This window comes from Mustela lutreola, chromosome 6, assembly GCF_030435805.1.
Source record: "Mustela lutreola isolate mMusLut2 chromosome 6, mMusLut2.pri, whole genome shotgun sequence".
Classification (NCBI taxonomy): Eukaryota; Metazoa; Chordata; class Mammalia; order Carnivora; family Mustelidae; genus Mustela; species Mustela lutreola.
Window position 1 is genome coordinate 156,566,840 of NC_081295.1, and position 71,223 is coordinate 156,638,062.

The 71,223-nt window shown below is 45.3% G+C and overlaps 1 protein-coding gene, 1 long non-coding RNA gene, 2 other non-coding genes and 1 pseudogene across 7 annotated transcripts; 1 reads left to right on the forward strand and 4 right to left on the reverse strand.

The window, feature by feature from the left end:
- Window positions 1-600: 600 nt before the first annotated feature.
- On the reverse strand, window positions 601-672 carry TRNAM-CAU (transfer RNA methionine (anticodon CAU)). The gene has a single exon. It is a non-coding gene; the product is annotated as a tRNA-Met (tRNA).
- Window positions 673-5,858: 5,186 nt separating this feature from the next.
- On the reverse strand, window positions 5,859-5,931 carry TRNAK-UUU (transfer RNA lysine (anticodon UUU)). Its single transcript has one exon. It is a non-coding gene; the product is annotated as a tRNA-Lys (tRNA).
- A 9,665-nt stretch (window positions 5,932-15,596) lies between these two features.
- Window positions 15,597-30,733, reverse strand: LOC131832968 (zinc finger protein 892-like; annotated as a pseudogene).
- Window positions 30,734-35,741: 5,008 nt separating this feature from the next.
- Window positions 35,742-41,973, reverse strand: LOC131833061 (uncharacterized). Its single transcript, XR_009354285.1, has 3 exons — window positions 41,829-41,973; window positions 39,397-39,464; window positions 35,742-37,578 (listed from the first exon to the last, which is right to left on the reverse strand). It is a non-coding gene; the product is annotated as an uncharacterized LOC131833061 (long non-coding RNA).
- A 51-nt stretch (window positions 41,974-42,024) lies between these two features.
- ZNF391 (zinc finger protein 391) lies at window positions 42,025-55,565 on the forward strand. Of its 4 annotated transcripts, none has more exons than XM_059176207.1 (5): window positions 42,025-42,163; window positions 42,449-43,360; window positions 43,485-43,564; window positions 48,685-49,053; window positions 49,656-55,565. In XM_059176207.1, the coding sequence occupies exon 5, from the start codon at window positions 49,730-49,732 to the stop codon at window positions 50,801-50,803; it is 1,074 nt and encodes a 357-aa protein (XP_059032190.1). In that variant the 5' UTR covers window positions 42,025-42,163; window positions 42,449-43,360; window positions 43,485-43,564; window positions 48,685-49,053; window positions 49,656-49,729; the 3' UTR covers window positions 50,804-55,565. The 4 variants fall into 4 exon arrangements, with proteins under 4 accessions (XP_059032190.1, XP_059032192.1, XP_059032191.1 ...); XM_059176209.1 differs by having other exon boundaries at window positions 48,685-48,937; window positions 49,652-55,565; XM_059176208.1 differs by having other exon boundaries at window positions 48,826-49,053.
- The last annotated feature ends 15,658 nt before the right edge of the window (window positions 55,566-71,223 follow it).

Consider the following 71,223-nt stretch of genomic DNA (forward strand, 5'->3'; position numbering starts at 1 on the left):
AAGGGCATGAATATCAAGAGGTAAAGATCATTGGCAGTCACCTTTGAGGCTTCCTCCAGAGCCTGGCCTCTGGCCACCAAGGATCTACGTCTGTTCCCTATGCAAAACACACTCACCATTTCTCAAGAGGCCCTGGAGGTCTCAGAATATAACATTTAAATCATATGGGCCTGGGGTCGCCTGCTCCCCTCCCCCCTCTCTGCCTGCCTCTCTATTTGTGATCTCTCTGTCAAAATAAATAAACAAAATCTTAAAAAAATAATCACAAGTAGATAATAAATTTGAAAATCCTTTTACTGGAAGATGTAACAGAAGTAAATACAGAGTTTGTCACCTCCTTCTCTGTAAGACCACCTCAGCTGGAGGAATACTCCAACGGTTCCTTTATTGGACACCCTGGATAGAAAGAATTTTACAGTTCCCAGAACTTCAGGTTGGTAGAAACTTTTGAAAACTGTCTTCCGGGAGACAGCATAATTTCAAGGAAAGCTGGGGAAGAGGAATCCAAAGATGAAATGAAAGATCTAGGAACTCGTTTATGCTTTTGTCATAGCCTAATGAATAAAACTTGGCACGAGGGAAGCAGGCATAAAAGGCTCTTAGCAGAGGATGGTTTCGATCCATCGACCTCTGGGTTATGGGCCCAGCACGCTTCCGCTGCGCCACTCTGCTTGTGTCCTCTAGTTCCCTGTTTTGTTTATTAATGATGAGGATGACGTTTTCCATGTTGGGAAAATGATCCTCTTCCCCTAACTCTTTCTCTTCTCATGGGTTTGGTCACCCTCCTCTCCCCGTGCGGGAGAACCGCTCCCTCACGACCAGGTGGCCAAGGGCCGTCCGCCCCGGGGGGCTGCGCTTTTCCAACCTGTCAAAAGAGTGTCCAAGCTCGGGAACTTTTTTTTTTTTTCTTTTAATTTTATTAGCTTTCTGGAGCGGCTCTTTGCTCAGAGAGCCGAGGATGAGCGAGCCGAGAAAAACCCGGTAGAGCCTTTTTGGACGGAATCCGAGCAGCCGGAGACGACCCTGAACCACCATCAATGAGAGCGGAATCGTGTTGACCGCAGCGCTTGCTTCCTCTCCAAAAGTCTCAAGGACAATTGTTTGGATCTTTAAAAAAAAGTTTTGTATTTGCTTGCAAGGCCGCAGACTTCCACAAGGACGATGCGCCCGGAATAAAGGGAATGAACCCAACTTACAGCTCAAGTGATTACATGGTGGCCGCAATGTCAGTTGGACCTCGTTTGCAGGCGTTGTGACACAGAGAGAGAGAAAAAAAATAAGAGACTAATAAAGACAGGGGCTTCCATCTCTTGTGGCTTTTATGGGAGAACAGAACTCGTTGGGACGTCCCCGAACACCAGCCCCCGTTTGTCCCTGCGTCTGTGAGGACGCTCGGTGCTAGGGCCGGTCTGCACCGCTGTGAACCTCTTCTCTTTACCAAGGTCAACTCGCGGATGCGGCGCGTCGGGGAGCTCGCTCAGCCGCACGGCTAGGCCGTGGCTTGCACGCTGGTGTCTGCCTTCGCTCCGTTTCCCCGTCCGCGGTTACAGTGAGGGAGCGGCCTCTGCGGCGTTTTACTCTGGGAAAGAGTGGCGAGCGCCGCGGCGGGCCCAGGCGACCATCCGGCCCCGATTCCCCGCCGCGCGCAAAGCCCTTGGGGCGCACGCTGCCCTTTCCCGGGGCGCGCACCGCACAGCGCAGCGGGCGCAGGCGGGTGGGGGACGTCGCGCACTGCCCTTCCCGGGACGGAGCTGGGCGCACGCGGCCTTTCTACAGGCAGATCTGGGGCGCACGCGGCCCTTTCCCGGGCAGAGCCGGGGCGCGCACCCCTCTCTCGCGCGCCCCGCTCCTGCTGCTCCGGCCGCGGCCTCCGGAGCCGGGCAGCTCCCAGACTCCAGCGTCCCCTCGCGGAGACAGACGGAGAAACATCGCTCGTCACTTCGGCCCATTTCAGGTTTCCCTCGCTTCCAGGGAGGCCCTCGTTTGGGCCTTCTTACCGCGGTCGGGGTGGGACGGAGCTTCCGTTGGCGCAGATTTCCTCAGGCCAAGACGGGGACGAGGGTGATGTGAAATTCAGGTTTGTTTCCCCAGACTGCACGTGAAGAAGGAGGAAGCCCAGAGGCAGGAATCAGACCTGTTCCCCTTAAGTCCCCAGGGATACTCGGGATCCAAGACAAAACGTGATTCCTCCTCTCGGGCCTTTACCCTCCAAGATCTACCTCATCCCGTGGAGATGCCGCCGTCTTCAAAAGATGCTGTATTCTCGCAAAGAGCAGTTATTACAATATTTCTGACTGCAACCCGGAGTCAGAAATATATTTTAAATCACAGCTTAATACCGTACGAAAACAAGTATGTGTCTCTATAGAGAGTATATTTAACTGCATCCATCTAGAGAGAGAAACCGAACTTCACCACGCAACATTTTACTATGGGGTCCATTCTGATATTTTCTGTTCCTATTGTATTCTATTTCATTTATTCAAATACCAGCCTTGACCTTTTTCCAAAATATTGACTTTACACTCATTCACTTCTGAGACACAGGATGGACTGAAAAACACTGTCGCCTTTATAATGGTATCAGAAATGCCTTGTCCTCTGGGGTGGGATAATGGAGTGGAAGACAGTGACCTTTTCCTGAGGGCGGGACCAGCAGTCAAAGAATTAAGGAAAAGTTTGGTTTCCACCAGCTTTTCTTTTTGGTATAGCACAGTAACCGTGTTAACTCTCTGAGAGTCTATACCCTGTGTGCCTCTCTGTGTGTTTATTCCTCAGTGGGTAAAGGAATATTGCACATTCTAAAGAAGTCCTCTCTGGTTCAGCTTTTTCCACCTCTGTCCTGTTTGTGAGGTGCTTTCTTTTCCCCTTCATCTCCTGAAGGATTTTTGCATCCATGGTTCCCTCTACTTAGAGAATTCTTACCTCATATATCTATAGGATTTACCCCCCCACCATGCCTTCTTCAAGCTTTTGTGCAAATGGCAGGATCAATAAACCCAAAGGCTTTGGATAGATGCCACCCACCCTCCATTTTCTGTGAATACCTTAAAGATGCTTGTGTATTAATTTCCCTCACACTTTCCCTAGGATGAGTACTTCTCATCTTCGGTTACTCTGTGTGTATGTGTCATTCTATCACTCTGTCACTTTGTTGTAAGTGTAAATTTGTGTAACCACCACTGCAACCAAGATACGAAACCACTGTGTTACCACAAATAATCTCTCTTATGCTCTCTCCATACTGACACCCACCCGCTGCTCCCTACCATCCTTCACTTCTGGTCACCACCCATCTCTTTTTCCTCTCTGGAATGTCATTTTGAGACTGAAATATATACACGAATCTCAAAAAGTATGTGACCTTTTAAGATTGGCTTTTTTCATCTAGCACAGGGCCCTTGAGATCCATCTAAATGGTTGTGTATATCACTGGTTCACTCCTGGTTTTTACTGCTGAGCTGTATTTCATGGACTAGATACCACAGTTGGTGTAAGCAGTCACCCGCTGAGGGACCTGTTGGTTGTTTCGAGTTTGGGCCATTACAAATAAGGTATCTCTGAAGAATAGTGCCTGGTTTTTCTGTGGCCTAAGTTTTCATTGTTCTGGGATGGATGCCAGGCAGTGGAATTGCTGGATCGTAGAATGAGTATTGTGTGTAGTTTCTTCAAGAAACTGCCAAACTGCTTTCCCGAGGGGTTGCACCATCTCCCATTCCCATCAGCCATGGGCGACAGATGCAGAGTCGCTCTGTTGTATCCAGCCATAGGCAGTGTCAAACAAGGCTTATTCATTTGGATGCCTGGTGGCTCAGTTGGTTAAGCATCTGCCTTCAGCTTGGGTCATGATCCTAGGGTCCTAGGATTGAGCCCCATATTGGGGCTCCCTGCTCAGTGGGGAGTCTGATTCTCCCTTTGCCTGCTTGCTCTGTCTACTTGTGCTCTCTATCTCTCCGTCAAATAATAAAATATTTTTTTAATTGTTCTTTTACCTCTTCGAACAGATGTGCAGTGATACCTCATTATGGTCTTAATTCCCATTTCCTACCTGAGTAGTATTATTGCATATCTTTTCATGTGCTGTTTGTATATCCTCTTTGGTGAAATGTCTCTTCGTGTCTTTTGTCCATTTTCCAACTGTTGTTTTAATGTTGAGTTTTGAGAGTTCGTTGTATATTCTACTGTGAGTCTTTTGCCAGATGTGTGGTTTACAAACATTTTCTCCCAACTGTAACTTACCTTTTTACCCTCTTAAGAGGGTCCTTTGCAGAGCAAAAGTTGTTGATTTTAATGAGATTCAGTTGGTCAAATTTGTCTTTTATGGGTGTGTTTTTGGTGTCATGTCTACAATTCTCCGAGCTGAGGTCCTCCAAATTTTCTCATTTTTTTCCCTAGAAGTTGTATACATTTATGTTTTACTTTCAATCTATCATTTCCAGTTAATTTTTTAATAGAGTGTGAAGTTTAAGTTGAAATTAATGCCTTTTTTTCTTTTTTGTCTAGGGATATCAAATTTCTCCACCACCATTTTTTTTGAAAAGACTAAGATTTCCTCCCTCTACTAAATTGCTTTTGTACTTTTGTCAGAAATAACTTGGCTGTAATGTATTCGGTGATTTTGGGGTTCTCAGTACTGTCTCACTGACTTGCATGTCTATCCTTCTGCCAATAATGTACAGTCTTTATTACTGTCTGTCAAACATCTTGAAATAACAAGAGTGATTTCTTCCACTTTCTCTTTTTCTCAAAATTTGTCTTAGTTATTCTAACTCATTTACCTTTCCATATAGATTTTAGAATAGTGAGGTTCATATCTACAAAAATAACTCACCTGGATTTTGATAGGAATTTTGTTCAACCTGTATCTAACTTTGAGAAGACTTGACCTATCTGAGTCTTCAGTCAGTGGACACAAAATGTCTATTTGTTTAGGTCCTCAATTTCTTTCATCAGCCTTTTGTGGTTTTGTATTTTTCAGCACGTCCATGTTCCAGTAGATTTGCTTCTAAGTTATCTTTTTAAGCGATGTATGTGGAACTGTATTTTAGTTCTGGTGCCCACGTGTTTATTGCTGGTGTCCAGAAATACAATTGATTTTTGTATTTTGATCTTGTGTTCTGTGACTTTGCTGAGCACACATAATTGTTCTAAGAGGATTTTGTTTGTTTTTGGTTCCTTGGGATTTTCTATGTAAGCCATCATACCGTCTTCAAAGGGAATGGGAAGTACAATCCTTAGCCAGAGAGGGAGGGCAAATGTATGTTTCTAGAGAAAAATACAATCCACTGAGCAGTCTGCACCACCAACTCACAATTGGCCCAGACTGTGGAAACGTGACCCTGTGTTTCTGGGGATGCTGAGTATTTCACCTAAGACCTTACTACAGTGTCTGTCAAGTAACACAGTACCCTTTGTCTTATATTAGAATGTGACATCACCAGGACTTGGCAGACAGATCTCCCCATCTGCCAAGAAGCTCAGTTGTGAGTGTGAAGGACTGAAAAGCTAAAGGTCCCAGGTTTTGACACAGTGAACACTTCACTCAATAAATATCGTTTCCAGATCCTTTTCAAAAACACCCTGGAGGGATAGCTGGAGGGATAGCTTTCTTATACTCCTTGGACTGTAAGCCTTTGTACTGTGGTCCTGGGGAAATCTTTATCAAGAAGCACTGAAGTCCTTTTCTGCTTGGAAGAGAATAGCAGATCTCAGCTACTTTGGCTTAAGGTTGCAGGTGACTGACTTTTTGGTGTTTTCTTACTTTAGACAGATAGAAGTTGTCAAAGTGGATCCCAAATTTCTTTTTTTGAAAGATAAAACTGAACAATCCTCTGATCCAGGGAAGGCAAGGACCACAGTGCCTAGACAGGGACTTGAACCCTGGACCCTCAGATTAAAAGTCTGATGTTCTGCCAACTGAGCTACCCAGGCTCCAGAGAGGGCTTCTCTTCCAGGCACATAAATAGGATCGGGCTTAATAGCGTGGCAGATTCATCCTTGCATCCAGGAAAGGCAACTGAGCAGGTGTTTAACCTCTATAGTCAATGCACCCAGCCCTTGTTTATGTTTTCTGTAGGTAGGTAGAGAAGGAATGTAAATGGCATCAAGAAAACAATCCTTGGGGCACCTGGGTGGCTCAGTGGGTTGAGTCTCTGCCTTCAGCTCAGGTCATGATCTCAGGGTCCTGGAATCAAGCCCCACATCGGGCTCTCTTCTCAGTGGGGAGACTTCTTCCCCCTCTCTCTGTCTACTTGTGGTCTCTCTGTCAAATAAATAAATAAAATCTTAAAAAAATAAAAGGAAAGAAAACCCTTATTTTGGTACTTGTAGAAAGGGAAAATAAACAGAAGAAACCAACCAATGGCTCCCAATAAATATTTATGGAATGCGTAGTGAAATCTGTCAGCTCTCATTTACTGGGCACCAAGAAACACCAAAAAGGAAACACAGAGGAACAAAGAAACAACAAAAATATAAATGAATAATAAAAAACAAGAGAAGAAACATGGAAAGCAACCAATGGAGAACAATGGTAAGAATCTGCCAAATTTGGTAACATCTACCAATTTTTTTCTTGGTGCAAGAAAAAAGCAAGACATTAAAAAGGAAGGGAGATGTCTGGTGACCATGAATGGCCCAATGTTGCACATTTCACTGATGTTCTGAACCCCTAAGAGAATTTTTACAACTTGATATTCCCTCTTACAATTTTCCCTGGACACGTAGCGCTTTTCTTCACATGTTCAAATTCTTCTGAAGGGTATTGTGACTTGTATCAAAGGAATCTAAAAAGCTCAATAATTTAATACTTAGCAATATCCATTGAGAGAGAGGGAGGGAGATAGAGACAGAGGGAGACCCCTTCTTTAATCTTCTGTGGAAGATTTCGCATTGATCCTTTATCTCCTTGAATTTGTATTTCCATTCCGTGTCTCTCATAGATTTTTTTTATCTCAATACCGTCATTTTGTATTTAGTCTTTCTCGATATTCCTACCATACTTTTACGTATCCAATATAAGTATAAACATTAAAATCTGACGTTATTTCCTGTGACCCCAAATCTATGTTAAGAATACTTCTTATGGTGGCACCTGAGTGGCTCAGTGGGATAAAGCCTTTGCCTTTGGCTCAGGTCATGATCCTGGAGTCTTGGGATTGAGCCCCTCGCCAGGCTCTCTGCTGCTCAGGGAGCCCGCTTCCTCCTCTCTCCCTGCCTGCCTCTCTGCCTACTTGTGATCTCTGTCAAATAAATAAATCAAATCTTTAAAGAATACTTCTTATGGATTGGGTTGTATTTGCATCTACCTGTAGTGCAAAGTAATAGATAATTTGAAGACCCTCTTTCCTGGAAGATGTAATGGATGTGAATGTAGAATTTGTTTTCCCCCAGTTACGGCCCCCACAATGAAATTCCATAAGAGGCCACCTCAGCTGAAGGAGGCATCTGACTCAGTATTTCCAATTGTTCCCACATTGGAAATCCACAAGGACAGCGTTTCCACAAATCCAGGCCAATGTGCCACAGTCAGATGAGTCTTCGTTTACAGAAATGTCTTAATTTACCAGAAGGGTGAGATTTTTCTGAGGAAAGTGAGAATGTGGGATTTAGAGCTGTACTTCCCTGGCAGACTGATTCTCAGAAGGTGAATTTTCTGTCACCCTTTTTAATTAAATAGGAAAGATCTAGAAGTAGATTTAGTTAAACTGTTTGGATAGAGTTCAGCAGAAGTTGCTTATAAAACTGACGGTCAAGGACGGCTTTGACTTGTTGATCTCTAGACCCCAAGGCAGGTATATCCTCGCTAACATGCGATTCCAGTATCATGATTAGTGTTTCTAGTGTGAAAGTGATTTCATTCCTTTCCCTGAGTCTTTTTCCTTCGTCCTTCCTTGTTCATTTCTTCTCCCTTTCCTCACTCAGCCTCTTGAAACCCAGTCCCCTTGAAAAGCAGGTGGTTCCAGTAGCTCCTCCAAGTTCATGCCTTCCCGATCCACCCAGGATGCAGATCCCGAACCCGCTTCCTAAAGCCCATATGGCCCCAGAATGGTCCAGGAATTGCATGGCCCTGTGCCCCGTGAGAGCTGCACTCTGCACACACCTGACTGGAGGCTGTAAAATACTGCCCACCAAATCCGGATTTGAAATCTCTCCAGTGCATTTCCCCAATCCTCTGATGGAGACTGTGACAGAGAGGCTGGAGCGCACAGGGACAGTGAGATTCCTGTTGTCACATGTCCTCTCCTGCTTTCCCACTTGGCAGGGCTGGCTGCCCTCGAATTCCTGCCTCCTTTCCCGTTTGCCAGTCCCTACTTGTTCTTTGGATCTCAGTTCCCACGTTACCCATGACCTCCTGCTAGAAGCTTTTGCTGCCTCCTCAAAACCAGCTTTTGAAGCTCCTGGAATATCCCAGGATTCCTGAGATTGTCTCAGTTTGATGAATAGCACTTATTGCGTGTCATATTATCACTCTTGTATGTTCCCTTCCTGACCGTTAGCATGCTCAGGGCTCAGTCCTTCAGCACCACGTACAAGCAAATGTCTCTTTCCATCGTGGGATGCTCCCTCAAGCTCCACATTCACTTATGCACCTGCCTTCTTCTCGGGAATTTATACCTGACCTTGTCAAAACCCGAACTCCTGGCCTTCCCCATCTGCCCCATCTCAAGAGGCAGCCGCTCCAGCTGAAGATGCTCTTTGGCTCCAGTCCTAGAGTCCAGCTCCCAGCTCCACCCTCAAGATGTATTCACTTCCCCAACTTTGCTTCCTCCTCCTGTTGCCATCACACGAGAAATCTACCATCACCTGTTGCCTAGATTTTGGCAATGGACTCCGCTGCTCTCCGGCTTCCTATTTCCCCTTGCCCCTTTCCTGTCTGTTCTAAACATAGAATGAATGGAAAACTCTCCAAGGGCTCTGCTCCGATTCCAGGATGGAAGCTGAAGTGCTTCCAGCGACCTGGGCAGCCATCCCCGCTCCCTCCTCCCCTTCCCCTGCCATACAGCCTCCCCCTCCTACTCGCCTGTGCTCCACGAGTGCTCCTGCCTGGAAACTCTCCCCACCCCTCCTCCCAATATATGCCTTACTCATTTCTTCCTGTTTTAGAGTTTTGCTCAAATATCACCTTCTCAGGGAAATCTTAACCTGTTCAACACATTTAAAAACACTTTTTAAGGAGTCATCCCTATTATCTTCCTGCTTTATTTTTAATGAGGACGTATATATTTTTCATTCATTGGTCTGAATTTCTGATAAGAACGCAAACTCCACAAAGACAGAGATTTTTGCCCATTTTGTTCCCAGCTATCGTTCTGGTGTCTAGAGGCACACATGCTACTCGCTAACAGTTTGTTGAGTGAAGGTTGAATGAATGGCCGGTCACTTACATAGGAAATACTTGACCAGTGAGGCTTCTGCAGGAGAGTGTGTAAGCAAATTTCAGGAGCTTAATGGGCTTTTCATAGGTAAAGCGTTCTAGATTCTGTTTATAGGGCTCCTGGTTGGTGTATAAACCTGGGTGGCTAACGGTGGGTCTTCTGTCTAATCGCGGGGTCCGACGTGCTAGCCAGTGTCCATGCAGGGGTTAACGCTCGCTCGTGCAGGGTTGAGCACCTGACATCCCTAGTACCATCTGCAGAGCCGCAGGCTCATTAATTCATTAGTTCATCCCCTTCCCAAACCTTCAGACTGGGCCTGCATAAACCCTGACTTCTGAGCCCCTGGTGTCCAAGGATAAGGGTATAAGGCATGAGGCCCCAAGGCGTGGCAAACTGTTCGAAAGAGGACATGTCCTGTGAGGCTTCCGAATGCTGCGTTGAGAGATTTTACTCATTTGGTTGTTTAGTATTTGGGAATAGTAATGGACTCCCAGAGTTCAAAATGATTACACAGTGACGTTTCCCGTGTCACCTACCTACCTACCTGGTTCCTACTTTGTCCCCCAGCCCCCACAGGTTCTGCTGTTCTTCACTTCCAACCTCTCCTTCTGGAGTTTACCCACATTCGTGTAACTTTGTTCACTTGTTCTGGGCCTTGCCTTTGGTACTTCACAATACAGGTTGGAAATCTTTACGTGTTCATTCAGAGGAAGTTTCCTTGTCTCTCTTCATGCTGTTTTATATTTTTAGTGTGAAATATAACAGGTAAATAAAATCAACATCTGTGCTTAACCAGGAACATCGGACTGTCACTTGCGATGGTGATCGGTGTGTGCTGACACCGAGAAGTTGTGTGTGTCTCTTCCCTATAACCTCTGTCCTCCATGTGCTCCCAATGCCCCAGAAAAAACTCAGTCCTGACTTTTTACATTCTTAATACATTTCACCATGTGCACATATATCCCTCAACAATATAACCTAATTTTGTCTGGTTTTGAAACGTACATAAGTATCATCATCTTAAATGCTTCCTTTGTGTCTTTCACAAAAATCTCTTTGTAAGGCTCATCCGTATTATTTTCTGCAGCTCAGACCTGTTGTCAGCTGCTGAATAGCACTGGACACTGTTTATCCGAGTGAGTGCAAATGTTCACTCTGGTTGTTCCCAGTTGTTGGCTCTATGGACAACAAACACTACGTGAAAATTCTCCTACGAGTTTCCTGCCATACACGTGCACTTACTTCTCTTGGGGAAAGATCTAGGACAATAGGGTATGCACATCTTCAGCTTACTAAAGCCCAGCTGTTTTCCACAGTCTCGGTGTCACTTTAGACTCTCAAGAATAGTGATCAAAGTCATCACTTCACATCCTTGCCAAAAATTAGTACTTGTCTATTTAATTTCAGCAATTGTGGTGGAAGATCTGTAGCATCTAATTATAGCATCAGTTTGCGTTTTCCTGATTTCTGACAAGGTTGCTTGCTGACAAGGTCGTTGTTTTCTAGTAGGTCCACAGGGGCACCTGGATGTTGGTTTTGACTCAGGTCATTATTTCATGGGATGCCCGCTCCACAGGGAGTCTGCCCGAAGATTCTCTCCCCGTGCCCCTCCCCCAGCTCACATGCAGGAGCACATGCTCATCCTCACTCCCTCTCTCTCAAATAAATAAATAAATCTTCAAAAAATAATAAAATAGGTCCACAAACTCTGTGGCACTCCTGTCATCGGAAGGTGGTCCGAATACCCTCTCCTTGCCTGAGGGTCACAGTGACCGGCTTCTGAAGAGCAGAGCGAACAGAAGAGACACTGGTGACATCGCAGGCTAACCGTTCTCCGCCGGGCTCCTGTCCTCCCTCACAGACATCACAGTCATAGAAGCTCTTTCTGTATTCCATGTTCCGTATTCTCATGCTAGTCCTGTCAGTTATGTATGTGGCAAATGTCTTCTGCCATTTTGTGACTTAGATTCATCCTTTCATAGTGCTTTTTTTTTTTTTTTTTAAGATTTTCTTTATTTATTTGACAGAGAGAGATCACAAGTAGGCAGAGAGGGAGAAGCAGGCTCCCTGCTGAGCAGAGAGCCTGATTTGGGCTCGATCCCAGGACCCTGGGATCATGACCTGAGCCAAAAGCAGAGGCTTTAACCCACTGAGCCACCCAGGCGCCCCCAGGAATTAGTTTTTATGTATGGTATATATTTTTTCCATGTAGATATGTACATGGCACATATTTATTGGAAAGTCCTGCCTTTCCATATTCTTCTCTATCTACTTCCTGTTATTACACACAGAATGTGTTCCTTCTTGTCCCATTGAGCCATTTGTCTGTCTTTGCACAAACACTGCACTGTCTGAGCAGTTAAGGTTTTTTATTTTATTTTATTTATTTATTTGATAGAGAAATCACAAGTAGGCAGAGAGGCAGGCAGAGAGAGAGGGAAGCAGACTCCCTGCCGAGCAGAGAGCCCAATGCGGGGCTTGATCCCAGGACCCTGAGATCATGACCTGAGCTGAAGGCAGAGGCTTAACCCACTGAGCCACCCAGGTGCCCCTGAGTAGATAAGGTTTTAAATGAAGTGTGATTTGTTTTTTGGTTTGTTTGTTTTGAGGTAAAATTGCTTAGATTTTAGAAAACAGTAGTTTAGAAAACATTAGTTTCAGGTGCACTGCATAATAATTTGATTATCTGTGCACCATACCAAGTTATCACAATCCTAAGTCTAGTTATCTTGCCTCATGACACAACTGACACCCTTCGCCCGTCCTCCAACCCCCTCCCCTCTCTCAACTGCCAATCTGTTCTCTGTGTCTGAGTTTTGTTTTGTTTGTTCATTTGCTTTTTTTTTGGATGCCACAGAGAAGTGAAATCACACAGTCTTTCTCTGGCTACTTAGTTAACTTGACCTGTGTGGAATGTGCTGGGTCCCCTGCAGTAGTGAAGCTGCCAGGAAGCTTTGAGTGAGGGGCTGGCGGGGACTCAGGGATGAAGAGGGCTGGGGACCAGGCCTTGGTGCGACAGGGTCTGGCTGTGCCTCCGTCCACACTAGCCAGGCAGAGGAGCGTGCAAAGATGGCACTCGCCTTCACCTCTACCTCTGAAGGAATTCGGCGGGCTCCCGTCCTCCAGCAGACACTTTAAGATTAGCAAATGAATCTCCTTCACAGAGAATCCTGCCAACTCTGGGAGGAGTGAGTCAGCCTGGGGGCCCTGGACAGAGCCCCTTTAGCTTCCAAAGCCAGATGTTTGGGGGCCTCCATGCCCTAGTGTGGGTCCCGAGGTGGGACACGAACCCCTCTCTCCTCAGAGAAACTCCAGGCCTGTGAGCTTCCTTCTGTGTGTGTCTGCTCCCCAGAGCTGGGGTTTTGGTGAGACTGCGTCTATGCCTCTCCTTCCCATCTGCGATGGCCTATTTATCCCTTGTGGAGGAGGGAGTTAGGCTACCTCTTAGTTCTTTTTCCACGGGGATCGTTGTGTTGGCTTCCAGGTAAGCTGGACTAAAACCAACGTTCCAGTTTCGTGGACAGCTTTGAGTGGAGAACACATGAGCACATGACAGCAACGAACCTTCGCCTGGCTTGAAACCAGACTTAGATTTCCTTTGTAATGTGTTTGCTTTGGGGATGTCCCTGCTTGGCTTAGAGCTCAGATCTGGGCACATCACTTGAAGGAAAGGCCTACTTGAAGGTAATGAATTAAGAAATAAGCTCAATTCCCCCATTTTGCTTGGGGAGCAAGCTCACACTTGCTGACCGTGGCCCACACCTTTGGAGAGTGTTCCTGGCCTACACTCTCAGCTTTCTACTTCCCGTTATTGTGGGGGCATCTAACCTGCTAGCCCACCTTCCAGACCAGATTCATGGCCCAGGAGCTTATGAAGCCAATATAACTGATGGCGGACACCATCACGTGACATCTGCTGGCTGTTCATTATCATTCTCCCCTTTCAAACTACGTTCGACTGCTGCTTCTCCATCTCCAGGACATGAGATCATATGACCCATTTATGGTAAGTGGGATAAGAATAAAATAATACCTGGGACGCCTGGGTGGCTCAGTTGGTTGGACAACTGCCCTCGACTCAGGTCATGATCCCGGAGTCCTGGGATCGAGTCCCGCATCGGGCTCCCAGCTCCACGGGGACTCTGCTTCTCTCTCTGACCTTCTCCTCGTTCATGTTCTCTCTCACTGTCTCTCTCTCAAATAAGTAAATAAAATCTTAAAAAAATAATAATAATAATTTAAAAAAGAATAAAATAATACCCAAAACTTCCAAGTTACAACCCTACTGGGAAAGAGATGTCTTTTCCTTTCTGCTGGCTTGAAAAGGGATAAGATGCCTGGATGTCAGACAGAAACGTGCTTCGAGGATTGTGCAGCGACATGATTGAGAGCCTATGTGACATGATTGAGAGCCTGACATCTTGGCGTTCCCATGCCCAGGTAACCCGGGGCTGCTCCTGTCCACAGTCTGGATAACCACTCATCTGGGCCTGTTGTAAGAGATACTCATAATCCTCATGGAAGCAACCTCTTTGAATATAGAGTTGAACCTAACTGCAAAGAGGTCCATAAAGAAAATCAACCATGTATATCAATTAACCTCAGTATGTTAAAACTCTCAGGTAAAGAGAAAATGGAAGCAGTGATCTTACATTTATAAAAACTAACAGGGCTTCTGTTGTAAACAGAGACAGGAAACTGATATTCAGCAGAGACCGAAGTGAATGAGTGATTCAGTAAGTTAGCAGTTATCTCCAAAGCAAGCTAAGAAAGAAAATGCCAGAATAACTATGTATGAAAGTCCGGCATCCAAAACTGAAATCCAGCGTCTAGTTGCTGGAGAAGATCGAGGATGTCAAGTTAAAAAACTCCCAGGATAGTGGTGTTCAGTACAGACATTAGAAATTATTGTGGGGAACCATATCCTGTTTGAAAATAGCTATATGAAGAAGAAAAATAGGACTGCTATACAGTATCACTATAATCACTATACATTTTAAATTCATTTTACATACATACATTCTAAAAAGGAAGTGTGGTTATATACCCATGGCTGGAACAAAACAGAGAGCTGGAAGAGTCACCTTGCAAAGATAAAGCACCTGTGTTCGTCGTGGTCTTGTTACTACAGCACGCTTCCCTGGTCAGTGAAGGTTTACTGAGTACGAACTCTGTTTCTCCTTCTGCTTAGCTTCCACAAAGTGAGAAAACTCCAAGGGTGAAGCTTACCTTTAAGGTGATTATTGAACATCAAGGAACCACTAAGTACAAAATCCCATGTGAATAAATGCTACAGAAATTCAAAGAAAAAAGAGATGAGTGCTGAAAGCAGCTGATGAAGGCGAATCATCACCACCAGCCAAGGCTATGTGTGTGCCAAACCATAACATCGAGTCTGAGAGGCAGGAATTAGGGAGGAAAGAAGGAAGGTATTCCGATTGGAGTCAGCATATGGTCAAAGTGTTGGGAAGCGGGCGAGAACGTGGGAACCGACCGGCTGGCTGAAATGTATCTCAAAGGGCGCGTGGTGTCTGCTGTCCAAGCGAACAGGCTGAGAAAGCAACACGAGCAAAGTCATAAGGTAGCAGCTCAATGACAGGCTCTTACACTTGGGCTCCAGGTTTTTTGGTTTTTTTTTTTTTTTTAACATTTTTTAAAAAGATTTTATTTATTTATTTGACAGACAGAGATCATAAGTAGGCAAAGAGACAGGCAGAGAGAGAGGAAGGGAAGCAAGTTCCCTGCTGAGCAGAGAACCCCTGAGATCATGACCTGAGCTGAAGGCAGAGGCTTTAACCCACTGAGCCACCCAGGTGCCCTGGGTTCCTGGTTTTAAATCCATTGCATAATACACTAAAGTACGTTCCTTTTCCAAAACCATTCAATTTGTTTAGTTATCAAATGCTTTTCAAAAAGGCTTCCAACTCCAGCACATGAGGTCATATGACCCATTTGTGGTTAACGGGATGGGAGTAAAATAATGCACAAAACTTCCAGGTACCCCCCTGCTGGGAAAGAGATGTTTTTTCACTTCTACTGGCTTGAAAAGGGGTAAGTGATTATAAAACAATGCAGAGGCATCACAGGAAATTTGGAAAAGAGTAACTGGTCAACTTAAAATCACAGGTTTCTGAGATAAATCTTCATATTTTCAGGCCATTATCTGTAATTACAGGACAAAGACAAGAGACCAAGAGACTTTTCTAGATGTATGGAATCTCAAGATTTACTCTCATTCACATGGTCTTTACACATTTAAGGTATGGAAACAAATCCATTTTCCAGTTTCATCTTTTCTTGGTAAGCTGCTCAAGACTTTACAACTGTTTTCTAGTTCCTTTTCACCCGAGACATGACAGAGACCAGTTCTACTTAATAGAGACGATGTACACTGCAACATTAAATTTGGGTGTCTTCTAGGTAACCCAGCCTTTACCAACAGTTTGATTCATTCTTTTTGAGGATTTATCAAACACCATATTCTTTTTTTTTTTTTTAAGATTTTATTTATTTATTTGACAGAGGGAGATCACAAGTAGGCAGAGAGGCAGGCAGAGAGAGAGAGGAGGAAGCAGGCTCCCTGCTGAGCAGAGAGCCCGATGCGGGACTCGATCCTAGGACCGTGAGATCATGACCTGAGCTGAAGGCATCGGCTTAACCCACTGAGCCACCCAGGTGCCCTCAAACACCATATTCTTAATCAAGACCCCAACCTTCCTACTGCAATAATTGGCACAATTTACACTATTTTATCTCTTTATCTCCTTGAATACTCATGGTATCTTTAATCTTGGAGGACCAATACAAAGATAATAAATAGCATGTAGTCTATATCTTTACTGAACTCCTAATGACTACTACATCTTCACACTGTAAATCAGACCTGTTGTAGAGTAATTAAGTCACAATTTGAGAGTCACATCTATAAAAACCTGCACTGGTAATAACTGGATCTTAACAATCAATGAATCAGGCCTCCCAATATTTCAGGTGAGCGAATTAAGGCAAGAAGAGGTAAAGTGACTTACTCTAAAGCAAGTAATAGACCTGGTTGGTCAGAGAGCTGAGATTCGAACCCAGGACCTCTAAACCCCAGACATTTGCTCTTCCCACTAAATCAAGTGGCCACTCTAGTGAACAGTTTTCATGATCCTCCTTCTGTTTCCCTGGGGAGGGTCTCCACAGTCACCAGATCCTCAAGGCATTCAGAGGGTGAAAGATGCAAGATTTTTCATGTTGAATAGAGGAGTTTTGTCTAAAGGTTTTCCTACACTCAGTATGTATATTTGCTTTCTCTCCACTATGAACTTTCTGGTGTTTTGTGAGATACATGCTCTGGCTGAAGGGTTTTCCACACTCATTACGTTTGTGGAGTTTCTCTTCGGTATGCGTTTTCTGATGTTTTTTAAGGTCTGTCCTCTGGCTGAAGGCTCTCCCACATTTACTGCACTCATAAGGTTTCTCTCCAGTATGAATGATTTGATGTCAAATAAGGCCTAAGCAGTAACTAAAGGCTTTTCCACATTCACTGCATGTGTAGGATTTTTCACTGGAATGAGTTTTCTGGTGATTTGTAAGGTTTCTACTCTGAAGCCTTTTCCACATGTTACATTCATAGGGCTTCTCTCCAGTGTGCGTTCTCTGATGCTGAATAAGTGTTGACCTCTCACTAAAGGCTTTTCCACAGTCCGTGCATTTATAGGGCTTCTCTCCTGTATGAATTCTTTTATTCTGAATAAGAGACAAACAGAAACCAAAAGCTTTCCCACAATCACTGCAGTCATACAGCTTCTCTCCCGTGTGAGTTCTCTGGCGCTGAATATGCCCTGAGCGACCCCTGAACATTTTCTCACATTCATTACATTTGTAGGGTTTTTCTCTGGTATGAATCCTCATGTGTCATGTAAGGAATGAACTCTGGGTGAAAATTTTCTCACATTCCTTACATTTATATGGTTCATCACCTGTAAGCCTTCTCTGATGTTGAGTAAGGTATGCATTTCTGCTAAAGGTTTTTCCACATTCCTTACATTCATAGGGCATCTCTCCAGTATGAGTTCTCTGATGTCGAATACGAGCTGAATAGTTTCTAAAGGCTTTTCCACATTCACTACACTCATAGGGCTTCTCTCCAATGTGAGTTCTCTGATGCTGAATAAGGGCTGACTGATCACTGAAGACTTTCCCGCATTCACTACATTTCTATCGTTTCTCTCCAGTATGCATTCTCCGATGTTGAATGAGGTCTGAGCAGTAACTGAAAGCTTTCCCACAGTCATTACATTCATAGGGCTTTTCTCCTGTATGAATTCTCTGATGTTGGGTATGATGTGCACTCTGACTGAAGGTTTTACCACAGTCACTGCATTCATAAGGCTTCTCTCCAGTATGAATTCTCTGATGCAGAGTAAGACGGGTGCTCTGGCTAAAAGCCTTTCCATATTCCAAACACTTATAAGGCTTCTCACCAGTGTGAATTCTTTGGTGCTGAGTTAGGTATGTGCTACGACTGAATGTGTTGTCACATTCAGGACATTCATACAGTCTGTCCTCACTGTGAATCCTCTGATGTTGAACAAGTACGGAGCAGTAACTGAAGGCCTTCCCACATTCATTGCACTTGTAGGGCCTTTCTCCTGTATGAGTCTTCTGATGGTTTGTTAGGTGGGACCTCTGGTTAAATCCCTTTCCACACACATTATATTTATAGGGTCACTCTCCAGTGTGAGTTCTTTCATGTTGAACAAGAGCAGTGTGGTCTCTGAAGGTTTTCCCACATCTACCACATCCGCAAGGTTTCTTTCCATCACACTTCCTTTGTATAATTAAGTCTGAGTTTTGTTTGAAGATTTTTCCATGTGTACCAGGTTCATGAAAACACTCTTCTATAGGATCACTCTGCTCTGAAACTACTGACTGTATAGTGAAAATGCTTCCAAATTCATTAGATGCTGCATCTCTTTCTTTGGCAGGTTCCATACAGGTGACTTTTATTTTGTCCCAGATACTTCTCCTGGTTTAAGTGCTGATTCTTACACTGTTGTCTAGACTTCCAGGAATCTCCCAGTAGAGAAGTTCTTCTGTGTTTACTCCTTGGGATGGGCCATCTTTGAAAATGTCCTGCTGCTCTACTTTTGATTTCTTGGCTTTAGGTCCAGACGTGCCATCTAAAAGACATAAAAATACAAATCTGCTATGTGTTCAATGCTGAAAGAAAAGAAACCATTCTATGAGGAATGGGGTAATGAAATTGTAAATACTGAGAACATACAACACTGGGGTTATAAATGTAACCTAGTAATCTAAGGAGGGGTTAGCTGGAAATGCCCGTGGTGTGAAAGGGTCTGTCTGATTTAAAACAAAGTAATCAAAGAGAATGGAACAAACACTGTCAGGTGAGAAGGTGATTTGGGAAAAGGCTTAACTGTAGAGATTAGAAAAGAGAAAAACATGAAGATGAGCAGGTATTTAGAAAGGAAAACCGTTATCAAAGAGAAATGGCTTTCATGAAGTCTTCTATGAGAAAACTTACTTCATCAACATTCAAACTGTTATCCTAAAGCTTTAAAAAATATTTTCTTTTGGGGGTATCTGGCTGGCTCAGTCAGTGGAATGTGCAACTCTTGATCTCAGGGTTGTGATTCAAGCCCCACACTGGGCATAGAGATTATATAAAAATAAAATCTTAAGAAACCCAAACTTTTCTTTTAAATTTGGTTTCTTGACTTACACAAAGCAATACGTTTACAACTTCCTCTTTGTTGAATAACTGCTGCTGATGTTGTTGCTTTATAGTTAATGTAAGAAGTGCAGAAACTAGGTCTAAAAAAAAGAAAAGGTTGAAAAGGGAAAATATTACTTTTTTTGAAATGAAAAATAATTCTAATGGCTTTCCAATGACGTTTCTTTTTTACTTTTAGTCATGGACAGTAAAGATAAGAAACATTAAGCATAGAGGGCGGGCAAAGGAGAGATGACCCTTCTTTTTATGTATCAGCATACCTGGAAGTTGTCTTTAACTATGGGTTCATACTTTTTTTTTTTTTTAAGATTTTTACTTACTTATTACTTGTCAGACAAAGAGAGAGAGAGAGAGAGCGCAACCACAGGCAGACAGAGTGGCAGGCAGAGGCAGAGGGAGAAGCAGGCTCCCTGCCAAGCAAGATGTGGGACTTGATCCCAGGATGCTGGAATCATGACCTGAGCCGAAGGCTGCCGCCCAACCAACTGAGCCACGCAGGCATCCCTATGGGTTCATACTTAAGAGTGAGTCACTCACATGCTGATTGAAAGTTAAGTGTTCGGGTGGAAGGACATGATACACAATGAGTTTCACTGCAGGATTGCTGGGCAGGGACCTGGCTGTTTTAATAGATGACCCTGAAATGTTGGCACCTACAGCATTTTATTTGGGGCCGGTTAGTCTCCCCAAAATGAAATATGCGGACCTTGTACTTAGGGAGGAGGGGGTGGGAATGTGGAAGCCTGACTGCCCATCTTCTGAGTTAACTGAAAAGAAGAACTGGGTGAGTAGATTTTTTGAAAGATTTTACTTATTTATTTATTTAGAGTGAGCACTGCAGGAGGAGGGGCAGAGGGAGAGAGGATCTCAAGCACACTCCACGCTGCACACAGAGCCTGATGTGGGGCTCGATCTCATGACCCTGAGATCATGACCTGAGCCAAAACCAAGAATCGGCCTCTTCATCGACTGAGCCCCCCCCAGGTATCTCAGGAAGCAAATTTTTGCTTAAACTTGTTTTCAGTGCAAACCCTAGATCATAGCATGAAATAAGCAAGCATTAAGCACGAGGAATTAATAATTTTAACATTCGACATTCATTTCTCATTCACTAGTTTATTATTGCTTCTCCTGCCCCCAAAGCCTTTCTTGCCTTCCTTATTCTGCCCTTCTAATTCTTTATTTTTTTTTTAAGATTTTTATTTATTTATTTGATAGACAGAGAGAGATCACAAGTAGGCAGAGAGGCAGGCAGAGAGAGAGGGGGAAGCAGGCTCCCCGCTGAGCAGGGAGCCCGACGTGGGGCTCGATCTCAGGACCCTGAGATCATGACCTGAGCTGAAGGCAGAGGCTTAAACCACTGAGCCGCCCAGGCGCCCCATGCCCTTCTAATTCTTGACTGTATCTCAGAGTCTCACTAAAATTACACTAGTCCCATGACATTCCTAACTCTCATTTTCCTGGTCTCCCACAGTATTTACTGTACTGTTTTAACTTCTAATTCTAGTCTTTAAAAGCAGTGCCTTACACTCTTTACCCATTATGTCATGTGTGCCTATGTGTGTCTCCAGAGTTGGCGTTCCAAGTCTTGGAGGAAGGAAACGTGAATGACTCGTGTGGGTGTGGGGTTAATACTTAGTGAGTTTATGCCAAGCCGACTCACTGTATTGGCATGGTTAATCCTCCTAACAGCCCAGAGGTGGAAACAGAATCTTCATTTCGGGAAAGGTTCAGGGTGTTGAAGTCACGTGCCTCAAGTTACAAGCTGGAGTTCCAGAGTCCAGGCTTCAGCTCCACTGGCCTGGGAAAAAGAAGGAGCAGATGATAATGATTAAAGACACAGACAATCGCGAGTTTTAATCCCAGCCTTCGATGACCATCTGTGTGACATGAGGGGAAGCCCCCCATTTGGCCTCTTTCCAATCCTCAATACCACTTATAGCGCGATTTTCCCCCCCAAATACTTAAATTGTTCTCATACTTTCCCGATACACGTCCTTAACGTTTTGATCCATGCCTACCCAGCCTCACCGTTTGTCACTTACACGTGCCTTACATCCCACCACACCGGGTTTACTTCCTAGTCATTTATCACACTTCTCATGTCTCCCGGCACATGCTGACCTTTTATCTAGAACTCCCCGTCTACCACCTGCTGATAGCTGAGCTAATTCCTGCTCACTCTTCAGGATTCAGTTCGAACATCACCCACTCTAAGCTCCTTATCTATATTCTCATCACCTCTATAATAATAAAATAATTGTTCCTATAAATAATAACAGCTAATATTAAATAAATGCTTGTCATGCTTAGAATCATCACTGTTCTAAGTACTTTACACATATTTAATCACTAATCCCTACTGGAACTCCAGCAGGTAGAAGCTATTATTATCTTCATTTTATGAGTGAGGAAGAGGGACATAAAATTGTACAGTCCCATGCGGTAACCTCCAGCCCCATGCAGCTGCTGCGCACTAGAAATATGCCTACACCAAACTGAGGTGTGCTGCGAGTGTAAAATACACACCAGATTTTGAAGAGTCAAGAAAGAAAGGGCAAATATCTCAGTAATAGGTTTTTTATATTGATTAATCATTAAAATGTTTTAGGCATCTGAGAGTCAATCAAAGATATTCTTAAAATTAATTGTACCTCTTTTTCATTAGTTTTCTTAAGCTTGACTACCAGAAAATTTAAAATTACACATGAGGGTTGGATTTTATTTCTACTGGTCAGTGCTGGCTTCGAGAGATTAAGACATTCGTGCAAGGCTGCAGAGCCAGTATGTGACAGAGCCAGGATTAAACCCAGCCTCAGAGCCCCTCTTCACCACTGCTCCCATGCTGTGTCTGCATTTACCCATCACAGCACTCACCAGTGTCTTTACTAGCCTCTGACCTTCTGGAAATTAGAGACTAAAGTCTTTAACCTCTGAGCCCTCAACTCCTGGCACAGTATCTCACACACAGAATATGCCTGATGAATGTCTGGTGAGTGGACAGATGCTGGTGGTTTTCTTATGAGAATGCCGCAGTGACAGCAGGGGTTTTTTAAAATTATTTTTTAAAAAATTTATTCATTTATTTTAGAGAGAGAGTAGAGGGAGGGGCAGAGGGAGAGAATCTTCACGCAGGTTCCCCACTGAGTACAGAGCCCAACATAGGGCTCAATCCCATGACCCAAGAGATCACAACCCGAGCTGAAACCAAGAGTCCAATGCCCAACTGACTGAGCCACCCAGGTGCCCTGACAGGAGTTTTTGAAGATTAGTCCAGCCAGTGTGTGTGTGTGTGTTTTTTTTTTTAAGAGTTTATTTGTTTATTTGACAGAGAGAGATCACAAGTAGGCAGAGAGGCAGGCAGAGAGAGATGGGGAAGCAGGCTCCCCACCAAGCAGAGAGCCCAATGTGGGGCCCGATCCCAGGACCGTGAGATCATGACCTGAGCCGAAGGCAGAGGCTTGACCCACTGAGCCACCCAGGCACCCCAGTTTTTTTTTTTCAACTAAACCCTGGAAATTACTTAAAGAAAAAAGGTGAGATAAAGCCACCACTCTAATATTTAGAACAGTAAGTGATAGTATCTACTTTTCAAATAATTACAGGCATAAAAGCTAAGAGGGATATTCAACCTGTAAACCAAAACAACCCCTGAGGAGACAATTCTTCACAGATACCTATTACTAAGAGGCACAAACGGAAACCATGAAAGGAACCCATGGAGTAGTCAGAAAATTAGCTGAATCAGAGCTTCGCACTGTCACGCACAGCCTGAGAAGATGGCTTCATAAAGGACAGCGAACTCGATCGATTTTTTCTGAGAACATAAAAGGGGGTTAAGGAAAGGCCATCAGATTCTTCTGGAAGGAAAGGAGTAATGTCCTTTATAAGCATATTTACAGTACAGTAGTGAGAGACAAACACAAATTATAGAGCACAGATAGGGCCGGGATGCTGGATTTAGGACACTGGGGATTTACAGCTCCTACGATTACTGTGGCAAGCACGCTCACGGATGAAGTAGACAACATGCAAGAATAGGTGGCCAACGTAAGGAGAATCAAAAAAAAAAAAAAAGCTAGACATTTATTTTTAAGGTTTATTTATTTATTTGAGAGACAGAGCATGAGCAAGGGGAGGAGCAGAGGGAGAGACTCTCAAGCAGACTTGGCATTCAGCGGGGAGTTGGATGCGAGGCTTGATCTCAAGACTGAAAACCAAGAGCGGAAATCAAGAGTCAGACGCTCAACCAAATGGGCCACCCAGGCGCCCCCTAGAGATTAAAAAAAAAACTGTAACAGGAATGAAGAATGCCTCTGATGAACTCATTAGTAGATGGGACACAGTCTCCTCTCCAAGAGGATACATCACTAGAACTTTCAGAAACTGAAAAGCAAAGAGCATAAAGACTGAAAAGAAAAAACGTTTAAGAACAGACACTTGTGAACCTTGTCCTACGTATGTCTTCATCTGTCTGTTCATCTGTAATCTTTATCACATCCTTGATATTACACTAAACCTGCCAACAGATGTGTTTCCCTGGGTCCTGAGAGCTGTTCTAGCAAATGAAGGAATCCAAGGGGGGAGGTCATAGGACCCTCCAATTTGTTGCCAAATCAGACAGAGGTGGTGGGCGATCACATACTTGTGATTGGCATCTGGGCTGGGGGCCGTCTTATGGAGACTGAGCACTTACCCTGCAGAGTCTTTGATAACTCCGATTAGTGTCAAAACTGAAGTGAATTTTAAAATGCTCAGTTGGCATCACAGAAAAGTGCTTGGTGTAGGTAAAAAAATCCCCCACATTTGTGTCAGAACTGTCGTGGGTGGGTCGTGTGAGAGTTGGGAGAAAACCAGGAGTGTGTTTGTTAAATGAAGTTGGACCTACATCCTATGTGTCTCTACTGTCTGAAGAGACTGCCATTACCAGTTTGTATCACAGGAAAAAATCTTTTCCTGGGCTTCAACACTCGTCACAAACAGGACTGAGTTGGCCAGTACTGCTGCTCAGCACTGTATTGTCAGTGTTTAGCACAGTGTTCAGTCAATATATGTAGAAAGAATAAAAGTTCATTAATTCAGTCATTCAGTCATTTACTTAAAACAGAGATATCCTAAAGATGCTTGTTTTTTGTTTTTTTAAAGATTTTATTTATTTGGGGGCGCCTGGGTGGCTCAGTGGGTTAAGCCGCTGCCTTCGGCTCAGGTCATGATCTCAGGGTCCTGGGATCGAGTCCCACATCGGGCTTTCTGCTCAGCAGGGGGCCTGCTTCCCTTCCTCTCTCTCTGCCTGCCTCTCTGCCTACTTGTGATCTCTGTCAAATAAATAAATAAAATCTTTAAAAAAAAAAAAAGATTTTATTTATTTGAAAGACAGAAATCACAAGTAGGCAGAGAGGCAAGCAGAGAGAGAGAGGGGGAAGCAGGCTCCCCACTGAGCAGAGAGCCCTATGTGGGGCTCTATCCCAGGACCCTGGGATCATGACTTGAGCCAAAGGCAGAGGCTTTAACCCACTGAGCCACCCAGGCGCCCCTCTCTGGGTTTTTTTTATGTGATTAAATTTTCCAGGATGAAGGGAAATGATACTGGATGGAAATTCTGGTCCCCCAAAAGAACTCAAGAGTCTTAGAAACAGTAAATATCTGGGTAAATTAAAATGTATTTTTAGGAGTTTGTTTTTATTTTTTAAATTTAATTTATCATATATGTGACCATTTAAAGGAAAAATCATAACCCAATTGCCTTGTACAATTAAAATCACATGTACAAGTAATACAGGAAACAACTAGAAAAAAAGAATAGGGTGTGGTAATGGAAACTATATGGTTGTAAGTTTTCAAATTTTTATTTATTTATTTAAGATTTATTTATGTATTTTAGAGAGAGAGCGCAAGTTGGAGGGGCAGAGAGAGAGGGAGAATCTCAAGCAGAGCCCAGAACCCCATGCAGCACTTAGGCTCATGACTCTAAGATCATGATCTGACCCCAAACCAAGAGTTGAACGCTTGACTGACTGAGCCCCCCAGGTGCCCCTAAGGTTTCATACTTTAATGGGAAGGGACATCACAGAAGCCTGTGAAGATACTGTAATCCCTACAGGAACTACTAAAAATAATAATGGAAAGGAGCACAGCTAAAAGCTAATAGGAAAATTTAAAACAAATATTTAAAAGTATTTAAGTAGTCTGTGAAACAGAAGGAAAAGAAAATCAGTGGAAAACAAGGCGACAAACACAAAGCAAATAATAAAACGGTGAGACAAATCCAAACATATCAGTAATTACTAATGTAATTCAGTCTAAACCAGTGGCCAACAATTTATGGAGCCCAGGGTCAATCTGGCCCAATGCCTGTTTTAGAAAATAAGGTCTTACTGGATCACAGCTGCACCCATTCATTTATATACTGTCTACTGCTGCTTTCCCTCTCTTTACTCTTTTTACAACTCTTTACAAACTAAATGGCCCGTGAAGTCTGAAATATTTCCCATTTGGCTCTTAAAGAAAAAACTGTCCAATCCTCATCTAAGCCCCCTGATTAAAAGGCAGAGATCATTAGAATAGATAAGACAAACTCTATGCTTTCACAAGAGACATATTTCATATATGAAGAAACGGGACAAGGGTAAATGGTTAGAGACAGGTTTACCATGCACACTGTAGATTTCAAGACAGAATATTATCAGAGCTGAAGAAGGACATTTCTTAATTTTCAACAGCCATCTCTCAGCAATTGACCAAGGGCAGTTAAAAAAAAAAAAAAAACAGTAAAAACAGAAGATCCGAATTACACTCTCGAACACCTTGACCTGTCTGATACTTAGTATATGACATCCAACTGCTGGATTCACAATTCTCTACGTCCACATGGCACAGTCCCCAGGACAGACCAGATGTTAGGCCAAAACAATTTTCAGTAAATTTTAAAAGATAGGAATCAGTGTCCGAGCTAAGTCCCGCAGTCCAATAACTCAACAAACCGAATCCAGAAACAACCACAGAAGGAAGTTTGGAAGTGAATCCTCCCCTGCTTGAGCCTTCAGATATGATCACAGACCCGGCTGATACCTTGACTGCACAGCCTTTTGCAAAAGACCCTGAGATAGAGGATCCAGTTAAGCCGTGTTCAGACTCCTGGCCCTGGGGTAATAAATTCGTGTTGTTTTAAGCCTGCTAAGTTTTCGGGGGGATTCATTACATAGCAATGGATAACTAAGACATCCAACATCCAACAGACTGCCTTGAGAGTTTCCAGGCAGTGGCACAGAGTTAGGGAATCCGTACATAAGAACTGACCGGATGGGGATCATGTGGCTGGAGTTTGCAGAACAGAGTACTAAGAAAGGAGACACATGTAGAGAGAACTCTGGAGATCTGCAGAGGGGTCCCCTTGTTAGCAAGACACAGATCACCACATGCCTATGAGGAAACTACTCAAAGCCAGGAAAAGAAGTACTTACCAGTATATTAGTGGTAACAGTGCTCAGAGCTCAAACACGGCCCATTCTGACAGTCATACTAGAAAACTGCATGTTACATGAAACACTGGGTAGAAAGCACAGAACAGTCATGTTATATGAAGGGATACATAGCTTCTGGCTGAGAACTGCTTTGGTCCCACTTAACAAATCTTTTTTTTTTTTTTTTTTAAGATTTTATTTATTTGTTAGAGAGAGATAGCACGCAAGCACAGGCAGACAGAGTGGCAGGCTAGAGGCAGTGAGCCTGATGTGGGACTCGATCCCCGGACGATCCCAGGATCACGACCTGAGCCGAAGGCAGCCGCTTAACCAATTGAGCCACCCAGGCGTCCCCCACTTAACAAATCTTAAATGCAAGGACCTGAAAGGATCAAAGTGTTTCCAAGAAACTTAACTGCATCTCAGATAAAAGCTCATAAATATTTTTAGGAACACAAAAATACCTAGCACCCGAAAAGATAAAATTCGTGCTGTCTGGCATCCAAACAAAGATTACTGGGGGGAAAAAAAGAAAAAAAGACTGAAAAAGAATCAGTCAATAAGAACCAATCTGAAAAAACACGTGAGAATTATAATCGATAGAGCTACATTCCACGTGTCCAAAATAAGTAGAGAATAGCGGGCAAAATTTTTTTAAAAAGGCTCAAAATGAACTCAGAGATAAAGACTAAAATGATCAAGATGAAAAAGGCACTGGTGGGTGTAAGGGCCTGCCCCTCCCAGAGGAACTTACTTGTAAACCCCGGATGTAGGGGCGGGGCAGGCCGGATGAAGACATCCAATCAGTGGGGCGCGCGTATATCCACTAGGGTGAATTGAAATTCAATTGGCCACCTGTGTGTGGGTGGGGCTCAACCACCCCCATAAAGGTTGGTCTGCGAGGCTGTCGGGGACAGGAGAGCTGTCAGAGGAAGAAGGGAGGAGGAGAGTCGGCGCGAGCAGAAGAGGAAACAAGGAGAGTTGGCGCGAGCAGAAGAGGAAACAAGGAGAGTTGGCGCGAGCAGAAGAGGAAGCAGTAGAAAGAGGAGAGTCGGCGGGAGCAGAAGAGGAAGCAGAAGGAGGAGAGTCGGCGGGAACAGAAGGAGAGCTGTTAAGAGCTGTTGTAGCTTTTCTCAGAGCTTTAAGAGCCGCTGGCGGCCCTGACGCCGGGAACCGGGCCCTGGGCAGCGGCGCTGTGGGGAACGGCCTAGCCGCCAGCAGCCTCGCCACCACAGAGGAGCGGCCCCGCCGCCGGTGCTTCGAGGGGCCTAGCTGGCCTGAGCCTTGGCCCTGCTCTGAGCGGTCTCGCCACCCAGAATTGTGCCGCCCCCTCCCTGTGAGGGGCCTAGCTGTGGCGGTGTGATTCCGGGGAGCGGCATTGTCGGCGAGCGGCATCCTTCTGGGAGCAGCTTCCTCTGGAGTGGCTTCTTGGGAGCAACTTAAACCGGGGAGTAGCCTCATCTGCAGAGCAGCCTCGTCAGGAGCGGCTGCCATGGGAGTGGCTTTGTCAGGGTCACCGTCATTTTTCGTAAGAGCCCGCTGTGACCGGTCAGTGAAATTTGATGCTTGGTGTGAAATAAAGCAGTTTGATTTTTGCTTTATATCAGTCTCATTCCTTTGATCACGGACCTTCATAGTGGGTTAATGGCAAATCAGACATTGCAAAGTAAAGATTGGTGAACTTGAAAACCTATATATATATAATCTTTTCAAAAGAATGAGTTATCAGTGAGCTGGGCGCAAATATTTGTGCAGTTGAAATATACAGATTGGGGGAATGGTGCAGGGAAAAAACACTGGAAGAAATAGTAGCTAAAAACTACAAATTTGATGAAAACTCTAGACCTACAAACCCAAGAAGCCCAAAAAAACCTAAGCACAGAAACCTGGAGAAAACGGAATCTATGTAATAATCAAATCAGTCTGAACTAGTGACAAAGAAAATCTTAAAATCCGCCAAAGAGGAAAATGACCCATTACAAATAGAAGAACACAGACAACACATCAGAAACCAACCAATCTAGAAGACTGGAGCAACCCCTTTAAAGCACTTACAGAAAGAAAAAATGTCACCTCAGAATTTTATAGAGAGGAAATACCTCTCAAAAATGAAAATAAGATGTGCACCTGGGTGGCTCAGTTGGTTAAGGTTTGTCTTCAGCTCAGGTCACAATCCTAGGATTCTGGGATCGAGTCCTGGGTTGGGCTCCCTGTGTGTCTCCCTCTGCAGTACCCAATACATAAGACCTTTTTTTTTTTTTTTTTTTTTTTTTTTAATAACTAACTGGTCTGAGCTCATCACAGAATAAAACTCAAACCAGCACTTAAGTTCAAACCAGTTTGCTTTTCAAAACCCGGCTGAATGAAAACTTACATTCATGGGAAAACCTATACATGAGCATTTGGAGCAGAACAATTCATAATGACCCCAAATTGGAAAAACGATCCAAATGTTCTTTAATGGGTGAACAGATTAAAACAACACCAAGAGTGGCATATCTGTTTAGGGGAATGTTACTGAGCAATAAGGAACTCACACAAAACAAAGCAATTTCCAAGGCATGGTGCTGAGCGACAGTTGCCAGTCCCAAAATGTTATAGGTGTAAATTTCCGTGTATATGACAACCCGGAAAAGACAAACGAGAGATGGAACCAGTCCGTGGCTGTCCGCGGTTAAGAGTGGGAGAAAGGTGTGAATATAATAATAGAAGAGCAGGAGGCCGGTTTCTGGAGTCAACGAAACAGCTCTGCCTCCTGGTTGTGGCGGTGGTTGCCTATTCTCTACAGTTTAGAACTGTACACCCGTCTCCTACCAGTTTTACTGTCTGACACCTTTGAAACTAAACAAACCAGGCCCTTTTCATTAAGCCACGATGGATAAAAGGCTGGCGTGGGAGAAGGGGTCACGGTGAGTGACACAGGAGCGGCTCTCCTCCCAGTTCCCAGTTCGGCCTGTGCTCCCTACAGACCCACAGGCCTGGGGGCCTTCCTCCCACCTGCTCCTACAAATGTCCCTCCCTGTGCGCTCTAGAGGGAAGGGAAAGCTGCGCGTCCTCACAGCCCGGCTGCACCTCGGCCCCTGTTCTGTACAGAGAAATGTTTTTGTGGTTTGTCTCATAGAACCGACCTCCTGGACTTGCAGGTACACAGGAAGGCTCAAGAATGCGGTTTGTGAGATTCGGGGTGTGTGAATAACCTTGGGAGTTACATGATCTGGCCTCCAGGTCGGAACTGGCCCTTCTGCTCCGAACACCAAGAGCTACAAATCTTGGCTCGCGTCCCCTCCTAGGGAGGCCGGCCCTGCAGGGCAGCATCCAGGAGTGGGGGCAGACACACAGCCGGGCTCCTTGATGACACAGAAACATGAGAACCTGGAAAGGCAACTTGCTGCAAACTGCACGTCGGCGAACAAATGTTTCACTTCAGACCCCGTCACTCACCCTGTGAATGTGGCCCCTATGGTGACGATGAGTCGAAGTCTCCGCCGAGGGAGGGACGCTTCGTCCAGGCCTCAGTCAGGACCGCAGCCCGGCCGTGTCCACGGGGCTTCCCTGGCCGATGAGGCTGCACGTGCGAGGACCCGATCCGATGTAACTGTCTTACCCTCCTTCACTGCTTACTAGTGCTCCCATCTGTGTGCAGAACACCCCCGCGTCCCACCGGGTCACTGTCTCACCTCTCTCCCCCTGCAAAGTCGTCGCCGCCACCCTGGGGTGCTACGGCTGCCGGGCCATCCCGCGGGCTCCGCAGCGGCGCCACCGCTGTCGGCTCCCCTAGTGGCCTTCCCTGCGGACACCCGCCTCCATGCGGCCTCTGGACCCCAGGCCGGACCCCGTCACGCTCCGGGGAACGCCGAGCGCCGGGCTCTGAGGCCGAGCATCCTCCGAGACGCACCGCAGACCCGCGGCCTGCAGTGGCGTCCGCACCCCGACCCCCGCACTGCTCGAGGACAATAGCAGCCGCCCCTGAGAATGTGACTCTTCGCCCCTTCCGACAGTAAGGCCCTGCGAAACTTCGGGACCTGCGAGGCCTGACCCACCGGCCCTGCGCTGCGTCACTAACTACCCGGTCCCGATCCCAGTCCCGGAGGATCTACGGTTCTGAGGCTCTTGGCCGGGTGGGACCGGCTTCCGCGGGGACATTTCCAGCAACGTCTGCGGCAACGCGGACTAGGGGAGGGGGCGGGGCTAGGGCGGTCCACGTGACTCCAGCTGGGCGGGGCTTCGGGGCTTTGGCTGGTCTTGGTCTCTAAGACGCCGCCGCAGCGTCTGCCGAAGGGCCTCGGTGTTGCAGCACTTTCTCTAGCCAGCAAAGGAGAAAGGCAGGTTCCTGCCATCTTTTCTCGTCATACGTTCAAACACTAATGAAAGATCGGAGAGCCACAGGAAAATCAAACTCCTTTATTTCCGGAGAGCGAAAGACAGTGACTGTTAAACACGTAGAGGGTGCTAGGCACCTCTGCTAAGCACCTTCCATGTATTATTCCATTTGCAAAAGCAAAACTCGGCTGGGCCATAGACCAGACTCAGATGACACAGATAGAGCCTGCTGCAAAGTTAACAGCAAATCTTTCTCCCAAAATCATACTGCAGCTGTAAAGTTTAACCAACATCCTCTTTGAATAATTACTGCTTTCTTATCAATGCTATCTTTGCCTTGCTACTCCCAAGGCAAAAATGTTTTTTAAAGAGAAATCTTTGCTAAAATCAGAGACTGTCAGAAACTGTCTGACATCATTGTGAGGATAAGAAAATGTCCCACTCTTGGGAGGATCAGAGCCATCTTCAACGGAAACAATCTCTCTTCCCAGCTAGTTGTAGAGCTTCATATACAGCATTTTCACACACAACGTGTCCCATTTATAGTAACCTTGAGATTTCAAAGACAGATCAGGACCCTGAGACTACTTTTTAATTCAGACCTGCTGGGGCTCCTGGGTGGCTCCATTGTTGTGCTATGGGCCCTACTACTTGCCCAAGATAGGGCACGCTTCAAGTTTCACAACTAGCAAATGGCAAAACTAGGATTAGAGTCTGTGTCTAATCCCAGTCTAGTTATTTTCCTACGCTACCTACTGTGGTATTTGTGTATGTATGTATGTGTGTATGTGTGTGTGTGTGTGTGTGAGAGAGAGAGAGAGAGAGATGTAGATTCTAGCTCATCTACCTGACCTTTTATAGCTTCAGTTATTTACCAATGACAATATCTCTGAGTTCCAAATACAGTCATATTTCAGATGGAAACTGTCAGATTGCATCCCTTGGTAAGGTATGGCCTTGATGCTAGTTGTTCATTCTGACAGTGACAAATGTGAGGGAAGGGGCCTAGCTCTGAGAAGCACATTGGTAGTTGGAAGAAGTCAGTACTGAGCAGAAAAGTGCAGTGCCTGGTGCTGAATTGAGTGCTTATGGTCTACATTTCCGACAATGTCCTCGGCTCTTGTTCCTTCCTAAATAGACAACCTGAGAAGCAACATCAGTGGATTTGTCTGATTGTCTCTCCACACTTCCTGAGACTTCTATCCTTATATCTAAGCAAGCCTCTCACAACCCTTTGGTTACGAATGGGCAGAACTCGGCATTCTCCTTTGGTGCATTTCCGAGATGATTCATGTGGTTCCTTCCATAGGTTGTTAGGAAGATGAAATGTATTACTGATGTGATGCTGCTAAGAACCCAGCCTGGCAAATGACACAGGGAGCCTCTCAAAGAAATTGGGAACAGTTACGAGCAAGTCAAACAGAACTCAGAATTAAATATGTAGAACATTAATGCTCCTCAATGAAAAACTGCCACAAAGATTCAAATAAAGTAAAATTGGAAAAAGACAGGCAATTCTATCTGGAAAAATTAAAAACTAGAAAATCATTGTCAAAATAAGCTGGGAAAGATTAAAGTCCATGATCTTCAATGATGCAGCAAGACAGGGAAATATATACATATATGGGAGTGTATGATGAGTTTGCGGAGAGAAATAGATGCGTCTGAGCTTGAATGTGGATCCTGTAGATTCACAAATCTAAATAGAGAGCTAGGTTTACAAACTTCTCAGGAATGTACACATACTGTAAAGAAAAAATATATGACCTTGAAGAGAAATAATAGAAATTAATGGTCTATTTGCATAACATTTTTTCAAATATTTTTTGAAAGTATTTTAAGTATACAGGTGAATGACTGACAACTGTAGACACTTGAGTAACCACAGCCCCAGTCATGATACAGAACATGTCTGTCCCCCCAGAAAGTTCCCCTGTGCTCCCTTGCAGGCAGTATCCCTGTGTACAACATTTTAATTATTTCCCATTAGGTAGATGAAATCAGAAATTTTTTTATTAAAAACATATTTGAATCGTTAATTCTATAATAAAAATTTACATACTACTTTGTTTGAAGTTATGTCTCTTGGCATTTGTTAACTTACTTTGATTGATTTTGCAAACAAAAAATAGCCTTATTGACTTTTAGGTACTCAACCTGTCCCAGGGGCCAGTTGTTAGCATTGTACCAAGATCACCCTCATGTCATTAACCCATCAGTGGACAGATTAAATGGAAGTTAATGGAAGTTTAAACCTGTGTTTTCCATGTAATCTTACTCAATACTGACTTAAAGATTTAAACAAGTAACTTCTGTACACTGCCACTATTTCTGATCTCGATGCTCGGTTGTATTGTAACTGTTGCCATACAATTTAGAGTATATTTTAAGTTGTATTTGTACTTACACTGATTAACAGCCAACTCAAACTAGATAAAAGTGAATTTGCGGGGAGAGGAATCAAGTTTCACAGTTTCATCGTGTTTTGGTCATTTCTGGTTTCTTCCTCCTCTGCTGTGGGATTTCTCAAGGGAACTTGGATTTACTATCATCTTATTTTCTGACCTAAGCCCAATCTACTAAAGTGAGGTGACCTCATTTAATATGGATAATTAGGTTCACTCATGAAGCATGATAACATAGTGCTCTTTTAAAAAGATTGTATTTATTTAATAGAGAGAGGATGCATGTGCACAAGTTGTGGGAGCAAGGGTCAGCTGGAGTGGGAAAAACAGACTTCCCAGTGGGCAGGGAGCCTGATGTGGGGCTCGATCCCAGGACCCCGAGATCACCATCCACTTCAAAGGCAGATGCCCAGCCGACTGAGCCAGCCACGTGTTCCAGCATGGTGCTTTTAAAACCAAGTGCCAAGTAATAAGGAATAGGCTCAGAGGTATAGTATCTGCATGTCTTTCCAGATCCTCTACTTCTGCATTGGTATGTTCAGAGGCGAGAAAATAAACTTCAAAAAGTACATGTCTATATCCTGTAGAAATGTATTCTTATGAAACACATCTTGAAAATCGTTCTCTTCCCATCTGTCTTTCTCCCTTGGAAAAAGTCTTATGCTGTTGGGGATGAGGAAGTGAAGAGAAGCCTAGTGAGGAAGTGAACAGCTCTGTTAAAGGGTTCAGTTATTTAAAAGGTGTCCCTTTGCTTCTATCGGTCCTCTGGAATCCTCTCTGTCACCGCCGAGAGGGCTTACGTGATAGATACTTGGATTCTTAGCTTCTCTGTGTAGAACTTGTGGATATAGAATTTGGGGTGGTCTTCCAATGAAAACATTTTCTCCATCCTTATTTGGGAGTTTCTATTTCCATTTGAGGCACTATTCTTTTTTAAATTTTCATTATTAAAGTATAGCTGACATTCAAGGTTTTATTAGTCTCAGGGATACAACATAGTAATTCAATAATTCTATATATCACACAGTGCTCACTACCTTAAGAGAGGTTGCCAGCTGTCACCATACGACATTAGTACAGTATTTTTTACTATATTCCCTGTGTTGGACTTTTTATCTCCATGACTTACTGGTTTTATAGGGGAATTCCTGTTTTTTAAGGTTTCAGGAAGTTTCTGAAGATGAGGACATAAAAAGACTGACCAAAAATGTGTTAATGAAAGATAGAAGCATTACATGGAGTATCTGTAAGAAACACTGACAAAAAGTTGAAATATCAGAACCACACAATATCTGTCCTCGAGTATCTTACAAAACTTACTTGGTAGTGTCTTGCGCACAGCATTAGCTTGCTGGCTTTTCATGTCAAGTGTCATGTCAAGTCTTAAACTTTCCTTGTATTGGAGCGAAGCCTTTGATCTCAGGGGATGACTGATGTTTACCTGAAGTCAATACATTTATCACATTCACAGAATTTCTAGGGAGTGTGAGTTATCCGATGCTGAAAAGGATTCTACCCTGGGGGTGTGAACCGAGCAAAACCCCTGCGTCCCGCCAGGAGGTTGCAACCTGTAAAGAAGAGATAGAGAGATGGATATGATGTAACTCACTTGATCTTTATTGGGATGAGGTCCACAGCACTATCGTGGTCTGGTCACGGTCCGCTGAAGTTGTCACGGAGAAGGAGACGTCACCTCACAATCTAGACAGAGAGGTCACCGCAGAAGTTGAGATTGAGAACCAGCCAGTGGTCGGCAACGAAACTGTCAGGGCGTCGGTAACACCGGAGATGATGTTCTCCTGACAGGGAACTCGCTTCACCTCAGTCCAACCCGATGCCTCTTTATATACTGTGCTAAGTCTCCTTCATAAGCACATTACATCACTTATTTTTCTCATGCTTACACACCAAAAACACACACGTCGAAAACATGTTTTGGTCTACGATATTTCGCATACGTTAAAAATATTTACAACCTGTTACTCCGCGCTAATCTTATCACTACACGCATGTGGTCTAGGCTTACTTGCTATGTGGTTAGTTTGCAATTTGTTCCTGTTTTTCATTTAGTAGGGGTTTGCACTTACTATATATTATTTATTTATTCATTTATTTATTACACTTTATTTATTAAAGGTTCGTACTCACTACAGGGTGCCGGGGTCGTGTGGTCACTCTTGGTTTCAGCTCATGATGTCAGGGTCCAAGGATCAGGCTACATCAGGCTCTGTGCCCAGCGTGAAGTCTGCTTGAGAGTCTCTCTCTCTCTCTCTCTCTCTCTCTGTTGTTCCTTCTCTCTCTCTCTTTCTAAAATAAATAAGTCTTGGGACGCCTGGGTGGCTCAGTTGGTTAAGCCGCTGCCTTCGGCTCAGGTCATGATTCCAAGGTCCTGGGATGGAGTCCCACACCTGCTTCTCTCGTCGCTGCCTCTGCCTGCTTGTGTGTACTCTCTCTCTCTATCTCTGGCAAATAAATAAAAATCTTTAAAAAATAAAATAAATAAGTCTTTATTTTAAAAAGGATTGTATGCTAGCTTTTGCAGACTGATTATGTCCGTAAGGTCTTTCTGCAGTGGGCGGTCTTCTGATTTTTGGTGAGACTTGTGCTCTGGGTAAAGATTTTGCCACATTCACCACTTTGGTATGGTTTTTCTCTGGTATAGGTTGTCTGATGTGTGATAGGGTGTCAACTCTGGCTGAAGGCTTTCCCACACAGGCTACATTCATAGGGTCTCTATCCAGTATTTTTTCTCATGTTTGGCAATATTGGAACTCTGGCTGGGGTGCCTGGGTGGCTCACTTGGTTAAGCATCTGCCTTCGCCACAGGTCATGATTCCAGGGTCCTGGAATCGAGTCCCACATCCCCAAATCAGGCACCTTGCTCAGTGGTGAGTCTGCTCCTTCTGTCCCTCCCCCTGATGTGTTCTCTTTCTCTCAAATAAGTAAGTAAAATCTTTTTTTAAGAAAAAAAGAAGTAAGAGGCCTTTAAAGTGAGAGTAAAGTGAGAAAAAACTTCTAATTTATCCAGGAGGTGAGAACTGGATAGTACAAGGCATCTCGGGGTCTGAGGGGTGACCTTGAGGGCTCTGTTTGGGAGGAAAAACAAACAAACAGTAGCTTCAAGAAGAACTGAGAATCCCATCAGTCTGGTGGCAGAACTGGCTCTTAATGTGTTGTCTACTTATTTTGCTGACTCTTCTCTTTTCCCTTCTGTTGCGTAGTCCACGGGAATACACATTTCTGTTCAACTGTGTACACTGAATAGGACCTAGTAAACAGGAGCACATACTAAACACATAAATGAATGGATGATTGCCTTTCCTTTATTTTCTTAAGCTTATTTATTTTTTATTTAAATTCAGTTAATTAACATATAATGTACGATTGGTTTCACAGGTCGAGGTCAGTGATTCATCCACCTTATATAAAAGCCCGTGCTCATCACATCACACGCCCTCCTTTATGTCCATCCCCCCATCACCCCATCCCTCCACCCACCTCCCCTCCAACAACCCTCTGTTTGTTTCCTGTGATTAAGAGTCTCTTATAGCTTGTCCTTCTCTGACTTTGCCTTGTTTTATTTTTTCCTCTCTTCCCCTTTGATCCTCTGTTCCTTAAATTCCACATATCATTGAAATCATATGGTAGTTGTCTTTCTCTGACTGACCTATTTCACTTAGCATAATAACCCTATAGTTCCATCCTACAGATGGCAAGATTTCAGATTTTTGATGGCTGCATAGTATTCCATCGTAGATACATACCACATCTTCTTTATCTGTTCATCTGTTGATGGACATCTCAGCTTCTTCCATAGTGTGGCTACTGTGGATATGGCTGCTATAAACATTGGGGTGCAAGTGCCCCTTCAGATCACTACATTTGTATCTTTGCGGTACATACCCAGGAGTGCGATTGCTGGGTTATAGGGTAGCTCTAGTTTCAACGTTGTGAGGAACCTCCATGCTGTTTTCCAGAGTGGCTGCACCAGCTTGCATTCCCACCAACAGTGTAGGAGGGTTCCCCTTTCTCCGCATCCTCGCCAGCATCTGTCATTTCCTGACTTAATGTTAGCCATTCTGACTGCCATGAGGTGGTATCTCATTGTGGTTTTGATTTGTATTTCCCTAATGCCAAGTGATGTTGAACATTTTTCCATGTGTCTCTTGGCCATCTGGATGTCTTCCTTGCCTTTCCTTAACTCATATTTTTTCTGACAGCTTTGTCTATCTGATGGTTGATTATGTATCAGCCAGTTACTTAGCTGACTTTACCTTTTTAAAAAAAAAAAAGATTTACTTAGTTATTTTAGAGAGGATGATTAGGAGGAACAGAGGGAGAGGGAAGAGAGAGAGAAAAAAATCTCAAACAGACTCCATGCAAACCATGGAGCCCAGCATAGGGCTTGAACTCAGGATCTTGAGATCACATCCTGAGCTGAAAGCAAGAGTCGAACAATTAACTGACTGTGCCACCCAGATGCCCCTGATTTTACCTTTCAAAGAAGACCCACTATATGCCTAAGTTGCAATAAATATCAAAAAATTGAAATCTTACACAGAAAATATTCTGACCAGCAAAACTAAATTGGTAATCAGTAACAGTATATTATCCAGAAAAGCCCGAGACATTTAGAAATTAAAAGCACACGTTTCTAGGTGACTAGTGAGTCACAGGAAAAATCACCAGGGAAATCAGAAAATATTTCAAATTAAACAATCTCAAAAGTGTAATTTAGCAAAATGTGCGAGATCTAGCTGAACAGTCTACTAGAGGGAAGTTTGTTCCTTTAAATGTTTATACTATAAAAGAAGGTTTAAAATGTTATCTAAATATCTGGCTTGAGAAGCCAGAAAAAGAACACATTAAACCCCACATAAGCAAATGGCTGTTAAAGACTAGAAGAAAATGAAGTAGAAAACAAGGTTTGAGAAAATCAACAGAAAAAGGTTCTTTAAAAATATTGGTAAAATTGGTACTTCCTAGAAAAACTGATCAAGAAAAAAAGAGAGTACACAACTTGTCAATATGAGGAATGCACAGGAGATATCACAGATTCCACAGACATCAAAAATAATTAGGGTATAGTATGAGCAAATTCCTGCCACTAAACCCAACGTAGAAATGGACAAATTCTATGAAGAATGCAATAAAACTAGCACAAGCAGAAGTAGAAAATATGAATAAATAGCCGTGTGCTTGTTAAAGAAATTAAATGCATTATTAAATTGAATTCTACAAAACAAAACAACAATAACAACAACAAAAAACCTTCTAGGCCTATATGGTAAATTCCATTAAACACATAATGAAGAAATAATACTATACTTCCCCTAAATCTTTCAGATAATGTAAAGGAAGGGAACGGTTCCCAGGTTGACAAAGTTATTATGATAAAATTATAGATCAATATCCTTCATGAACATAGATGCAACAATTCTTAAATGTATATTATCAGGGGCGCCTGGGTGACTCAGTGGGTTAAGCCTCTGCCTTCAGCTCAGGTCATGATCTTAGGGTCCTGGGATCAAGCCTTGAATCAGGCTCTCTGCTCAGCAGGGAGCCTGCTCCCCCCTGCAACCCTAGCCTGCCTCTCTGCCTACTTGTGATCTGTCAAATAAATAAATAAATATCTTTTTTAAAAAAGTGTATTATCAAACTGTTTTTTATTTTTTTTAATTTCATTTATTTTTATTTTAGAGAGAAAGAGTGGGGGGAGAAGGGCAGAGAGAGAGAGAGAGACCCTCAAGCAGATTCCATGCTGAGTGCAGAGCCTGACATGGGGCTTGATCTCACAGCTTCAAGATCAAGAATCCATCCATATTTAAACAAAATAATATGTCAGAATCAAGTGGGGTTTATGCCTGAAATATAAGATATACAAAACATTTGAATAATCAATGTAATTCACCACATTAACAAAATAAATGATAAATGATCTTACATGATCTTTTAAATAGATGCAAAAAAAAGTGTGGCAAAATTCAATACCCATTTAAAAAAAGAACTTTTAGCAAACTATGAATAGAAACAAAATTCTACAATCTGATACAACTAATATATTTAATGGGGAAATATTAGTTTCTACTTACAAGATTGGAAACAGAACAAAGACATCTGCTGTCATTAGGTCTCTTCAGCATTGTACTGGAGGTCCTAGCTGGTGAAATAAAAGTAATAAACACATATGAGGAATAAACAGAAAATAAATAATAGAAGAAATAATAAAAGTAATTTAAAAAATAGAAGGCCTAAAGATTAATGCTATTCATAGTCAGCATTATTATTTACATGGAAAAATCCCAAGAAACCTACAAAACAATCACTGAAATAAGTAAACATAACAGGGTGACAGAGTTTATTTATTTTTTTAAGATTTTATTTATTTATTTGACAGAGATCACAAGTAGGCAGAGAGGCAGGCAGAGAGAGAAGGGGAAGCAGTCTCCTTGCTAGCAGAGAGCCCGATGTGGGGCTTGATCCCAGGACCCTGAGATCATGACCTGAGTCGAAGGCAGAGTCTTTAACCCACTGAGCCACCCAGGTGCCCCAAGAGTTTAACATCAGTATAAAAAAATCAATTGCTGGGGCACCCAGGTAGCTCAGTCAGTTAAGTGTCCAACTCTTGAGTTCAGCGGATGTCATGACCTCAGGGTCATGAGATGGAGCCTTTGCATCAGGCTCCATGCTCAGTGCAGTCAAGATTCCTTCTTCTTCCCTCTGCCCCTCCCCTACTTGAGCATGTGCTCTCTCTCTCTCTCTTTCTAAAATAATAAATAAAATCCTTAAAAAAATCATCATCTCTCTAAATGTTAGTAACAAACAACCAGAAAATAAAAGGCAAATAAGTCCATTTCTTTTTTTAAAAAAAAATATATTTATTTATTTGAGAGAGAGCATGAGCAGGGGGAGAGGGAGAGGGAGAAGCAGGATCCTCATGGAGCAGGGAGCCCCATACAGACTTGCTCCCAGGACCCTGGGACCATGACCTGAGCCAAAAACAGACACTTAATGGACTAAATCACCCAGGTGCCCCCAAATAATTCCATTTCTAATGGTATAAAAACCATAAAGTATTTAGGGTTAATTTAACAAAACACATATATGATCTTTAAACTGAGAAGTAAATAGATTGCTCAGAAAAGTAAAGAAAATGTAAATAAATTGAGAAATATATCATGTTCATAAAGTGAAGACTGAATATTGTCTAGATAGCAACTCTTTCCAGAGAGATACATTTATTTAAAACAACCCCAATCAAAATCCCAACAGGAATTAAAACAGGAGCTGAAGTTACGGATTCAGGTGCTTATAATCTATGTTCATAGCAGCACTCTTCACAACGGTCAAAAGTCACAGCATTCACACTATTCGCAAACACCCCAAGTGTTGAAGAAGAGATGAATGGATGGTGCTATAATATGGGTGAACCCGGGACAGGATGAACCTGATACATGCTATACCGTGGATTGGCCTTGAAAACATCACGCAAATTAAAAAAAAAAAAAAAATACGCTAAAAGATAAATGTAGGATTTGACTTATACGTGTCGTCTAGATTGCGTAAATTCATAGCGACAGAAAGTGGAATGGAAGTTCCTAGGGACTGGGGAGGGGGGTGATGAGGAGTGAGTGGCTGCTCAGTGTGTTCAAGGTTTCTTTTGGGGTGAGGAAATGCTCTGAAATCAGACGGTGGTGGTGTTCGCACAACATTATGAAAACACTAAAAACTTTCTCGTGCACTTTCAAGTGGTTCAAATGGGAACTCTGTGGTCTGCATATTTTAGTACGATTTGAATTTCAATTACAAATATAATGAAAGGGATGAACCTAGACGGTGTCCCGGTCCCTTGCAGCTTCACGGTTTGGCTCCCGGTTCTCCTGGATTACGCCAGGCCCGCGCGCAGCCGTCACACGCCCAGCCACACGCCCAGCCACACGCCCAGCCACACGCCCAGTCACACGCCCAGTCACACGCCCAGTCCGCCGCTTTGCACGCGGTCCGGTCGTCGAGCTCGTCGGTTCTTGCCGGCGTCGCCCCCTGCTGTGCTCTCCGTGGTATCCCCTAAGAGCCAAGCCGGGCTGACGCCCCTCATCCCGCAGGCTCTCCCTTCCGAGCTCCAGAACAAACTCAGGGGTTTCGGTGCGATGACACAATCCTGATAAAATTGTGTAGAAAAGCGCCCTCCCCACCAAAGCGATACTGATTTTATACAACTCTACAGCTCTCGATGGATGTTTTGTGTTGTTACTAATTAATTAATTTGAGAGAGAGAGAACACACAGGCAGGGGGCGGGGCAGAGCGAGAAGCAGGAGCCCGATGCGGGGCGCGATCGCAGGACCCCAGGGCAGCTGCTTCCCGACGGAGCCCCAGCTCCCGCGGCCGACGGCGTGAAGCAGCGAGGCAAGGAGGCCGGTGTCCGCAGTGAGGTCGGGGACAGCCTGCCCCGGGATCCCGGTCGGCCGCGCCGCCTTCCCGCGACCCTCCTCAGACCAGGGCGGCGACCCCGGGACGCTGTTTTACCCAGTTTTCCTGGGACGCTATCCACAACCACACGGGTCGGCGCGGTCCTCCGCGGACCGCGGCTCTCGGTCACCGACTGCCCGGCACCCACCGCCGCAGGGGCTCCTCACAGCGAGCGCCGCGGAGCCCCAGCTCTCGGGCGCAGGCGCAGAGCCGCGCCCCCGCCCCCCCCCCCCCCCCAGCGCCGCTCCGTGCTCCTACCGCGCGTCTGCGAGCCGCGGGGATCGCGGGGCTCCTCGCTAATCCTTCCGGCTGCCTCGAGCGCCGTGCACTCGCGTTCCGTCGCAGCGCGGGCCCGGCCCCAGGTGTACCCGGGTGCGCCGCTGAGGCGGCCGGTGAGTGGAGCGCGCAGCGCGCAGGGCCGGGCCTGGGCGGGTGGGCCTGCGGGCTCGGGGACAGGTCATGCGGCGTAGCGCCGCGACCCCGGGCGGGGCGGCGGGGTCGCCGGCTGCGCCTGTGGGCGGCTCCGCCGGGTCCCGGGGCTGCGCGGGGGGCGGGCGGTGGTCCCCGGGGGTGCGCGGCCGCCACCTGCAGCCAGGCGCGGGGGGGCTTCTGGAGCCGGCTGTGCGCGTCGCCGCTCCTCGACTCTGTACCCGGACTGACCCCTCTCACCCTCGCAGGCGCCCCGTGACACGCGCGTTACCCTCCCCATGCTGCGGGCGAGGACACGGAGGCGCGCGGCGATGAAGCGCCGTCCCGGGAGTTACACAGCTCGCGAGTAGCAGCCGCGCGCTTCTGCCTGGCATGGGACTGCTCGGGACCGGCATGGACAGTACGCGTTTACCTGTTGGTGGAGCCGCCGGCCAGGTCTGCGGATCAGTTTTCTGTGTTATTCTGAGCCAGTTCCTGCCCACACTGTTGCCTGAAGACCACCTTTCAGGACGTCTCGGGACTCGGTCGTCTCTGCTCTGGGGTCGAACTGGGGCTGCCCAGCCCTCGGGCTGATTGCTTTGTCCATCAGCAGAGGCTCCAGCGGGCCAACCCGGGCCTGAAAGCAAGCACCCGGAGAAGAGTATTCCAGACCCTTCCGAACCTGCTTCCTTCTGACCGAGATAAATTCTTAATGCTTAAGGCGGTAGAAAGAAAGGAGAATTCTTGCTGAATTCTTGCTGGAAGAGGCGGTGACATGGTCCAAAAAATTTCAGATGGTTAGGGTCACAGGAGGTGCGTGTCGCTGGGAAGTTGGTCCCATGAAAGCAGATAGGTTTGGGGGGCTGCGGCCCTTATGACCACTTGACTGGGGAGAACAATGACTGGGTAGGATGCAGTATGGTTGTAGCAGTAAAGTGCTCCAAGTAGCTGAAGCAGGAGGTAGGAAGGAGGAAGAGAGGAAAGGACTTGCCACACCATGGTGCAGGAGTCCTCCGTGGGAGCCTGAGCAAGGGAATGGCTCGCAGCCTCTCTGAAATCCGTTGGAGGGTTTGCCTTCCAGCGCGTCCTTCAAGACCAGGAATAAGAGCTCCTCTGTCCCCGCTCTGAAGCAGCAGCTGCTGAAGGCAGCCTCACAGATTCTCGGAGCATCTGCTTTACAGGTACACCCTCACACTGTTAAACTGAATTCATTTGAGGTACGCCCAGCAATTGTATCTATTTATCTATTTACGTTGTATGTGACTATTCTTTATTGTAAACGCTTTGCTGTTTTTTCACTTGTAGCTCTGAAAGAAGCTTTGTGAGAAAAGACACGCAAGTCCTAGCTGTGCCGTTTTACCGTGTGGGACCAAATTCTCAGAGAGGTGAGTGACTGGCCCAGGGTTGCACCACCCTATGGTGCCAGAGCTGCTTCGGCAGCCTTCTAGTTTGGATCGTCAGGAGGAATGAAGAGACTGCTGTCAAAGTCCATTTGAACTCCTGTCCCATGTGGGAAAATTGACCAAGAGCCTGGATTTTATGCCTCAGATCACCTAGAGAGTTCAGGGAGGGTCTAGACCTGACCCAGATCCATCCCTTGTACCTTTTATCACTAAGGAACTAGGGACTTCAGGACAGGCATCAGTGTCTGTTGTCCTTTTCTCTGCGTCTGGGAGGAGGTAGGATTGCTTTTAGGCATTTGTTTTACCTCGACCTTTAAGGGTGCATTCAACGTAACACTGCATTCACATGTGCATTCAGATGTGACATTACCAGACCAGTGATCCTGGCTGCCTAGAATAAGATCTTTGCCAGCTTTGCCTTTGACCAAAAAGAAAGCCAAGAGGAGGTACACATACTCTTCTAGTGAGACAGCCAGTCTCACTAGAAGAGTATGTCCCATGAAAGTTAAGGATTCTTCCTCTTTTTCTGAATGGGTCATAGCACCAAACAGGGCATACATTTATTTTTCTTTTCACAGAACTTCCCTTAGGCGAGTCTGCCAAATTTTGCCCAGGATGGGACTATTCGTTGCTTGGCTGCCGATTGCTCATAATGTCTTCCTCAACACTCCTTTCTCTGTTTCATCATTTGGTGATTGAAGAACATCTTACTGGCCTGAATGGTTTCATCTGAAACATGGACCTTAAGCTTTCACATGTCTCTGATGATTTGAAAAAGACTAGGATCATATTAGTCTAATGCCTTTAGTGTAGGCAGATAGGTACGTGCCTTAGCGTTTGGGACTTAAACTCCCTGAATCAGAGAGCTTTGTACCAATCAAGTCCAACATCTTCATTTGACAGATGAGGAGACATAAAAACGAAATTGGTTATTTTCCCCTGGGTTTTATATAGTTATCATTATATCACTATAATCAAAATGCAGATTACTGGGGTGCATGGGTGGTACAGTCAGTGGAGCATCTGACTCTTGGTTTCGGCTCAGGTGATGATCTCAGGTCTCGAGATAGAGCCCCATGTGGGGCTCCTCTCTCAGAGTAAAGTCTGCTTGAGAATCCCTACCTCTCCTCCCGCCCCTCCCCTGTCAAACAAATAAATAAATCTTTTTAAAAAATATTTTATTTATTTATTTGACAGAGACACAGCAAGAGAGGGAACACAAGCAGGGGGAGTAGAAGAGGGAGAAGCAGGCTTCCCATCCAGCAGAGAGCCCGATGCGAAGCTCGATCCTAGGACCTTGGGATCATGACCTGATCCGAAGTCAGATGCTTAACGACTGAGCCACCCAGGTGCCCAATAAATAAAGCTTTTAAAAATCCAGATTATCTGGTAAATGCTTACATCACAGGGCCTCTATGTGATGTCCACTGATTCGTGCTGAGGACACCAGCTGCACTGGGGTGTCTGGAACATTCCATGTTCAGCTGACATAGATCGGGCTGTCGCATTAGCACAGCCTCTCAGGACGGTCACCTTTCAGAGGCAGGCACTCTCTAAAGCTCCATGGCACTCTGCAGTTAAGGTCATGCTGGTATCCTGGGATCAGTGGGGTTATTTTCTTGGCCATTTAGGGCCACAGGAGTGGAAAGTGCAACTCAGGTTTTATTCCCTAGTGAGTCTGAGTCCAGGATTTAATGCTTGGCTTGGGGCCAAATTACTTCACCTTTCTGTACCTCAAGTTCTTCATTTGTATCGAGGGGATAACAGTAGTACCCTTCTCACTGTTGTGAGGCATAAAGGACTCAATACTCATAAAACGCTTATAAAAGACAGATGCAAAAGACCTAAAGAATCTCCCAAGTTAGCTTCCTTTGTTTTAATGTAGAAGCTCTCCCCTGTGGGGTTTCTCTGTCTCTATCATGTGTCACATAAACAAACAGAAAATGCATGATACAGTTATACATGTAATGAACTTCTCTGTAATGACAAAATAACTACATTTTAGGACACTTGTACTACACAGTATATATACGAATTGAATTCTGTAGATCAACTGATATCACATTGGCTTAGATTACCAATTCCCAGGATATTAATGAGCATGAGGAGGACCCTCCACCTCAAACTGTCCATCTGTCTTTGAATCTGTTCTCATTCTTTCTCTGTTCAGGATATTCTGCATACTTTTAGGGAGCCTAAGTTTTCATGGATCTAAGAAGACAATTTACAAAGATCTTCAAATTTCGGATCTTTCTGGTTAAGGGGAAAACCTAAACCACCATAAACTTAAGCATCCTCGTAACAATATCTCTTCCCCAGGATGGGATATAATGTGAAATAATGTAGTAACATTCTACTGGGAACCAAAGTCCAACTTACCATCCTGTAGTAAAACTGACAGATAGTATTAATTACTTATAGATACAATTTCCAAAATATCAATGTCTTACCTAACTCTGATATAAAGGAAAGTAATTTATATTAGAATAGTGTGTATAGTTCAGTTTGTACAGTTTGGATGAAATGGATATCTGCACCTGTTCACAGAATCACTGTGAATACAACAGTTAGAAATATGGCCTGATAGATGAATGTCGTGTTTGTGAATCTATTACTGTAAGTGGTTTGATTTTCCTGAAATGGTGAGCAAGTCCTAATAGCATCCAAAGAAAGAGAAGTTTATTTCCCTAATTTTCCAGTATATATCAAAGCTGTGCAAAATATTTTGTATCTCTACGTAAAGTAGTGTTAGGTTCTAGCCTTAGGTAACTATTAACTTTTTTTTTTAGAGTGGGGGAGGGGCAGAGAGAGGAGGGAGGGAGAGAATCTCAATCAGGTTCCATGCCCAGCATGGAGCCCCATGCAGGGCTCGATCCCAGGACTCTGAGATCACGACCTGAGCCGAAATCAAGAGTTGGATGCTTTAGCCAACTAAGCCACCCAGCTGCCACTATTGCCACATTAACAACCTTTTTAAAAAACCTTAACAGTCTTTTTTAAAAAAATTAACATATTATATATTACTTGCCCCAGGGGTACAGGTCTGTGAATCATCAGGCCTACACAATTCACAGCATTCACCATAGCCCATACCCTCCCCAATGTCCATGATCCAGCTACCCTTTCCCTTGCCCACAACCCACCAGCAACCCTCAGTTTGTTTGTGAGATTAAGAGTCTCTTATGGTTTTTCTCCCTCCCTGGTCCCATCTTGTTTCATTTTTTCCCTCCCACCCGCTACGACTCCCCGCCCTGCCTCTCAAATTCCTCATGTCAGAGAGATCATGTGATAATTGTCTTTCTCTGTTGACTTACTTTGCTAAGTGTAATGCCCTGTAGTTCAATCCACATCGTTGCAGATGGCAAGATTTCATTTCTCTTGATGGCTTCATAGTATTCCATTGTATATATACCACATCTTCTTTATCCATTCATCTGTTGATGGACATCCAGGCTTTTCCCATAGTTTGGCTATTGTTACATTTGGGGTGCCCCTTCGGTGCACTACATTTATTAACAACTTTTTGAAAGTCACACAGGGGGCACATGGGTTAAAGCCTCTGCCTTCGGCTCAGGTCATGATCCCAGGGTCCTGGGATCGAGCCCCGCATCAGGCTCTCTGCTCAGTGGGGAGCCTAATTCCTCCTATCTCTCTCTGACTGCCTCTCTGCCTACTTGTAATCTCTGCCTGTCAAATAAATTAATAAAATCTTAAAAAAAAAAAAAAAGAAAGAAAGTCACGCAGGATCAGGAACATTTTTTTGTTTTGCAGGAATGCCCATTATTCCTGATCCACACTAAATTCCAGTAGCACCATCCAATCAACATTACAGTCCAGAAAAACCCCTTACCAATTCCCAGACCTCTCCCTGGGAGGTAGTACCGCTGCCTTGAGAATTACTGTCACAAAAGAAATAACAGTGAGCTGTCAACAAAATCATGATGGTGTAGTTGGCAGGGTCTGTGCTGCAAGAATGCAGGCCAGCCAGTCCAGCAATATGGCAAATTCCCGCTAAGGGATGAGGGCGCCGTGAAGTATAAAACCGGATTGTACAGAGACATTCTAAATAAATCAGACTCTTAGTCTAGTGGTAGGTCTTACGTGTTCCCTGTTTCCAGTCGGAAGGCATATTTTTGGCAAAGCTGGATACAGACAACATCATCCCATTGCCTTTGAGGGTCTTCTCCATGCATGACTTCTTGGTGGATGTCCTCCACGGCGCACCTGTACATGTGGGAGGGTTACTGGTCTACAAGAAAGGAAATACCTCTGAAACCAGATCATGTCCTAACCCAGTGGATCCCAAATTGGGCTGTGAGCAGAAGCATTAGGGGAAATGGTATATAGTTTGTAGCTGACTGTCAAGCACAGGGGCTCAGATGAAGCCTTAAGAGAATGGCTTAAAGAAAAAAGCTTTCGACTTGTGATATCTCTCTCTCTCTCTCTCTCTCTCTCTCTCTGTCAAATAAATAAAATCTTAAAAAAAAAAAAAAAAAAAAAAAAAAAAAGAAAAAAGCTTTCGTGGGGAAAGTTAGAGTCCAGAGATGGGCGAGGAAAGGCACAGATTCCCATATCCTCCCATTCTCCCAAGCAGAAAGGCCGCTGTAGAGGGACGCTGTGCTGGTCAGTTTTCCAGGAGACGGCCTGCTGCTCCTCCTCAGGGGCAAGTGTAAGAACAAGTCCGTCAGTGGGGAGCTAAATGGACTGCTTGGGGCCAGGCAGCCTGAGTGTGGGGTGCTGGCTGTGTAGTGGGCGTGTCTGAGGAAGTTGGCTGCCTACTTCCTGGGAATCTTGGGAGCCTTGGGAAGTGTTGGCCCTGCTGGCAGAAGGGAGAAGCCGCCGGGCTAGGGGAAGCTGAGTGTGTATTTGAGACCTTCCTGCTCCGAGGAAGGTTTTTCAGGCAATCTAGAGTATGTTTCTAGGGTTCTTTGTGGACGGTTCTACTTGTCAGGTTATATGAAGTTATTAGATACAAATGCCTGGGCCCGTGTCATACCTGCTGGGTCTGAAGCAAGGCTCAGGTATCTCAACTAATAAGTCCCATGGGGGATTCTGATGTGAATGTGTATAACCTTCTGGAACCCAATTTTGACCCCTTTCAGAAAGCCATTTTCGCCAGGCCATCCTCCCACAGCTTCTGAAAGTTCACACCATGTTTTCTATACATCAAGGCTTTAAGATTGAGCTCTGAATAGCCCTGTGTCTCCACCACCCAAGCCTTGTGTTAAATCCTTTCCCATCAGCTGGAATCCCAGCATGTGACTTGGACATTGTCATTCGGTCGGAGGAAGGACAGCTGAGGACGCTGGATCTTCAGGCCCTGAAGAGGGAAGTGAGCGGAAAATACCTGTCTGGGTGAGTGATATCATGAAAAGACCAGCAATTCGCTATTTAGGAGACACAAGTTCCAGTCTAAGCTCTTGGAATTCAGCGGATGACTTAAGTTAGTCTGCTTGCTATTTGTCAAGCAAGTGAGCGGGCCTCGGTGACTCCGAGAGTAGACTTGTTTAGAACACCTAGATTAGTTGGAAGGGGGGTCGGGGAGCATGTCCAGTTGCAGTGTTGTAGACAGCATTTCTGAAATTCTGTTCTTTCTGAATCCCAAGAAAATGATTGTATCCAAGCTTGACAGAATCACCCTTCGTGTTTGCTTTTGTTAGAGGGTGTCTTTTCTACACTTAAAAGTCTGTTCTTCTCATCCCTTTCCTTCCTCCCTCTTACCACCGCTCATTGGCTCGAGTAACTAAGAGCTCACTTTACTTTCTACTCCCCTATTCTCTGTTCATTGGCTGGTATATCTGCTCATTCCATTTTTTTGGCTGAGTCCCGTCACCCTTCCCAGAGTTCTTGATGTCTCTGTGCTCCCCATGCCTGTTATAAAAACTCTGTCTGTTGTCTCTTCTGCTCCCATTCCCTTGCCTTCGACTGTCTCTTTTTGTTTTCTTCCCATATAAAGTTGCTAGTGTGCGTGAATAGCAAATTTTCTTTTCTTTTCTTTTTCCTACTGCTTTATTTATCTTTCTCTCTATACTAGATGCAGGTGACATTTGCACTTTAAATCTCTTTCAGATAGGGAGCTGTGAACTGAGCCAAAGCAGCAACACCAATCAGGCTATTTCTGAAGAACCAGAGTTTTCAGGGTCAGCCATGGAAAGTCTCAGAGGGAGTACTGCCCAAGGTCCTATGAATGAAGAGGCCTATAAAGGTGAGGGCCGGTTATCAAGGCAGACAAAATGTCCTGCCCGGAAGACATCTTTTGAGAAAACATCGATCAGGAACGTGTCGATGACCCTTAAGGAAATTTTTACTAGGGAGAGAGTTCCTGAATCTAGTGAATTTAGTCTAAGCTCTAAAGTTAATACACAGCAGAACATTCCAAAGGGAGCTAGATACCCCATATCTAGGAAGAACTCCAAAGATAATTTGGACTTCATTAAACACCAAAAAATCTTCCCACAAAAGAAACCTTATAAATGCAATGAATGTGGGAAAGCCTTCGGTGATCAATCAGACCTTATTGTCCACAGGAGAACTCATGGTGGAGAAAAGCCTTTTGAATGCAATGAATGTGGAAAGACTTTTCGCCGAAGTACACATCTTACTGAGCATCAGAGAACTCACACTGGAGAGAAGCCGTACGAATGCAGCGAGTGTGGAAAAGCTTTTAGCCGGAGCACTCACCTGAGCCTTCACCAGAGGGTCCACACAGGAGAGAAGCCCTATGAGTGTGGTGAGTGCGGGAAAGCCTTCAGCCGGAGCACGAACCTCAGCCAGCACCAGCGAACTCACACTCAGGAGAAACCTTACAAGTGTACCGAGTGTGGGAAAGCCTTCAGCGACCGCTCGACCATAATTCAGCATCAACGAATACACACCGGCGAGAATCCCTATGAGTGCAGTGAATGCAGGAAGGCTTTCAGCTGGGTCTCCTCTCTCATCGAGCACCAGAGAACACACACGGGCGAGAAGCCCTACGAATGCGGCGACTGTGGGAAAGTGTTCAGTCGCAGCTCTTCCCTCGCTGAGCATCAGAGGAGCCACACCGGGGAGAAGCCCCACGAGTGCGGAGAATGTGGGAAGGGCTTCGGGCGGAGCTCGTCGCTTATCATTCACCAGAGAACTCACACCGGAGAGAAGCCGTACAAGTGTAATGACTGTGGGAAAGCCTTCAGCCAGAGTTCAACCCTCATCCGACACCAGCGACTTCACGCTAAAGAGTAACAGTCGAGCTTTTTCCTTAATGTGCACGTAAGAGCACACAGCACTCGCATCCTGTTGCTGCAAGGAGAAACAGATTCGTCTGTAGAGTTTTCTTCTCTACTAGCTAGCTGTAAGCCAGTGTCAAGGTAGCCTTCCTTCCGTTTTGTAAACTAGATGCTGCAGTGAGTGATTAGTACAAGGGGGTGAGTCTAGGAACCGAACATACTCCCTCTCCTCCCCGAAGGACTCCCCTTAGAGTGTAGACCTGACATCTTGTATCTGCTCACCTGTCTGTTCCCTGGGGCTCCGATCCCTGCGCAGTCAGTGGACCATGTTCCCCGACCACAGAAGACCCTTTACTTTGAGAGGAAGCCCTGAGTGACAGAGTGTGAGTGTGTGTGAGTGTGACGCTGGCTCCAGTACCAGAAGACAAGGAGCTGGCTTCAGAAAAGGACAAAAATCTTCCCACCAGTTTGCTGATAATGGTGTTGAGGCAAATCCAGTTTCTGATTTTATACAAACAGATTTTTCTGTTAAACCTTTTTGTTGTAGCGTGTTTTCTTCAAAGTATAAACTATGTGCCTAACTAATCCTAGTATTTTTTTATATATCCTCATCAAGAATGACCTAAAACTTACATTGAGTTCTTCTATGATTAAAAAAAAATTGCTTCCCTAGTTTTTAATTTTCTTCTGTTGGAGGGTTCATGAAACTTACACCCTCTGGCCCTAACTCTCACCATTCCTATATTGTAAGCTCATCTCTCAAGGACAAATTCCGTGACTGTTTCTTAGTCTTTTTTCCCACTTGACATTTGCAGAATTGACTCTTTGGCCACTCTTATGCCTTAAAACTTGAGCTTCTTCTGGCATCCCCAATTCTGTGCTGATCCACACTTTTCCTACCTCATGGCACTCTCTGATTAACAGTGATCAGCTGTATAACTTTGGGCAAGAGTTAAACTGGAGTGATCTCATTTTATTGGGCTGTAATACTTGAGGTCGCTCAATTAGATTGTAAACTTCCTGAAGACAAGTTCTTTTAGATCCCTGTGAAACATGCAAAGTGCAGAATGGTCACTAAATGCCCTGTAATTGCTGCCTACTTTATCCCAGGTAAATGGCCTGCTAGATTTCATCTGAAATGGTTTACGAGTTGATTTCTTGCCCTATTCCTAATGCTGCTGCTCGGTGCTCGGTAGTCGGGGCTCAGATTATGAGAGTCAGCAGGGCTTCCCTCGTCTCCCTGCCTTTAGCAGCCGACTAAACGACCGTCTTGTCCAAAGAGTTCACGGTTCCCAGGACAAAGATCAAACTCTCTCACTCCAGGGCCTTCCACACTTAGGTCTATTTACTTATTTTCCATTACTCTCCAGTACCTGCAGCGAGGCCTGTCCTCGGTGTCTGTTATACCCTCTTCTCACACTTGGCTTCTTTCCACACGGTGTGTGGCCCGCTTTTACATGTCCGGCATTCCCCCCGTGTCTCCAGAAATCTCATCCGCACGTTATGAAAGGCCTTGCTCAGGTCCTGCCTCCTCTGACACCTGGGGTCTCCCACCTTAGAATTCCTGTGCAGTGGTGGTTTGCCTTGATTTTCCTGCATTACAAATGTTCCTGTTCTGTTTTCTGATTCGCTCAGGTGCTTTTTCCCATAAGCTTTTGAAGTTAGACATTACCTTAAATCTCTCAGAAGCCCCATCTAATGCGTGGTATAATGCAGGTCTAGACTCCAGTTTTAATCTAAACAGGGAGGGTTTAATTGAATCGTGTAATCTCTTAGGCTTTTGAATGGAGGAAGAGCCTCATAAATATTTATGTAAATTCACTCTTGGGACTAATTCTCCATTTGAGCTCCTGGGATGCTGGCCTCTTGGCTTTCCATTTAATGAGACCGTTGTAAGGAATAAGTGCGTTTATTCGTGTAAAGTGATGAAAACAGTGCCTGACCTAAAGTGAGTGCTCAGGAAATGCTCATTCTAATGACTCTGCTGCACATCAGCCCACAGCCTTTCATTTCCTCCCCTGCAGGGTCTGTAAGTCCATTACCAGCAGTGGAAAACTAGGGTTACCATCCATTAGGTTAGAAGATGTTTATGCTAACTGTGGCAACAGGCGATAGCCATCCATCTGTATGTCTGGCACATATCATGTGTCAAAGGGACTCAAGATAGCTTACAAGATAGGATAAAATGGAAAACCAAAACACATAAGAATCAGCATTCGGTGGCGCCTGGGTGGCTTGGTTGGTGAAGCATCTGCCTTCTACTCAGGTCATGATCTCAGGGTCCTGGGAACGAGCCCCGAGTCAGGCTCCCTGCTCAGTGGGGAGTCTGCTCCCTCTCCCTCTGCCCTTCCCCTGCTTGTGTGCGCTCTCTCTCTCTCTCTCTCTCAGATAAATAAATCAATAAAATCTTTTTAAAAAGTCAGCATTAGAGAAAGGGGATAGACCAGAAGACCAACATGAGGACAAGTATGGTATGCTGTAGTTACCCAGATAGAGGTGTAAACTGAGCATTCTGGTAACCGAAGGGGGATGGTCATTTGGTTACTTTGTATTTGGAAAGAAAAAAAAATGCCCATTCTTCAAGGAAAGCTTTCTTTTCTTTTTTTTGAATACTCAACTGTGGTCATCTCTTCTCTTGTTTATGCCTTTTTTAATTCTTTGCCATCATTGTGATGAAGTGTCCAGAGAAAGCAGAGATAAGCACAGGGTTCATTCTCCATTTTCAACCTCTCAGCTCCGTCCCCCAACTAATCCCCCCACTCCCCAGCCCCACATGACAGCCTGACCTTTGATGTGGCCTTCCCTGCCCCTTCTCCACCAGCCACCTCCTGCAACCACCCTGTACACCCAAACCCAGGGCCTCTCTCTGCTCCTCACTGGCACCTTAGCCGCCCCAGAGAGGGACAGTGATAGATGGGCAGGTGGACTTCAAGTTCTTTCTACTCAGGTTCTGAGTCAGGGGTATCCCAGGCACACTGTGCTCTTTCCTGACTGGGCCTTTGCAGATGCTGTTCCCTCTCTCTGTTTCTCTGAAACCCCTTCAGCCCCAGCCCTGCCTCCTGGCATGTCTCCCTAGTGGGGGTTTCTACTGGTCTGCAGGCTGGGACCCCTCTCCTGGGAAGCCCTAAGAGGTACAGACAGAGCTGGTGTTCTCTATCCAGTTCAGCCATCACAGCCAGGATCTTATCGCAGTCTACGAACATCTGCATAATGGGTGTGGCACCCGTCCCCCTCGCCAGTCTCCCCTGACCTCCCCAAAGCTGCAGCAGGGCAAGAAGTCATCCTTGCCGTGTTGCATGATAAAGCAAGGAGTTCTTTTCTTCCCAAGTTGGCTCAGCCCTGGGAAGGCACTGAGGCCAGACGGATCCTCTAACATTCTAATGACCACACTACACCCAGCTTAAAACCCATTCATGGCTACTCAGTGCTGCTGGCCTGCCTGGCCCATGCTGCTTCCGTGGGACCAAGTCTCTGCTCCCTGCCCCCACCTCATTTTTCTTCCGAGAGAGCCTTAGTCCTCCCCGTCTGCTGGCTAACTGCTGGGAGCCCTTTCTCTCCCTGCACAGCCAGCCTCTTCATAGATCTTGTCCAAAAGCTTTCCTAATACTTAGATTTAAGATGAATGATGAATTTTTTCATTTGTCTGCATGTAATCTTACAATGCATTTGATAGCAAAAATTAAAGAATAATGTATTCTCCACAACATCTAGCATATGTAGGTTCTCCAGTGAACAAATATTTAGTTCATAGCGGACAGCTCAGAAAGGAAGGGGTGAAGATTGTTCTTGGCGTGGAGTGGGGTCTGAAGGAGCAGGGCATAGAGTAGATAACTGCGTGATAACTGGGTGCTGTAAGAAAAGCTCTTTTCACTCACTTAGTCATTTAATTTCTATCTCATGGGATGAAAAAGCTGGTGTTTTGGATGTGAAATAACTTACAAAATATCACATTTGACCCCAGTTCTGCTGACCAGTATTGGACCTCTTAGGATTCTATTTATTTGAGAGAGGGAGTACAAGAAGGGGGAGGGTCAGAGGGAGAAGCAGACTCCCCATTGAGCAGGAAGCCTGCTGTGGGACTTGATCCCAGGGCTCCAGGATCATGATCTGAGGTGAAGGCAGCTGCTTAACCAACTGAGCCCTCCAGGTACCCCGTACTGGACCTCTTAGGGCGGACCGTGGCAAGGTCTGGAAAAGAAAGACCGTGAGTAAAGGTGGAGAGGAGGGAAAAAGTCCTGTTGTTCCAGTACGTTAACTGGACTGTGGCCGGGAGTTCAGTGAAGTCAAGAATGAGAAGGCGGACTCGGAATTGGGTTAACTTGGGGATGGCCACCTCCAGTCCAAGATCGTGTTTGGGGTTAACAAGGGAGTCACAGGAGGTGGCGGATGATGGTGATTAAGTGTGGTTTCAGGGAGAGAGAGTAATCTGGGAGAGGAGTCAGGACGGCTTGGAGACGAGAGAGAGAGAGAGAGAGAGAGAGAGAGAGAGAGAAGGCAGAAGCCAGGTGAGAAGCTGGTCTTAGGATGGGGGTATTGGGAATCGAAGAGCCGCGGGTGGATGAAGAAGTGGTGCCCAGATTCGGGCAAGGGAGGGGAGGGCCAGAGGCTACATTCCTTAATTGCTGTGGTTAATTCTCCTGTGAGTGACCTGCACCATCAGGGAGGAGCTTCGGATATGCTCTCAGGGGGTAACACAAATGTCCACTGATAAGATTATCTTGCGTCTTCTCAGTCACTGTGGCCCCAGAAGCGTTTGGATTTCCCCTGGGAAAGTCGAGCCAGAGAGGGGCATGAAGGGGAGACGTCCGCGCATCGCTGCGCTCCGCGGCCGCGGACACACGTGTCTGGCGCAGTGCGCCTTACGTCCGGACGCGCACGTGCGCCTGCGGCGGGGGCCTCGCGTCCTTCCGGTGTGGTCGCTCGCTGGCCCGGGCGCGGCGCGAGGGCGGGAGCATGCGCGCTCTGAGGGCCGACGCGCCCCGGCCCTTCCCGGCCCCCGTAGGCAGGCGGCGGCCGAGGCGCGCGACTCTGCCCCGACGTGGGCGCGACGCCGCCGCTGCCCTAAAGCCCGCGCACCCGCGTCAGGTGGGCGCGGTGGAGCCCGGCCGGCCAGAGTGGCGGGAGGACGCAGCGTCCCATGAGGCACCCGCCGAGGGGCACAAAACACCTGACCGCGACGTTCATTGTTGTCTACGTTATTCTAATGCTTTTTGCTACAGGGATGCGGGATCGGACTCTAGATTCTATTTTGATACATAGTTTTTACGAAGAAAGTGCATTGTTGACCATGGTTGTTGAATTAATATACCTGATTTTCGGTCCCGTTCTTATGCACAGTTTTGTGTAGAAATGGTGCTGGTGGTTTTCTGGCTTTCCTCGCATGTGTTAACTTGTTCTTGCAAACTAATCAGAAGGTTTTGCATTTTCATCTTTTTAAACAGAGAAAAAAGGACGGACTTTGAAGTTGCGGAGGAATAGTCTTTGCCCTAATTCCTAGTTGAGGGCTCCTTGTGCAGAGTTTTGGGACATGGAGGCCACAGCTGCTGATCAGTTTAACTTTTACATCTCATCAAAGCCATGTTTTTCTCGTCATATCACCTTTTGCCTTTTCTCTCCCAACACCTGATGCTTTTCATGTGTGGCTATGAAAGGAAATGAAGGAGGTGGAAAGGAAGGCAGTCCTCGAGAGAGATTTAGGAAAAGGGCTTAGAGGGGAATCAAGACTCCAAATCTGTACTGAAAGACCCTGGATCCGCACCCAAGAAGCAGACACCAAGCCTCCACTGGATGCAAGTTGCAAGAGGTTTATTGGTTACACAGGCACCTGCGGACACATCAGCCTTTGTGGGCTGAGTGCGCTGGGATAGATTGGGGAGCAGATTATATAGGGCAAGGGTTGGGGTGGCAGGAAGCGAGCTTACAGAAGCAGATGCTTGGTGGCACCTGGGTGGCTCAGTGGTTTAAGCCGCTGCCTTTGGCTCAGGTCATGATCTTAGGGTCCTGGGATCAAGTCCCACATCGGGCTCTCTGCTCAGCAGGGAGCCTGCTTCCTCCTCTCTCTCTGCCTGCCTCTCTGCCTACTTCTGATCTCTCTCTGTCAAATTAAATAAATAAAAATCTTTAAAAAAAAAAAAAAAACAACTGAGGAATAGAGTGTACCTGGGACTTTCCAGAGTGCTGAGCCAAGGCCCACCAGAACAAACCATTGTGTCCTTGCCTTAAACCCAGTGCCTGACAATGCTTGATTTAAGTTAACCAATCAGATCCCTGTAACCAAGCATCTGCTTCTGTAAGCTCGCTTCCTGCCACCCCAACCCTTGTCCTATATAATCTGCTCCCCAATCTATTCCAGCGCGCTCAGCCCACAAAGGCTGATGCGTCCGCAGGTGCCTGTGTAACCAATAAACCTCTTGCAACTTGCATCCAGTGGAGGCTTGGTGTCTGCTTCTTGGGTGAGGATACAGGGTCTTTCAGTACCTTCTATGATTGCTTTGAATTTTTATCTCAGAGATCATAAAACCAGTCAAATCCACTTTAAACTTGTTCTCTAGGAAATAATTAAACTGATAAAACATAATGTTCACTTCTAAAAAAAAGTACTGAAATTTTGCCACAATTTTGGTTTATTTGTCCATCTTTATTTTATTTTACTGACTTCAAAAATCTTCTTAATTTAAATTCCAGTATATTTAACCCACAGTGTTGTATTAGTTTCAGGTGTGCAGTACAATGATTCCGCAGTTTCATACAACACCTGGTGCTCATGATAAGTGCCCTTCTTAATCCCCATCACCTGTTTCCCCCACCACCTCCCCACCTCCCCTCTGGTAATCATCAGTGTATTCTCTAGAGTTAAGAATCTGTTTCTTCATTTGTCTCTCTTTTCCCCCCTTTGCTCGTTGTTTTTTTTTTTTTCCTTAAATTCCCCATGTGAATGAAATACTATGGTATTTGTCTTTCTCTGATTTATTTCACTTAGCATAATACCCGCCAGTTCCATCCATGTTGTGGCAAATGGCAAGATCTCATTCTCTGTAATGGCTGAGTAACATCCCATTGTGTATATACACAGCGCAGCTTTATCCATTCATCTGTCCGTGGACACTTGGGCTGCTTCTGTAATTTGGTTATTGTAGATAATGCTGCTATAAACATTAGGGTACCTTTATCCCCTTAAATTAGTGAATATTTGAGGTAAATAGTACTGTGATTACTGGATCATAGAGTAGTTCTATACTTAACTTTTTTTTAAAAGATTTTATTAATTGAGAGAGAGCACGAGTGGGGAAGGGATAGGGAGAAGCAAACACCCCACTGAGGGGGGAGCCTGATAGGGAGCTAGATCCTGGGACTCCAGGATTGTGACTAGAGCTGAAGACAGGTGTTTAACTTACTGAGCCACCCAGGCACCCTTCTATACTTAACTTTTTGAGGAGCCTCCATACTGTTTTTCAGAATGGCTGCATCAGCTTGCATTTCCACCAACAGTGGAAGGACATTCCCCTTTCTCCCCATCCTTGCCAACATCTTTTGTATGCTGAGTTTGGTTTGTTTTTTTTTTAAGATTTTATTTATCGGGGCGCCTGGGTGGCTCAGTGGGTTAAGCCGCTGCCTTCAGCTCGGGTCATGATCTCAGGGTGCTGGGATTGAGTCCCGCATCGGGCTTTCTGCTCAGCAGGGAGCCTGCTTCCTACTCTCTCTCTCTCTCTGCCTGCCTCTCTGTCTACTGTGATCTGTGTCTGTCAAATAAACAAATAAAATCTTTTAAAAAAAAGATTTTATTTATCTATTTGACAGAGGTCACAAGTAGGCGGAGAGGCAGGCAGAGAGAGAGGGGGAAGCAGGCTCCCTGCTGAGCAAGACCCTGACTCGGGCTTCAATGCCAGGACCCTGAGACCATGACCTGAGCCTAAGGCAGAGGCTTAGCTCACTGAGCCACCCAGGCGCCCAAGGTTTTTTATTTATTTATTTATTTATTTATTTGAGAGCACGAGCTCACAAGGAGGCGATCTGCAGAGGGAGAGGGAGAAGCAGGCTCTGCACTGAGGAGGGAGCCTAATGTGGGGTTTGATTCCAAGACTCTGAAATCATGACCTGAGCCAAGGCAGATGCTTCACTCACTGAGCCACCTACATGCCCCCTGAGTTGTTAATTTTAGCCATTCTGACAGGTGTGAGGTAATCTCATTGTAAATTTGATTTTCATTTCCCTGGTGATGAGTAATGTTGAGCATCTTTTCATATGTCTGTCAGCCATCTGGTTGTCTTCTTTGGAGAAATGTCTCTTTATTTCTTCTGCCCATTTTTTAATTGGATAAATTATTTGTTTTTGGTGTGTTAAGTTGTATTTTGCTGAGATATTTTAAATGAAATTGAAACATCATGTAATTTCATCCCTCTCTGTTTCTTTATGCATTTCTAAAAACCAGGGACCATTTCCTGTGTTACCACAATGCTACTATCAGACCTAACAAAACTAAGAGTAATTCCTTGGATACCCATCATTTTGTAGATGAAATAAACCTGAGCTACATATTCTGTTTTGGCAAGTACAGAGGAACTGAGGTAGCCTGGCTCTGGATGTGGATCCATGCTAAGTTTAAGGGTTGAGACAGGACATATCTTCCTTGTGATGCTCACCTTTTATCCTAACTCCAAGACCCTAGAGTGGAACTGCTGTAACAGAGCCTGTTCATTTTCTCAGAACATTTTGCATCTCTGGGTGCCTGGGTGGCTCAGTCAGTTGGGTGGCAGGCTCTTGGTTCAGCTCTAGGCGTCCTGGGATCTCAGGGTCCTGGGATCAGAGTCTGCTCTCCCCTCTCCCTCTGCTCCTCACTCTGTTCTCTCAAATAAATAAAATCTTAAAAAACAAAACTGGTGTCTGGGGAGCTAAAGACTTAAGTCCTTGAGAACCATCGTCTAATATTTTTCCTCACTTTCCGTCTTCTCTGATAGGCATCTTCCATCTTATAACTTGATAGTCTTAAAGGACTCTTAGCAATGAAAATCTGGCAACCAAACTTAAAAACACAGCTTATATCCAACCCAACAGCAAATCCTGTTGGCCCTACTTCAGAATGGTTCTGGAGCCAAACTATTTCCCAGTCTGTCTTCAACACAGAACCAAGAGGGATCCTTTTCCAATATTTGTTAAACCCTGTCACCCCTGCTTAGAACTGTTTGGTGGCTTCTCATCTGGCTCTTTCTGACCTCTTAACTCTCGCCTCCTGTTTCTCTCCTTGTCATGCTTGTTCTTTTGTCCACTCTGGCCTTCTGGTTGTACATAAACCCTCCAGGCCTCTCTGGCCACAGGCCTTTCACATGTGCTCTTTCCTCTGCCCGGATCCATGTGGCTCCCTTTCTCACCTCCTGTGCCATCTTCTCGATGAGGCTGTTTCTTGTCACCCTATTTAAAATGCATTCTCTACCTCCCGTCCTGCTTTATTTTTACCTATGGCATATACATTCTACTTGACTTTTTTACGTTTTTATCATCCATCCTGTCAGTAGAATGCAAGCTTCATGAGAGGAGGGATTTGTTTCTTTTATTTACCGCTCTATTCTCATTATTGGAAAGAGTAAGCACTAGAAGCATGAACATAGAGAAAAGCTGATTTTTGTCTTTTTGTTTCCTTTAGACTCAGGGATGAGGACTTAGACAAAGTCCATGATTTCAGAGCAGAGCATTACAGAATGAGCAGTACCAGACCCCATCCAAGCAGAGGGACACTTTGAAAACCTTCCTCAGCACCCTTTGTATGAAGAATCTTGTGTGGGTGAGAGTAGCAAAGCTTAGGAGAAATTGCATAGGAATACTCACTAGAAATGCCTTTCTGAAGAAAGGGGCTTCATGAAAAATACTACTTACCAAAAAACCCCACTGTGCAGCCAAATCATGAATGTAATAGGTTCAGCAAAAGCTAAGACAGTAGTCACTGAACAGCAGAGAGTAACTCTCATCAATTCAACTGATAACAACTCATAAATTATAGTATATATGAGAAGAATTCAAAGCCAGTAAAACATCAGATTATTTTTACTAGAGGGAAAATGTACTGATGTAACAATTCTGGGAAAGACTTGCGTCATCATTCCAATCTTATTCAAGAAAAATTAAAGAATTTGTAACCCCTAGTTATCAGAGAAGCCGAAAGAACAGAGGTCTCATACATGTATTGAATGTGGCAAATCCTTTACTCTGCATGCTGTCTTGAGCCAATGTCAAATAATGCCCATGGGATGAGGTCTTAAAAATGCTCTATATGGAGAAAAAAAAAAATGCACTGAATGGGAAAAGGCATTTCCTTGAAGTAATTCCCTTCCTGTGCAAGGTAGAATTCAGTTATATTCAGGGGCTATGGGTACAGTTTTTGACAGGGATCTTCTCTGCCTTTCTCTGTCCCTCAGCATCTCCGCCTTGCCCTGCCCCTCTCTCTGCCCATCTCTCCCTCTCCCTCCTTTCTCCCTTGTCGGGGCAGCTGTGTACATAGCAGACAACATGGCGCTTGCGCCTGCGGCCAGGCAGAGGACCTGCGCACCACCTGAAAGATGATTGGCTATGCCCAGAACAGGAAGCCCGTGGACACTGCGTGCTTTCCATCATGCTAAGTGTTGATCACGCTCCCTTTCACGTGCACAGCCTGCTGATTGGAGGAGAGGGGATATAAATAGGGGTTAACGTCCGGGTAAGGGGAGAACAATAAAGATTCGCAAGCTTGTCACTCCGTGTCTCCTGGTCGCTCCCTTACTTTATCAGAACTACTGGGGAGAAACCATATAAATTCAGTAAATATAAGAACACTTTTAGTCTCAGTTCACATCTTGTCTAACAGGAGTGAATAGGCGAACTCTTTCAAACCAATTTGTACAGCTTATTCAGCCTATAATATAGTTCTTGCTGGAGAAAAGCTGAACAAATAAAATAACTATGGGAAGGTCTTCAGTTCTGCACACTTTATCAAACGTCAACCTTTGACATTGGGAAAAAACCACACAACTATTGTAAAGAGGAGGAGACCTTTAAGTTCTAGGGCCCCAAGATAGGCCACTTTGGCATGAAGACCATTTTGAATTAAAAACCATGGGGCGCCTGGGTGGCTCAGTGGGTTAAGCCCCTGCCTTCGGCTCAGGTCATGATCTCAGGGTCCTGGGATCAAGTCCCGCATCGGGCTCTCTGCTCAGCAGAGAGCCTGCTTCCCTCTCTCTCTCTCTCTCTCTGCCTGCCTCTCCATCTACTTGTGATTTCTCTCTGTCAAATAAATAAATAAAATCTTTAAAAAAAAAAAATAAAAATAAAAACCAGACCCAGGAGACACTGGAGAAGCTCTGTACCTCCCCCACAACTGCCTAAAAAGAATTTAGATGCAGGTCCTGCTCCGGGAAGGGAGTTGTCACCTGGGGTAACTATGTTAAGGTATGACTGGGGACAGTGGACAGGGAAGAACCTAGCAAGGCTGGTTTGAGCGAAGTCTTCTCTGTGTCCTGTTGTTTCCGGGTGGCCCAGGAAACATTTGTTTACCAAATAGTTACTCTCTCTCATTCTTGCTGAGAACTGCATTCCTCTACCCTCTTCTCCTTAGTTTAGGAGGACATTTGTACTTCATTTTGCTCGACTGTGCAGTTTCCATGTCTGCGTGGATTTCCCCACATATGCTGTTAAATTTGATTTTCTCCTGTTAATCTTTCTCATGTCAGTTTGATTCTTAGTCCAGTTAGAAGGATCGTCAAGGGGACAGGGTATTCTTGCTCCCCAATAAAGCATAACTTCTCTCTCAGTATCTCACTCTCACACGCAGGTTAAAAACAGTAGTCAGCGTAAGAAATCTTTTTGGTTTTGTTTCATCTCTTCCCATCAAAGAATAAGTATTAGAAGTCATATCAAGATGTCACATGTGGAAGTATCTTCACTCAGCACACGTCTTTCACAGCAACAGAGATTTCTGAGGGAAAACTCAGGAGAAGTTCTGTTCTCATAGCACTGAAACTCCATAGCATACAGTAGAGACTTCTGGTTTCCAGGGCAACATGTAAGTGATGAAATTCTAGAACCTAGGTGAGGTTCGGTGGGCTGAGGTCTGGAGCCGATGACCAAGAAAGAATTCTTGAGACCTCTTTGGTGCAAAATGGTGGTTTATTAAAAGCACGGGGACAGGACCCATTGGCAAGAAGAGCTGCTGCCCCGGGTTGTGAGGGATGGCAGGTTCTGTACCCTGCTGTTGGGGGAAGGTGAGAGGAAGGGAGGTTTCACGGAGTTTCCTATGCTAAAGAGGACCTACAAGGTGCTGGGGGGAGGCATTGCCCTTATGGCTTGATCAATGTCGTCTTTAGGTCAGGCACTAACATCAAGATAGTTGGGAGATTCTTGATGGGGTGTTATGATCCTGCTGTCATTTACATTCCCTTCTACCTCAGCCGCCTCCAGTTTATGGTGGGGAGGGAGACATTAGGGCTTCAGGAACCGAGAGTTATTTGCCTCTGGAAATTTGTGCTATTGATAAGGTAACCTCCCTGTTTAGATCTCTAGGACATCTGTAGAGCAAGAGAGATTCCTGTTCTGCAGGATTGCGATCTCTGCAAGTTAACTATTTATCGTTTTATGGCAATCAGGGGTGCCTGAGGAATACTACACATAATACGGAGGGGAGCAGGTGGAGAGGAGGTGCAAGGCTCCAGCTTTTGCTTTGTTTTCAGCCAGCCTCCTGCTCCCTCATCACACACAACATTCTGTTTTGATAATTGCACCTGCGCTGCCGTTAGGACAGCGAAGCCTGTCCCATTCTGTGGGACCACCATGTGCGTCTGTGTGACTTCAGTATTGAGTAAGGAGGTGCTATTTAGTGAGTCACTGAGTGCTTTCACCGTGTAGTTATGAAGGGCTTCTACCTGCCAGAGGACGTCCTCTCCCCCTACAGATGGAGCAAAAAGCATGTGAAGTGATCATATCATTTAAAAACAGATTGTGTCCATCTTTGCTTTAAATTGGGGAGATTAGCTGCAGTAGTGTTGGTTGTAGTAATACATCCGTGAATCCTGGCAAAACCTAAGGAGCAGCGACCTATCCTCACCCCGGAGAAAGCCGATGCCACAGGTAGTTCCACAGATCCAGTGGGTTCCATTTGGAGCTGGCTGTCTGATGCCAAGTCACCTCCCCCAAACCAGTTGGTTGCCCAGAGTACTATTATGTGGGAACATGTTTCTTTCTTTCTTTCTTTCTTTTTTTTTTTTTTTAAGATTTTATTTATTTGACAGAGATCACAAGCAGGCAGAGAGGGGGGGGAAGCAGGCTCCCCGCTGAGCAGAGAGCCCAATGTGGGGCTTGATCCCAGGACCCCAAGATCATGACCTGAGCCGAAGGCAGAGGCTTAACCCGCTGAGCCACCCAGGCGCCCCTGGGAACATGTTTCTAACGATAGCCATCCCAGACGTGTGTGTTATTTGCCCAAGTATCATATGGATGTCTTTGCTCCCAGCATAAAACTGCCTTTTGGCTGAGCTGTCCGATGGTGGGTGTGAGCCACCAGTATGTATCCCAAATTTGATACATGCCCTCCTCAGGACCACGGTTAATAAGTAGGGTTTTGTAACTTAGGCCCTGGTAGGTAGGTGTTAATTTGTGGTTTGTAAGGTCAGAGAAGATTTTAATAGTTTGAGGGTATGAAAAAGTTCGGTCATGTCCTGGTGAGTTCCATGTATCACTGATCACGGGCAGGAAGAAACATTTTGATTAGTGACAAATTTATCCTGATACCTACTATCTCCACATATTATTTCTGAAATATTATCATATAGAGAGCACCAGTCAGTGCCCTGTAAAGGGGAGACCCACCAGGGTAAACCAGATGTTCTTGACATGGGCAGAATCCCCCATATCCAACAACCCGTTTGATTTTGTAGTTCAGCATAATGCTGTACCCACCGTAGAAAGGAATTGTCAGTTAAGAGAGGTGAAAGCAACATAAAGAGAAGATACACAGCCTTCATTTTCGTTTGAAGAGGAGTTTGAGGTCTCCTGTGGGTACACAGGAGTAAGAAGGCACACTAGTTTGTTCACTGGGTTCCTGTGAAGGTGGTACAGGTTTTATTCTAGATATATGAGCCCATGAAGGATGTCCTTCTAGATTTACCACAGAAGGAGTACATAGTATGACCCAATATCGACCTTTCCATTTTGGATTGAAGTTCTCTGCTGTATCCGACTTCCAATTTTTTTTTTTTTTGAAAATTTTATTTATTTATTTATTTGACAGGCAGAGACGCAGATGGGGGGACGGGGGAAGCAGGCTCCCTGCTGAGCAGAGGACCCCCCCCCCCATGTGGGGCTCATTGCGGGGCTCGATCCCAGGACCCTGAGATCATGACCTAAACTGAGGGCAGAGGTTTAACCCAGGCACTTCCGACCTCCAATGTTTTAAATAAACCATGTCTCCGTGACTTACATGGGGTGGGTTTTCAGTTATAGGTAAAATCAGGTTTTGGGAGTATATGATTAATGTATTCATTTAGCATCTGTGAATTAAACCAGGTTCCAGAAAATAATATAATAAAGCATTATAATCGTCATCTAATAACAGATCTGCAGAAAGAAATGGTTTCCGATGCAATAACTAAAAAGGACTGAGTCCTAGAGGTTGTTTTGAAGCAGTTCTTATCCTGAGAAGTCCTCTTGGCAAGAGAGTGACCCAATTTTCCTGGGTTTCTAGACTAAGCTTAGCAAGATGGCGTTTTAAAGTATGATTAGCCTTTTCTACTTTCCTGGAGGATTGTGGATGCCGGGCTGAATTTGGGAAATATTTAATTTTTAAGGCTTGGGCCATTTGTTGAGTTATTTGAGCAGTAAAAGAAGGATTGTTGTTACTCTGGAGAGAAAGAGGAAGGCCAAATCTAGGAATAATCTCTCGCAATAAAATTAGTTACTTCTAAGAGTAGATCGGCCACCCAGTTTAGACACTTAGTCTCGTCCGAGTGATGGGGTGGGACAAGACGGGAGGACTAGAAAAACACAAGTGACCATTTGACTTCTGTATTTACAGTCTAAGGGCCTTGTCTGCCGGCATGTTTCAGTTTCCCCTTCTGTGCCAACAATTATAAGGTTAGAAAGACAGGTAGGGCTGGAGTGCTGAGTAAGAACAGAGTAAGGGGCTCCAGTATCAATAAGAAAATTGATAAACTCACCTTCCACATCCAGGGTAACCCGGGGCTCAGCTGTCTTGATGTCCGAGGGAGCCGGACCAGCCAGTTCTCCAGCTCCGACTCTCCGCTGGGGAAGGGAGTTCTTGTCTCCCTCTCTCTAGAGATGATGACAGTCTCCCTTCCAGTGTCCTGTTTCTTTACAGGCAGGACATGGCCCTCGTGGAGAGGCCTTGCCTGGACATTCCATCTCTCATTGCAAGCTCTTCAGCAAACTCTTTTGCTCCCTCCCAGATTCGTTTCTTTTCCTCAGGGTGCAACGACAACTTAAAATGATGTATATATCCTGCCAGGTCAAATCAGACATTATAGATACTTCCTGAAAGCCCACAATAAATCCAGAGGGATGTGGGCCCTCATTGTGCCCGCTTCTCCATTAGCAACTTCCCTAAGAGGACGCGCCCACCCTCAGCCAGAGCTCCGGGAAGACAGGGAGTCCCGCTCCTGGTCTTTCCAGTGGGGCTGGGAGCCGAGGGGTCTTGGGGTTTGTGAGGAGGAGGGAGAGCAGCAGCGCCAGTGTCCTCTTTCTTTGGACTGGCCGGCCATTCCTCCAACATCCTGGGTTTGTTGAGAGCAATCGGCCTGTTTAGACAGTCACCATGCAGTATGTCTTGGGCGGCGGCAGGGGGGGGGGGGGGTTCTGTTAGCCGGGCTGAGGGTGAGACTCACTCTACAAGAGGCCCGCAGGTCTGGATCCCGATCTAGGGCCATAAAGGCTTGGACGTATGGGACTTCAGTCCAGTTGCCTTTCTCCTTGCAAAAGAGGTCTGATAGATTGAATTGAAATTTAATGTCCCACTTACGGGCTGCTTCTCCTCATCTCCTAAGGTGTACTGATGCCATTCAGCATTACAGATCATTTTTTTCTTCCTTAAATCTTGCAGTCTGAGTTTATTCCAATGGGTTAAAAGGCATCCCAAGGGCGAGTCCTTGGGAACAGAAGAGGATCCCATGTTCCTAGAAAAGTCAAGAAGGTCCATTATCACAGTCCCCCCTGACTCCTGGGTGGTGTCCCATGCAGGATACGTTAGAGGTTCCAGGTGTCAAAAGCGACCAGAGGTGTCCCTCACACAAGACCTCGCTCCTGAGCACAATCCCGCCTTCCCTGCTGTAACGGGCCTGGAGGGGTGCCGGCGTCCCTCCTCTTCCCCATCGCATCCTAGACTACCGATGGGTGCCTGGTGGAGGACGAAGATACTGTGCTGTCCTGTACCCTGGAAGTCATGTTACTGCCCTGCCATTTTGATCCCATGGGAAATACTAGAAAGGTTTTGATGAAGTCCCAGAACCTAAGTCAGGTTCGGTGGGGTGAGGAGGTTCGGAGCCGACGACTAAAGAAAGAATTCTTAAGATGTCATCGGTGCAAAATGGTGGTTTATTAAAGCACGGGGACAGGACCCGTGGGCAGGAAGAGCTGCTGCCCCAGGTTGTGAGGGTGGGCATGTTATATACCCCACGGTTGGGGGTGGTGGTGGTGAAGGGATGGGAGATTTCAACAGAGTTCTCACATGTTAGGGAGGGCCTACAAGGTGCTGGGGGGAGTCTTTGCCCTTATGGCTTGATCAATGTCGTCCTTAGGTCAGGTATTAACATCAAGATTGTTGGGAGATTCTTGGTGGGGTGTTATGATCCTGCTATCATTTGCATTCCCTTCTACCTCAGCCTCTTCCAGTTTATGGTGAGGAGGGAGACATTAGGGCTTCAGGAACCGAGAGTTATTTGCCTCTGGAAATTTGTGCTATTGATAAGGTAACCTCCCTGTTTAGGTCTCTAGGACATCTGTAGAGCAAGGGAGATTCCTGTTCTGCAGGACTGCGATCCCTGCAAGTTAACTATTTATCGTTTTATGGCGGTCAGGGGTGCCTGAGGAATGCTACACATATGGAGGGGAGTGGGTGAAGAGGGGGTGCAAGGCTCCAGCTTTTGCTTTGTCCTCAGCCAGCCTCCTGCTCCCTCATCAGTTTTACTAGGGGAAATTACCCCGTTTTATAGCTTTAAGTGGTTAGTAGAGGACACGGAAAAGAAACAGTAAAGATTGCAATCCATCACGGTCTAAGCAGAATTCCAACACACATAATCCCTACAGCCACCTTCCCTAGGAAACGGTCACTGATTGGGTTTTAATTCAGTTGGGTACTGGTTTAGGCTGGCTCCCAATGGAGGTCCCGTGGCCAGAAGCGGCTAGACCAGGGATGTGGAGGGGATCACATTAGAACAATCAGGAGGAAACCTCACATGGGAGTCTTAAGACTGGCAGCTGTCCTGGTGGCTTAGGTGGCTGTCTGTGCCCAAGACAGACAACTTTATATAAGAACAGGAACAAAGAGAGGGCATCAAGTTTCTGGGTCTTATTACCATTCTGGCCGGGTACAGACTTCCAGCCAAAAGGCAGACGTTCTCCTCCCTGTAGAGCAGCCATGGGCTAGAGGACTTCAATCTGAGCAATCAACATGCAAGTGTTCCAATAAGACCGCACTCCTTGAAGGGCCCTGAAATGAGAGTCAGGAAAGAGGAGAGAAAGTGATGAAGTTCTAGAACCTAGGTGAGGTTCGGTGGGCTGAGGTCCGGAGCGGATGACCAAGAAAGAATTCTTGAGACATCTTTGGTGAAAAATGGTGGTTTATTAAAACATGGGGACAGGACCCGTGGGCAGAAGAGCTGCTGCCCCCAGTTGTGAGGGATGGCAGGTTATGTACCCTGCGGTTGGGGGAAGGGGAGGGGAAGGGAGCTTTCAGTGGAGTTTTCATATGCTAAAGAGGACCTACAAGGTGCCAGGATGTCCCAGGCCTACCCGAGGCCTTTCCTTTGCAGCTGGATCAATGTTGTCTTTAGACCAGCCATTAACATTAAGATAGTTGGTAGACTTTTTGGTGGGATGTCACAATTCTATCAATCATCTTTGTTAGTGAGATTTAGGACATTTCTAAGCTAAGGGAGATTCCTGTCTAGCAGGATTGTGAGCTCTGCAAGTTAACTATTTGCTTATTGTTCATGGCAGTCAGGGCTGCCTGCGGGATGCTACACATAGGACTGAGGGGGAGTGGATGGGGGGGGGGGGTACAAGGCACCAGCTTTTGTTTTGTCTTCAGCCAGCCTCGTGCTCCCTCATCAAAAGTACTCACCAGTTTTGCACCGAAGCTCAGAGTCCAGATGTAAAGACTCAAAGCCCCATGTTCGGGCGCTGAATGATGACGTTTTAGAATGTAACTGAGGGTTGGTGGGGGTGGGGTCTGTAGCTGAGGACTGAGAAGAGAATTCCTAAGACAGAAGCCTCTGGTGCAAAATAGTGCTCTATTGAAACGCCGGGGCAGGTGCATGGGCAGAAAAAGTTGCTGCCCCAGGGTTGTGGGGGTGGTGATTACAGACTATGGGGTTGGGGGAGGTAAGGAAAAGGGATGTTTCGAAAGAACTTTCATGTATTGAAGAAGACACACAGGATACCAGAGGCTTTGCTCTTTGTCAAGTTCAGGTTGTTTTTCCTTTCATAAGGCATTAACAGACAGTTGGGAGCTTCCTGGGGGAACATCACAGTCCTGCTGTCACATGTCCTTGTCAGTGAGCTTTAGGTTTAGAAGAAATTTAACCTTATTTACATTGCCTTCTGCCTCAGCCTTCCTCAATTTTAGGGAGGGGAAGATGGTGTTAGGGCTTCAGGAACGGAGTCATGGGTCTCTGGAAGTTGGGCTGTTGGTAAGAAAGCCTCTTCCTTGTAAATCACTAGGACATTTGTAAATGCAGGGAGACTCCTGTTCTGCAGGATTGTGATCTCTACAAGTTAGGTTTGTTCTTCCTTTAGGGCACCCAGGAGTACCTGAGGAATGTCACAGATGTCACAAGGGTAGGGGGCAGGTGTAGGGTGCCAGCTTCTGCTTTGTCTTCAGTATGCCTTCCATTCCCTCATTATTAGGGTCAGGCTAGGATTGCTTTTGCCCTTTGCAAAGTGTCAACATCAAGGCAGTTGAGTCCCTAGGGAAATGTCACTCTGCCTGTTTCAAGGACTTGTCTGTGGGGTGTAGGAAGTAAGGAAATTTAATAATTTTTCTTCTGTCTTTGTTTCCCATATCAAAAGGACCAAAAGAATTTTTTGGAGTTATTACATCCGAGAATTTTTCAAAATAAATAAAAGATAGTATGTAACTGGGGGGAGGGAGGCAAGCTAACGTGAAAAGAAAACTGTCGTATTTATTGTTGTGCCCGAGTTTTCACGTCCAAGAGACCACCAAGGAGCCAAGCACTGATGCAATCACATGATGGCTTATTCGGCAAGCTTAAGTTTGGGCCCAAGTATACCCGACACAGTGGAGTAGGAACTTGGACCCCGAGCTTAGTTAAGGCAGGGGTATTTATGGGTTCCTGTTACTAAAGTGATGAGGGAGCAGGAGGCTGGCTGAGGACAAAGCAAAAGCTGGCGCCTTGCACCCCCTCTTCACCCGCTCCCCTCCATATGTGTAGCATTCCTCAGGCACCCCTGACTGCCATAAAAGAAGAACAAATGGTTATCTTGCAGAAATCACAGTCCTGCAAGGCAGGAGTGTCCCTTGGTTTGCAAATGTCCTTGAGATTTACAACAAAGAAGTTACCTTATCAATAGCCCAATTTCCAAAGACACAGAACTCAGTTCCTCAAGCCCTAATGTCACCCTCCCCTCCATAAAAAACCGAAGGAGGCAGAGGTAGAAGGAAAAGTAAATAAAGTTAAATTTCTTCTAAACCTAAATCTCATTAACAGGGATGCTTGATAGCAGGAATGTAACATTCCACCAGGAGACTCCCAATTGTCTTTACTTGATAGTAACCAGGCCTTCAATATCCTGATGGTATTCTTTGCCCCAATAGCCCTTCTGAACACCCCCTTTGTCCTCACCTACCCAACTCCTGTGTATATAACTAGCCACTCCTCACAATCCGGGGCAGCAGTTCTTCCTGCCCACGGGTCCTGTCCCCGTGCTTTAATAAACCACCATTTTGCACCAAAGATGTCTTAAGAATTCTTTCTTTAGTCGTCAGCTCCGAACCTCACCCCACCAAACCTGACTTAGGTTCTGGGACTTCATCAAAAGCAGGCGGGGGGGGGGGGGTGTCTCTGGAACCAAGGCAGAGTGGGGCTTCCTAGAACTAAAGTAGGATGGGGAAACTTCATCCCTTGGGCACAGGGATCTGAAATGGCTGTACTTAAGCTAAGGCTAAACCTGAGGTGGGATGGCCTTGATTTTTTTCAGCCTCCACATTTATCATTTTGCAAAACAATTAAA

Bases quoted from the DNA above. Each gene is read 5' to 3' on its own strand.
- ZNF391 (XM_059176207.1), top strand. From the start codon at position 49,730: ATGGAAAGTCTCAGAGGGAGTACTGCCCAAGGTCCTATGAATGAAGAG.